The sequence below is a fragment of the Halichoeres trimaculatus genome, unplaced genomic scaffold, assembly GCF_033239565.1.
Source record: "Halichoeres trimaculatus isolate MK-OKI-2021-1 unplaced genomic scaffold, fHalTri1.1 fHalTri1_scaffold_11, whole genome shotgun sequence".
NCBI lineage: Eukaryota > Metazoa > Chordata > Actinopteri > Labriformes > Labridae > Halichoeres > Halichoeres trimaculatus.
In genome coordinates this window covers 26,520,282-26,592,370 of record NW_027437189.1, presented here as the reverse complement: position 1 = coordinate 26,592,370, position 72,089 = coordinate 26,520,282, and the positions used below count along the sequence as shown (strand labels likewise).

General features: G+C 39.4%; 3 protein-coding genes across 4 annotated transcripts in view; 2 read left to right on the top strand and 1 right to left on the bottom strand.

The window, feature by feature from the left end:
- Positions 1–39,079: 39,079 nt before the first annotated feature.
- ttll10 (tubulin tyrosine ligase-like family, member 10) lies at positions 39,080–49,405 on the top strand. Of its 2 annotated transcripts, XM_074681973.1 has the most exons (12): positions 39,080–39,174; positions 41,635–41,920; positions 42,090–42,246; positions 42,453–42,571; positions 42,778–42,898; positions 43,721–43,806; positions 45,028–45,214; positions 45,292–45,463; positions 45,677–45,817; positions 48,268–48,384; positions 48,471–48,564; positions 48,735–49,405. In XM_074681973.1, exons 1-12 carry the CDS (start codon positions 39,160–39,162, stop codon positions 49,352–49,354), a joined length of 2,115 nt encoding a protein of 704 aa, XP_074538074.1. In that variant the 5' UTR covers positions 39,080–39,159; the 3' UTR covers positions 49,355–49,405. The 2 variants fall into 2 exon arrangements, with proteins under 2 accessions (XP_074538074.1, XP_074538075.1); XM_074681974.1 differs by lacking the exons at positions 39,080–39,174; positions 41,635–41,920 and adding an exon at positions 41,956–42,002.
- A 3,782-nt stretch (positions 49,406–53,187) lies between these two features.
- Positions 53,188–66,180, top strand: LOC141799930 (putative pleckstrin homology domain-containing family N member 1). The gene is made up of 11 exons (XM_074682355.1): positions 53,188–53,311; positions 57,484–57,622; positions 58,375–58,521; positions 58,704–58,790; positions 59,954–60,038; positions 60,129–60,265; positions 60,352–60,498; positions 60,693–60,779; positions 62,899–62,974; positions 63,089–63,165; positions 65,822–66,180. The coding sequence occupies exons 1-11, from the start codon at positions 53,214–53,216 to the stop codon at positions 65,948–65,950; spliced, it is 1,209 nt and encodes a 402-aa protein (XP_074538456.1). The 5' UTR covers positions 53,188–53,213; the 3' UTR covers positions 65,951–66,180.
- A 1,131-nt stretch (positions 66,181–67,311) lies between these two features.
- The window catches only part of arhgef19 (Rho guanine nucleotide exchange factor (GEF) 19), a 25,205-nt gene continuing 20,427 nt past the window's right edge, over positions 67,312–72,089 (bottom strand). Inside the window, exons 12-16 of the mRNA XM_074682406.1 lie at positions 71,861–72,024; positions 69,929–70,087; positions 69,760–69,839; positions 69,568–69,672; positions 67,312–69,441 (exon numbers count right to left, since the gene is read on the bottom strand). Coding sequence (XP_074538507.1) covers positions 69,287–69,441; positions 69,568–69,672; positions 69,760–69,839; positions 69,929–70,087; positions 71,861–72,024 — 663 coding nt within the window. The 3' untranslated portion in view covers positions 67,312–69,286. The remainder of the gene's footprint in view (positions 69,442–69,567; positions 69,673–69,759; positions 69,840–69,928; positions 70,088–71,860; positions 72,025–72,089) is intronic.

Here is a 72,089-nt window from a genome sequence, read left to right as displayed (position 1 = left end):
TTTTTTTAGAAATGGTAACTCTGTTCTTAATTCTTTGAAAGCTTCATATTTGCTTTTATTCAGGAGCACTTCATAACATAAAAATAAAGATGTATATATATATATATATATATATATATATATATATATATATATATATATATATATATATATATATATATATATACAAAGATAGTACCAGATGTTCTGCCTCCTTTTAAAAAGAGACATCAATGAATGCAAAAATTACCAGAAAGAACCACAAGTTGAACTACTCAGGGATAGTACTACTGCAAGCCTGACTTTGAGGCACTTTTATTTTATTCCAAAATCATTGGAACAAAGAATCAGTGGAATACTGTTTAGGAAATAAACATTATGGAGGCCGGGGGTATTTCAGGACACACTAAATTAAGTCAGCAAACAGTAGAGATGGACGGGACGTGTCTACAGCTAAACAAGTTTGTCCGCAGAGGACACACACTGTGAGAGTAAACAGCTGAAACTGAGGGTGTTTTTGCACCCAGGACCCTAAAAACCTTGATTTTATTGTTTTTGGTAAGAAAAACTAAAATAAAAGCCAAAAAAAAAAATGTTTAACATACACAGGCCCTCATTGTTTCCCTTTTTTAGACATTTAGTGGAAGTTGAATCTTTGGGTTGTGGCAAAGCAAGCAGGTGGCACAGGTAAATGTGGGATGTATTGTGTTTATGTCAGAATAAAATATTCAGGCTCAACAAAATGTAACACCTTTAATCCCACTGGTAACAATAGCTGCCACGCTTTTTTTTATTTTTTATTTTTTACTTCTGGACTCTCTTAAATTGTTGGTTTGACTTTGGGTAGCTAATTTAAATTCTAAATTGAAAGGATATGAAAAAATAATTACAAAATTAATTAATAAATAGATTAAAATACAACCTTTAAAAAAAAAAAAAAACGCTCATATAATGTGCTCTAGAGAGGTCTAAGGAATGAAATGCATGCCCTTATTTTGAAGGAAAAAACTTGGGATTAAATAGGTTAAAGGTGTGAAGTGACTAGCACAGACATGCACAGTTTTTCTGAGTGTAGCTGGCACATTTCCCTCATAAATGAACTCTGGCCACTTAGTCTTGTCTTCTTCTGAGATGGGAAGCTTGTACATGGAACTATGTGGCTGTTTACGGCCAAAAACAGCCTCACCTGCTGCTGGAGAGATTTCTCTCTAGAGGTGGGGAATAAGTGGGCGGGGAGGGGGTTCAGGCGGGGAGGGGGTTCGGGGGTATCTGCTCTGGTGGACCAATCAGGTCAGACTTGCTCCTGATTGGTCAAAAAAGGGCATTGCTGACGTTGGCAAACCCCAGAAATTCCAAACAGCTCTTTTTAGGTCAGGATTTTACATTCACAAGCACTACTAAATACAGGTTTTGTCATTAAATATCACATTTTGTGGGATGGGAGGAAAGCCAAAGACCCACATATTTCACTAAAAGACTTCACTAAGTGATTTTTGCATAACATGGGACCTTTAATTCTCCAACATTAACATTCTCCCTTTTTTTATTTTTATTTTTATTTTTTAATTTTTTAATTTTTTTTTAGCAAACAGGCTAACATGTTGGTGAACAGATGTAAAATGTTCTCTTTCGCGCTTCACACTGCACACCTGAATGGACTTCTATGAATGACGGGACACATGCAGTGATTGTTTCCTCAAACTGAAACACCTTGTCTTTCTTTGACTGAAGAAATACGCCAACAAAGACACTCAATGAATCACTTCCAGTCTTTATGCTAAGCTAAGCTAACGTTTTCTCTGCACTGGAGAGGGTATGACAACAAAAAAGGGATTTTCCCTAAATGTTGGACTGTTCCTTTAAGGTGCGGGGCCTGTCTCAGAACAGGAAGTAAGAACACAGAGCACATGATCCGGATCACTTCAGTAAAGCTGATAGTGAAGTTATGTTAGTGTGAACGCAGTTTGTTTTTTTCTTATTAAAGCAGAGTGAATTTGTTGGGAGAAGCTCAGTATCACATTCACAAACATACACACACACACACACACTCACACACACACACCCTCCTTTGATGTGTGTGTGTACATGTTGGTGTGGCCTCTGTCTGCGGTCCCCCCACATGAATAGAGCCGGGCCTTGTGCAGTCGACAGCTGTCTCCTTTGAACGCCCAAAGACAAAAAGGCCTTAAATCCAGCGACCTGCCTCTTTCATGTGTTCATCTGATACCACTCTTCCTCACCTCGCTGTCACTGCTTTCAGCTCAGAGCCCGAGGCTGCAGCCTGTCTCCACGCAGGGTTTTACCTCTGCAGTCCATGGAACAATTTACATCCTCTGAAAAAAGGGGGAGAAAACTTAGGAGGAACAAAAACGCAGCTGTGCTGGAAGAAGCTGCTGTGTTGTTCCATCTGAACCTGTCTTAATAGATGATGTCGCTTTCAGTTTTTACAGGTTTAAGAGAACGGCACAAAACATTGTTTTAGTTCAGGTTGGAGTGACTGTGCCTCAAATTAAACTGTTTTATATTTCCACCATTTTTTCTTCTGTTACAAACTTAAGCTACCCCTCACTGTCACTTTTTGAAGCTGCAAGCACAGAAACACATACTTCGATTAAAACTCTGAGGTATCGAGTCCCTGAAGGAACATAGGGAAGAAAAACTATTGTTCCAAAAAAACTTGAGTGAAAAAGAAACATATGTAAGAGAGAATAAAAAGGTTTCAGAAGATAGTCACGAGTCAACCATGAAGGGTCGATAGCTCGTCATCCACACACTCATGTTGACTGAAGGATACAACCAAATTTTCATCTTAAGTCTACAAGAAAATAAATCTCAAAAACTCTTCATGATCACCCTTTAGCTTCTCTGGATCTTGTGAACAGTCTGTATTTTTTTTTTTTTTTTAAATTTCTCCTGAAAAGTTGTCCAAGATTTCAAAAAGTACTAAGAGTCTTAAAAAACTTTCTCAGGACCGTGCTAAACTTCATGAAGATGTTACATGGGTATCTCAAGATCTTGCAAAAGTCTTTCAGGATTTTGCAGAAGTTTCTGAGAATGTTTCAAAGGTTTTTCTTGATCTAAAAAATTTTTTTAAGAATCTTATAAAACTTTCCCAGGATCTTTCTAAAGTATTTCAGGATCTTTTAGAAATTTCTGATGATGTGTCAAATGTACTAATAGTCTTAAAAACTTATTAGGATTTAGCTACTCCTTCAGGATCTTGCAGACGTTTCTGTTGATGATGATGATGATGATGATGACAACTTCAAAAAATTATTCAGGATCTTGCAAAAGTCTTGGGACATCTTTCAAAAGTTTCTCAGGATGCTGCAAAGGTTTCTCTGGATCTTTGAAAATTCTCAGTTTCACACAAGTTTCTTACAGTTTCTTTGGAAAAAGTCTTCCTGGATGTTGCAAATGCCTGTCAGGATCTTGTAGGGCTCTAAGAATCTTAAAAGACTTTTGCAGGATTTTGCAAAAGTTCTTTTCCAGTGAAAGACTGAAGGCCCAGCATTGTGTGGTTGCAAATGTTTGCCCTGGGCTCTCTTAGTGATGTCCTCAAGTCCACATCTATGTCTCAAAGCCATAAAAAGCTGAAATAAATAATGTTAAATAATAAAAAAAAAGTCAGTGTTATGCATATTTGACCCGATACAAAAGAGTTTTTGATGAAATTCTGGAAAACGTTTCTGTTAATTCAGCATCTGAAGATGTGGATGAGAAATTTTGACACTGTGTCTTTTGTGAGGGAGCAGCCAGCAGCAAATGAGTTCAAGCAAAGTATGTCTTCAGGCTCGAGACACAGAGTTACATTTACAAAAGATACACTTTTTAAGAATACCTCTTCCCATACATGTTTCATCCAGAGAAAGCTAAAAATAGAGGATCTGTGGAAAAAAAGAAGAAGAAGAAGAAGAAGCAGGGAGTGTTAGTGTGTAGGATAACCCAGGCGGCCTGCCCTCCTTGTGTCCTGCTGCCTCCTGTTCCCTGAGGGTAATTAGAGGATCTGAAGGGCAGGATCTTCTTGGCTCTCGCTCTGTGTGTGTGTGCGTCGTGTGTGTGTGTGTGTGTGTGTGTGTGTGTGTGTGTGTGTGTGTGTGTGTGTGTGTTTGTGTGTGTGTGTGTGTGTGTGTGTGTGTGTGTGTGTGTGTGTGTGTGTGTGTGTCTTCCGCCTGTACACAAGCAGGCTGAGGCCCAACACTGTACCAGGCAAAGGTTTCCACCGGACCGTTCTTGCATAACTCAGTGAGTGATAACAACAGTGCATTCCTCTCAACACACATCACAGCTGCCAACATCTTAGCCTTGGTTTTTCCCAGTTTACTTCAAATACAGTGTGTGTCTGAATAAGCTGGAGAGTATTTCCCATCCTGAGCCATTAGAGAGGGGATGAGAGCTGAGATGTTCAAAGGTTCTCTCAGTGTCTGGAGGAGATGAAGAGATTGGGTGGATCCTTCAGGTCAGAGGTCATGTTCATCATGAGGTAGGTCAGCTGGGGTTAAAGCTGGAGGTGTTCTCACATCTATAGAGTGTCAGTGCCCTCCAACCTGAGAGGGATGATGGGAAACAGATAGGGGAAAGAGCACGGATGGGATTTTGTGGTTGTATTTGCTCATTTTGGTGCTCTTTGGCTGTTGGAAGAAGTTAAAGAGGTTTTTTGTGCGAGTGCATCAGACAAAATCTAACTTTCTGCCTGCAGCGTTTAATGTTTTCTGCTCTTAAATCAGCGTCTGTTTCATGGCTATCTTCCAGCGTGTTGCACCAATGCCTCGCTAAACCATCTGTGCACGTTGTCCCGGCTGTAAAACAGCATCATCTCTTCATTTCCATCTTTACCTGCACTCTTAACTCTGCCCATCGTTTCTCAATGAACAGCTGGTCTCCATGGCACCTGCTCTCCTATAGGCTCTCACGGGACTGCATCGCACCCAGCTTCTTGTTTTTCATTGGCTGAATGGTCGACTAGCCCTGCGCCGGGAGACTGCAGTGTTGACAGAGCGGCGCCCAAACCCAAAGGGTGTGTTTGAAGGGTTGTAAAACTGAGCTGTGAGGAAAGCTGAGGTGTGCTGACAGTGTTAATGTGTTAACTCTCTCACAGTGACACGTCTGTGTGCGGCACAGAGGCTCAGATAATGTTTAGGCCTCTGGACTTTGACACTCATTTCTTCCTCATTCATACAAATGAATGAAATCTACCAATCATTTACTCTGTATGAATTTAAAGCACATGAGAGTCATTCTGGGTCAGAGCTTCACCAGGATTTTCCAAACTTCAGTAACTGAATGTGGCAGCCTGAATCTCAATTCTTCTCTTGGTTTCAATTCAAACAAATTTAAAGTAGGGTTGTATAAACTTTTTTTTTTTTAAGGGCCACATCTGATTTTGTGAAACACCCATATATGTGACATCAAACACTTGCGCCATCATCACAGACTTATGAAATCAAACCTCGTCTGTCCCTCAATCATCTCTCGATATCAGATGATGTGGTCAGTTCTGCAGTGTTACGTGTTACATAAATATCAGCAAACTCAGCTTCAGACCAAGGAAAATGTCCTCCATAAGGGGGCGATATGGAAAAAATATGTCAGGACAATTTTATGGCAGGATCAGGATCTGGATTTTAGCATATTTTTTTTTCCATATTCAGACTATTTTGACCTGGAAACAACATTTTTAGCCCCAAATATTGTTATTCCTGCATTCTGAACTGCTTTTATGCATGGAGTTTTGTGTCCTCTGATAAAGTTTGTTGAACTCTCGATGCTGATGAAGCATTTTTTCTCATCCTGATAAATACATTCATTTGAAGACGCGAGCCGTGAGAGTTCTTCAGTTTCTGCAGAATTTACAGAGCTTTAGCTTCATACAAGTAGCCTCTGTCCAAATGTTGTTTAGTGAGATGTTTTGATTTATACCAAAGTAAAACAAGAATGGATGACCCCACTGAAAAATATCTCCATTTCCTTCCAACAGAAAAAGGAATGTTTTAAATACACGTATGGTTTATGAAGCTACTTTGCCATCCTTGAGTATCGTTGTATCTTTGAGTATTTTTGCAGTATCTCCAAGAGGCCGGGCAGAGTGCCCTCTTTTGGGGTTTTCAGAATACGGTCACCTTAGTTTGATCAACGCTGTGATCTAAAATCTGTCAATGAGGGTTGTAGTGTTTCATCTTCTTGTGAGTGTTGCCAAAAAACAAGGACAAACAGAGGTTTAAAATGAATTTAATAGTTAAAAAAGCTGTGTCAGTCAGTCTCCTACTGGTGGGGGCACTTCTGTTTCAAAGATTTGCAGTTTTTATTTTTGTGTTAATTTCTGGTGGGGTTTTTTCTTTTAATTTGCTCTGCTACATTTGTTTGTGTACAGCTTGTTTGCTGTTCATGCACATTAGTTTTGGACTTTTGATTTGTTGTTGGAGTTGGATCAATTCTGAATTTTAAGCATGACTTTTCTGGTGAGGATATTTGAGCCTGTTACAGATTATCTGTTAGTTTATGAGTTCGTACAGGCTGATGCCGCTGAATGACTTAGAAAAGTTTTGAATAAAACAAGATTTCTGCTTAATGAAATATATTACAGATATTTAAATATATGCATTAACTTTAAAATTTACCAAGGCAAACTATCAGTAAGGCCAGTTCATGATAAAAACACAGTTAACATGTTGTGCAACATACTTCCTTGCACAGTATATAAACAGATGTATTTCTGCTCAATCTTACTTACTTACTTAGCTTACATCAGTTGCATGTTATGGTCTACTCCTTTTTTCTCGTCTATCTAAAAAAACTACATCACAAACAGGACGGTGACCCAATTACACAAAAGAGCCGGCTCAGTGAACGGGAAAATTCATTTCCCCAGACGTCAACTCAACAACCTTTTTATCACTAACACTTGAGGAACCTGAGCATTGTCTGCGTGAAGAACAAAGACTGCAAATGTAGCTGAAGTCATTAACTTTATCTGTGCAGATAAGACATATAACACTTTCACTTTGTGTCTGATGTAATCCTGTCAATAATCACTCTTTATAGGATGAAGCTCAGGAATCAGAGCCTCTCAGCGCAGATCAGAGAGTGTTCGGGCCGATCATTAAAACCTTTCATAGAGAACCTTCGTTCCTCCTGCTCTTTGAGCTCGCTTTGAGATCTTAAGTTCTCCTCCTATCAATAAAGTTGTCTTTTGAGTGAACAGGATGAAGACTTCAGTGTCTGCCTCCCCCTTCACTGCTGAGATCAGATGTATACTTTGGCTGTGGCCTTCAGCATTAAAGATTCCTCTTGGCTATAAATCTGATTTAATTGAGATCTTTTTGCATTTCTCAGCAGTAGTTCACTGCCAACGAACAGTGATAAGAGACAATGCTTTTATGGAGGGTATATACAGTATGCTGCAGACACATGGAAAACAACCAGAACAGAAACAAAAAAGTTGTGTAGTTGTTTGAACTTGTGTGCACATGGAGATAGACTCTGCCCAGTTTGCTGCTGTTTATATGATTACTGTGAGAAAATAATTACTGTTACAGAACATAACACAAACAGAAAAAAAACAAGCTACAGCTGTTATTTAGGTTGTTTTTATCATTTGCTGTTTGTTTAATTGGTCAACACTCAGCCCAGAGCAGCAGCTGCAGAATCTCAGCTGATCATTGCATCAGAAGCTGAACACCGAGCTATCTCTGGTGACTTTTGCGCCAATATTTGACTATAAGCATTTTATTTTACTGGATTGTTAAAAAAAAATTAAACAGAAGTTCCTTTTTCCAAAGTAATGAGTAAAGTGTAAACTTCTTTAATTCAAGGATGACTTATTTGTCTTTTCATGGCTCTCGCTCTGACACACATGAAGCAGTGCAGTGCAGGTGAGGAGTGGAGGTGTTTGTACCTTGGTAACTGGTCCCAGTGGGATGCTTCCTGGCTGCATCTTCACCTGAACCCTGCATCCCAGGAGAGCCTCCACATCACAAACATGTGTTGCATCATTAGCAGGGCCTGCTGTTACCCTGCAGCTCCAGCTCATGATACACTCTGAGGGAGAGATCAGCATACAGCCGGTGTATAGCGCCACATGTCATGTCTTTACATCAAACAGTAAGAAAGAGAGGAAGAAGAATGAGCTATGAGAGATAAATTAACCATTGCATTTTAATCGTATCCATTAAAGTTTGCATCCCAGGTTACAAACATTTGACCCCTTCAGTGCATCTTGACCATTTGTTTTATGTTTGCCATTAGTATGTATACGCTGACAGGCTGAGATAAATTTCTCAGTGTTAAATAGTGAAATAGTTTCTAGTACATCACAAGATAAATTTAAAAAAGTTGTAATAAAAACATTAAATTAATCTCCAGTATATAAGGAGCATAAATAATGATGTTTTTTCATTGTCCATGGTTATTTTTAATCTTTTGGCAGTCAGCAGAACTCGCAAGAGAAACAAATTTGACACTGACATTCCAACACCTCTGACCAGACACAAACTGTTACAAAAGTGTCACACTGGTTGCTTTTGTTTTACATTAGTCATTATAGATAAATGACTGAAAAGCTACAAAACTTTACTACCCGGATGTAAACATTCACAGATAACATCTTAATGTGGCATGTTCGTCCGCAATTTGATCTAAAAAGTGGAGATAAAGCTGCACATAGGCTGTATCTGCTTGAACGGACATATAACCTCTTCAGTCTTCAGCCAGCACAAAGATGACTACCGCCTGATGGTGTTGGCACTGTGAAAGTTAGCCACTCTCAACAAACCAATCTAACTCTTGTGTTTCTCAGTGTTTAGGTCTGAAAGTCTGACTTTAAATCTCTGTCTAACTGACTACAAGATAGTTCAATACAGGACATCTGTATTCACTAGGGATGGGTACCAAATTAGGTATTTTTATAGGTACTGACCGACTTCTGTCAAAACTAAGTGGTACCAATTCACATGACTGGGAAGGAGTGGAAGAGTAGGTGACTGTCCATGCTGGACATGAACACAGTAGTGCAAGGTTTTAAATGTTGAAGAGTAAATTTGTTAAATTGAAAAAAATATATACAATTCATGAATAAACAAATTCATATATATTACCACATAAACACAAAAAGTAGGAAAATTAGTACCGTTGAGTACCGATGCTGATTACCAGGTACTAGGCATTGGTACCACATCGTTTCAAATGTGAAAGGTACCCATTCCTAGTATATTGTCCTTGAGGTCAACAGAGCAGCATGGTACTCCACAGTCTACAAACAACAGAGCATTTATTCATTCAAATTCACATATTACCTCAGCTGCATTAAAAGAGCTGAAAGTGTTTTACTGTGATCAGTGTTTCTGGCTGGCAACCAGTGGGCGTCCAGAGTTGTGAGAAAACCGTTGGCCAGGTAACAATTCTCTTACGTCTCTCACCTAGAAACTGTCCTGTGTGGTTGTATGAAGAGCTGCAGGGAGATGTACAACTGGTGTCTGTTTGTCAGCTCTCTGCAGATTTAGTGCAGCTGAGAAATATAACTGCTGTTTAACTTTTAGAATATAGCTCCTTGATTCTTATTATTATGGATAGATAGAAAGGTTTCAAAGCACTGGAGAAACAATTAGACAGTAAATTAACCCAGCACAAGCAAAATAAATTATTCAAAAATTCAAGTCAGATCTAATAAATAACATTCTATGATGGAAAACACATCTTAAATATAATAATTAAACATGTGATGTTAAGACACTTCACCCCCTCTCTCCTATGATAATGTGACCACTGCATGCTCCTCCTCACCTGTGTCGCTGATCTGAAAACACAAGTGTAGATTTATTTCTTTAGGCTTGGTAATTCAAACTTCATTAGTTTCAAAAGGATCTGGGACATTTTAGACATGTGTCTGAATACTGATAATTTAAAAGCTCAATTCTGCCCATTATCACTGGTGTATTATTTTATACAGATTTATTTTATAAACATAGACTATCTCAACCTTTCGAGTTAATATGAAAAGAAACCACTTTTTTTTTTTCTTTTTTTAACATTAAATCCAGTATTCACAATATTTTAGTTAAGCTCAGCGAATGTGGTGATTTTGACTATACATTTATTTTTATGAGTTTTATTAGTCGTTAGGTTCCTAATCTGATAACGTATTAAAGGTGAGCTCATTGATTAAACTCAGAGAGACCTCAGGAGCTGCAGTTAATAATAAATCCTGCATTAACTGATGTACTACATCATCATGACTCATGCATTTCTTTACATTCATGAAGTATAAATTTGCTTTCTTTTTGTGTTAGAACAGTTTTCTGTGGCCCAGTAACTCTGTGTTCCTCTGATTGGTGAAGATCTGACCTTAAACCTCACTAATCATTCAGTCATTGTAAGGTAAACACAGCCTGTCAGTAGTATAAATATTAGGAAAAGAGGAGGGCATTTCTTGTAACATATGTTGACACTAAATGAAGGGAACAATGCGGTGACTTATACGATCTTATTACATCAGGAGGAGGGCTGCACCTCAAACAAGCAGGCCGTTAGCGTATTTAAGAAGTGGTCACGGTCGTTCAAATCTGGTGGAAACACAAACAAGAGTGAACCAGAATGACTTTAGTTCCTGGTGAATCCCTGGGAATTTATAGTTCCTGGTGCTATTTGACTGAGAAAGGATTGATTGTCCCCTTAAGTTTAAAGGACTACCAAATATTCCCATTTCAGATTGAACACTTGATACGACCGGGCACCTGCTGTAATCCTTATGCAGCTGCGTGACCCTAAAGAACAATCAATAAGCTGAAAGCTCTCATGTAATGAGCATAATTCATCTTCTCTTGGCGCTATTCTTCATATGTCATGTCTGACTGAGTTTATCATACACTCGTCATATTGCTGCTCCTCTGCATGTCATTGTGACTCTGTGCATGCTAACACCACAGCAAACACATTACCCAGAGAGCTCATTACATGAGACCAAATAGAGAGTCTTTTGGAAGATGCAGGCAGGTGTGTTTGGAGACGGCTCATTATCGTTGCACCTCATAATGGCCTCAAACTGAACACGCACACAAACCCTTTAAAGTTTGACAATGCAGAGTCTGGCAGTGAGGCAGGCGTGCCCCACTCTGTGTTTGAAGAAGTTCACAATGAGCCGTGACCTTCAGGTCAGCATTTACGTTCATTTCCTAAACAAACTGCAACGTCTCGACTGTGAATGAGTGAAACTTGAGCTGCGGAGTGCAGCTGTGTTTGACAGCTCACTGGGCTCAGTCCGTATAGTGTGTGTGACTGCATGTTAGAGAAAGACATTGATCCATTGAAAAATCTGAAGACAATGAAGCACAAGAACAATTCCTCTTTAAAAAGGTCTCTTATAAACTGTACAATGAATTTCAACAGCATATCAGTTCTGATTTTGAGACAACTCTCAGAGAATATTAAAGATAAGATACACCTTTATTCGTCCCACAACAGAGAAATATACGGAGTTACAGCAGCAAGCAAGAAAATGTACAGTGCAACCTTTATAATAAAATACAACAATATAGTGATTTTAAATTATTAAAAATATGTATATTAAGTATTACAAAATAAAGGTAAAATGTCTTCTGAAAGGAGTGGGACATGTTGACCATCATTCTCCTGTCAGCCTCCACCTCCACAGGGTCCAGAGGACAGACCAGGACTGAGCCGGTCTTCTTCACCAGTCTGTTCTGTCCCACTGTCCTTTGTCCTGTTTGCCCTCAGTTCATACCTGGTGTTAGCTCCATTAGCCATGTCTCAGTGATTAGCATGATGCTACTCTTATGCTACTGTGCTACTCTATGGCCTCGGGGTGAAAATTTATTTAAGAGCTAGTGTTTCTCCAGTGTCTGCTTGAGGCTGGCTCCAAAAGTACAGGAAGTCACACACACACACACACACCAAGATTAAAAAAGCAGTTTTCACAGCAGAAATTAACTTATTTACAGCCTGATCAAAAAACATCTCCTGACTGAATTGCGGGGGGTGATTTTTTTTTTAATCTAACTCGACTGTTTACAGGAGTTTGAAATCATGAGTTTGGCCCAATCAGAAGCACAGCTCACGTGAATGACGGACACCCTGTAGCTGTACTTGAAGCCCCCCACCTCTTCCAGTATGACTGAGAATGCAATAGCTGATTTGCTCCAAAAGTCCGTTTCAGAAACAGATAGGTGACATCGAGGAGACTATGTCCAACAATTATACAGTCTGTGTACAGAGTGTAAAGATCTGGTTAGTGGATAGGCCTTTGACTTAGGCACTCTTGGCCTTGATCTTTCCTGTGTTCAAGGCGCTGCGAGAAGTTTCTAGCTGACTTTGAGCTAGTGTCATTCATTCAGATACGCCTTCATGACCAACAGTGCTTAACACATTTATTAGACCAGCCAATGTATGGCGTTTGCCTCTAGTGCCTTGAATTAGCAGTATGTTGCTGTTTGTCAAAAATGTTATTTATTCATTTATTTATTTTTTTTTTTTTTTCATGTTTCTGTAATGGTTAATCCACCAGTAAGTGTTAGCTATTCAATCAAAATGATATTGTTAACACTAAAATAGAAATTCTGTTGTTGTCCATGAATATTCAAATGTATTGTTTTCCAAGAAAGCAGAAAAAATAGCAAAGCACATTATTATGTTATAAATGTCAAATTAAAGTTATTTTATTTTATTTTATTTTATTTTATTTTATTTTATTTTATTTTATTTTATTTTATTTTATTTCAGTGTGCTGGCTCAAATTTGGGAATAAAAAAATCAGATAAAATTTCTCACCTGTGTTCAAAATGGTGAAGCAAAGAAAACTCCCTGAGAAAGAAGCTCAAAGTAAAGCACTTTTTGATAATGGATGGTTTTCTTGTTTCTATGACAGGTAGACTCATGAATTTGCTAAGCACAGCACAAAGTAAAGTTAGATTAACAATGATTAAATTGGTTGTCTCTCAACACTAAATATTAGAGCATGTTCAGTTGGATTTTGCAAGAAATAAGCTGAGTCAGTACTCGGCACTCACCCTGTAGTGTCTCTTTTTAGAAATGTGCTGGTTGTAAAAAGTGAGTCAGCAAGCAGGGGGAGTTTTTCTTTCATAATACTTTGTTCTCATGGCTGATACTGGAGCAGGATTAGTATAAAAGATGTACAGTTTCTGGTAAAGTACTACTCCAGTCAGATAAGCTTAAGGGCAAAATGACAGAGAATAAGATTTGATGTGTACACCCAGGTGTGACTGTTTCCCTTCTCTTTAAAGACATTTTGAAAGAGTTAAAGTGTATATTATTCAGATATGGGGCCTCATCATCACCTCATCATTGATAGGATATATAATGATAAATAAATTACAGTAAGTGGGATTTTGATGCTGCTCCTGTACAATTGACAACTTTACAAATCAATAAACTTCCTCACCACCCAGCATCCTGGTAAAAAAAAGTTGTCTTAAATGAGGCAGAGTAGTATTAAAAAGAAGATCTGCATTCATTGATTTGCTTCCACAACAGATACACAGTTAAGCATAAACTACATCTTAACAACCAATGGTGGAGGATGGGGCTCATGGGAAATATAGTCTTCATTCTGGAATATACACGCCACATTTTATCCATAGAGATTTTATCCAGAAATGACACATAAAAAATCCTCACAGTTCCTTATGGTCGAGAGGCTCTGCTTGTCTTTTTGTCTTTTATAAACAATGTTTCTCCATCACAGTAAATTAGAAGTTGACCCTCTGTAAACTCCCGCCTAGCAGCAAACAGAGCTCTGAACATAAGAGTTTAATCAAATCCATGCTACAGTGAGCTTGTGAATGTGTTGTCCACACATATTACAGGTCATTATTTGACCTCTGCCTGATATCCCTTTGATATCTCCTGATATCTGATTCAATCCTGTAGAGGCTTTATATGTGTGTTTTTTAATGACAAAAACCTCATGTTTGCTTTCTTAAAATGTAAAAGGTTGCTTCTTCAGAGTGTTTTGAATAAATTATCTCTGACACGTATCCTGCGGCAGCTGATAAGAAAAAAGTAAAAACCTTTCAGCCCAATTAGTGACATTTTAAAAATCCTTACTGGGGCTTTAATAAGTACGGCCATGTAAAGTTCAGTTTTATTCATGGATTCAGTTTATTTCTGTTGGTTATGTGTTGTTTGGCCTCTCGGTCTGATCAGAGCAGCAGTTTGTTTCTAAGCCAGCAGATGAACCACACAGGTGTGTTGTGGAATAAGGAGCAGTAATAATTGGTGTGCCTCATTCTGTCTCTCTATGGTAACTGCCCCACTGGAGATTATGGGATACTGCGCGCCATCCACAAGCAGCATCCCGCCCTAAATCCTCCGGGGCCAATTACCTGCTGCTGGTGGCAGGCCGCAAGTCAGAGCACGGCTGTGACTGCTAGACCGCTCGAGTGCATGCTGCTCCCCTGGTAATTCTCTGGCTTTGTGAAAAGAAATGAAGCTTGTTTCACATCACAGCTCAGCTAAGACAAAAACTTAGTGTTAGCAGTCATTATCTAGAAAATGTAAAAACAACAACACCAACAAAGAAGTTATACACACCACATATTATTTATTCCTCGGGGTGGTGAGGGGGGTTTCTTTGCTACCCGGTAGTGAGACAGACAAGGAGCTAATTGGTGAGAGACTTGGTAGAAATCAGTGGTTGAGTGCTGATCAGTTTAATGAGGGGCCTTTATACATCACACCTGGGCTAAGTCCTCCAATTTCATCTAAGACAATGTAAATCTCTGTAATTATCCCAGAGTCACCTGAGCAGAAGGCAGAACAAGGAGACAGGTGGATAAAACAAGAGAAGAGACTGAGCAGACAGATGCTGCGTACTGACAGATAAGGCCTCTAATTTAGGTGAAGCTACCAGGACGCAGCGACTGTGGCTTTATATTCAGTTTACAACCAACCAGACACCATGGAGAGAGTTATGTACATAAGATACACATCATATGTACAAGATCTGCATGTATTGTTTCGATTACAACATGTCTATTTACTTAAAGGGGTATAAAGTAAGCACACAACCCATCGTTCAGATGACAACTGTCCATTTCTTTTTAAATAACCAGCAGCGTTCAGTTTGAGCTCAGCTCTATGTTGGTAGGACTCAAGCTTTCATTGCAGGTGTTGTGTCCTTGTCTTCTTAATGTTGTAGGTTTGACTTGTTTGTGTTTTTAGCTTTTGGTTGCACTGAGTCCAACTGTACTTGTGAGTGTTGGCACTCCAAAGCCTGGTTTATTCCTTTGTTATGACTCTGTGTGATAGTGGCCACCGCCAACAAGAGCATTACACAATTGTGTATTGAACTGTTCCCAATGCTCTGTAATACTCTGCTAAAATGTTGGAGCATGGTAATTCATGTTTGTAAAAAAAAAAAGAAGAAAATAATAGTCTTTCACTTGTGTTGAACAAATTTCCCAGTGATAATGAGTCATTTCTGGCCATTTTTTTTGATTGACTCATTGATCTCATCATCACTGAATTACTAAACTGGTTTTCTTGTGGTAACAAAAAAAATTCTCCAGCAGTCTAGGAAACAAAGCATAAGTCAGAGAAAGGCCAGACTAAAGCATGTCATGCTGCCATTGCCCACAGTAATGAGGTGAATTAAGCCTCTTGCTATTTGGTTTGTACTCCTGTATTCCTGGTGATACGTTTTTTGCTCATCTGGTGTTGAGCTGAGTTCTTGAAAAAAAGACTTATGGACAAAATGAATGGATGCATTCGCTTAAGGCACTTATGTTAACCTTAGGAACACTAAAAAGACAAAGAACTCTAACCCACATTCAAAACACCAATTTTTCTCAGATAAGAGGTTGAGGATGGAGGAACAGGACAATATGCAGGATTACCAGGTGAAGATATCATTGGAGGGTGGACATTGCCACATACCCTTTGCCCTAAAAAAAAAAGTATTTGGACCCCAAACGTACCCGACGCACCTAATGCACCCAACACTTCCAAAGCACCCAACAAATCTGATGTACCTCACACCCAACCTGATGTACCTGATAATGAGTAGCCAGTTTTGTTCAACCAACACACTTGATGAACCCCATAAACCCATTGCACCTGATGCTCCTGACACTCCTGATGTATGTCCCTATGTACCTGACAGACCTGACACACTTGACGCACAAAACTCACCTGACACTACCACCTGAGGTACACAGAGCACCTAGTGCAACCGACAAATCTGATGCAACCAACTCACCCGATGCATCTCCGACAGACCTAATGCACTGATGCACCCAAGTACCTGATGAATCCAATGCACCTGACACCCTGACCCTTCCGATGTACCCAACTCACCCAACTCGCCCAATACACCCAATACACCCAAAGCACTCAACTCACCTGAGACACCCCACGCAACCATAGACTGTATATAGAGTGGACAGCGTGGCTCCACCATTTACCATTGTACGGTTCTCAATCCAAAATTCCTCTGTCACAGGCGCAGCCATTGAAGCAGTTTTGCAGCAAGAGTCTGCACAGTAGAGACTGTGAGGGATTCTAGGGGATTCTGAGTGGAGCTGGGTGACAACAATAATTTTTTTTTTTTTTTGAGAGTCTTATCAGTTCCTGACTCTACCTCCTGACATATTTTCCAATCCCCCCCAAAAATACACAAGAATGGCAGCTGTCAATTCTCGTTAAACGTTATGTTTAGCCTCGTTTTTAACCTTTTATAACTAATGTTACAAGACTTTTCAGAAAAAAAGAGGACTTGAATACAAGGCAGCCAAATGATATCTTCAAATCACCACAACAATCAGACGTGAGAAACATCTCTACGAGGTGTATTCATTCTTTAAAATTTGACCACAGCCCATCTGGAATGACTGGGGAGATGGATTTTTTGATCTATACTGCAGCCAGTCACCAGGGGTGTTTTGGTGACCTCAATTTGAGCCGAGCAAGATGACGTCCATTTTTTTTTACAGTCTATGGTCACCACTGACTCACCTGATACTTCTGGTGCACCCAAAAACATGACACACCCGCTGTATCAAACGCACCCACCACACCTGACATCTCCAATGTGTCTGAGGCATATAAGCACCCAACACAACCAATGCACCCAACACACGCTAAGCACCTGGCAAATCCGATGCAACTGCATACCCAACAGACACCACACAACAGCACACCTGATGCAAACGACACACCAATTGCACATGATGCATGTGACATAAGCCAATTGTATCCTAACTTTCATTTCTAGGAATTACATTTATTAGATAGGGAAATGGGGGGGGGGTTATCAACAAAAAAGATGACAAAATGCCCTAGAATGTGGGAAATCGCAGTCTTTTCAAAGTTTTCTGTGGGAGAACCCTGAGAACCTCGCCCCCTCCAAATATGCTCCTCCTACTCTCAAAATGCTGCGGATGTCCTTGCATTAAAAAGTGACATCACAAAATGATCAAGTGATACCAGTCACACAATGACTCAGCAAGCTCCGAGGTGAAGCTTTAAGTCTACTTAAAATGACGAACGTCATGGTCGTTTGATTCTTCTTTTGTTAACAACCAACACTTACTCTGACTCTGTTGTGTTTATGAGGACTGAGAAGCCCTCTAAGGTCATCTCACCTCAAGTTTTCTTTGTGACTCTCAGCTGGCTGAGAGCCATAACAGCTTCAGCTTGACTTCAGTTAAAGGCCTGAGGGAAGATACACATCCAGCTCCAACAGTCACCTAGGATACTGAATGCAGAACAGTGAGAGGCTACATGGAAATGATCTGCTGCAGCACATGGTGAAGGATTACACAAACATGAGTCTTTTTTTCTGTTGACAAGCTGTGGTGGTGTTTGTCTAGACTGTCATGTCTGTTGAAGGGTTTGTCTTAGGACTAACGCATAAAAACCCTTCAACCCCCAGTCATTTGTTTATGAAGTTAAAGAAGTCAACACAGATCTCTTATCTTTTTATGGAGGTTCTATCACTAAACAGACTCAGGATTACAGGGAGACTGTGAGGACACACTAAGATCTGTAACTGTGGGAGGGGAGACAGAAAGAAGTACATCAGAAATCTCCCTGTCAGAAATATATATTTTTGAGAGAAATTGTCATTGACGAAAACGTAAAAGGAGACCTTATGGAATTTTCTTATAAATGCACAGATTTTAGCTTTGAGATTTGAAATATTCTGTGGAGAAAATGGAAATATCAATTCAAGGGAAAATTTGGAATACTACACTTAAATTATTAAATAATTCCTGGAATAGTTAAGGAAAAGGTAAAACTGAAGGGAAACACAAACACTGTGTAATGCATACTCTAACTCAGATGCTTATCCAGGAGCAAAAAGAAATGTCCTCTGTCATCCAACACTGCAAAATGAAACAGACAAAACATGAAACATGACTACAAAAAAATCCAATGTCAGGTGAAAGGATACAACGAGACGACACTGTTAACAGGGAGAAGAAAGAAGTACTCTTTCATTGTGTAAATAATTCTGTTTTAGCCCTCTTAGAAAGACAGATAAATGGTACATGAAGTGTACTCATCTCTTCCTCTTGTTTGCTGACTGCACAGAGAGCTTTACATGCCACATTCACTCGTTCAGATTAAATTTGTCAGGGTTGTGATTAATATGTATTTTATTTATTGTCCTAAAGAGGTTATTCTTACTTCCCTCTTAATCGACACAAAGAGAAAAAAAAAATCCAACGTGTAATCCATATTGTTACACAGTTCAGAATTGCATGCTTTTAGGACATGGTGTCAGTTCATGTGAGGTTGTTTTATGATCTGCTACTTTTTGCCCCCTCTGCCACCAAAGAAAAATAGTCACAACATACTTTTGAAATTTTTAGTCATCTCCACACAGGACAGCTGGTGTGCATTTCTCTCTAATTTTCGGATCAATTTCCTGTTTGATTTTAAAGTCTGAGAAAAGATGCCCTGATGCTTTCATACGATCTCCTAAACTGTCACAAAACTAGCAGCTGTAGTTGAGTTTGGAGAGTTGATCCACTCCTGAAAACTATGTTTGTTCTCCTCAACTTTGCTCATCTTCCGTTCAGAATTTTTGAGTAAATTCTGAGTGCTTATTCTGAAAATGTCTGTCAGTGTAACATCTTTGCTGTTGGCTAATTTCGTGTCATATATCAAGCACACGGGTAAGACAGTATTGTTGGCTGTTAAGACAAATGAATCTGTCTGAGAAGAGTTCAACTCTCTATTTTCCTCAGATACTTTCCCTTCTTTTGGATTTATTCGTGGTAAGCTCTCTGAGGGCAGGGTCTGACACTTAAGAAGCCTCCTGCAGGGAAAAGCGAGGGCTGTAGCTGTGGATGGGATATATTTTAACAGACATTCTATTAAATTTTTTTTGTGATTTGATGTTGAAGTATCACCTCGAACTTCAAGATAACTGTTACAAAATAAACTAGAAAAGCACTCAGAGGGTGCAGACCTCCACCAAGCATATTGTGATTATTACCAACACTTTAGTCCGTCTTTTAATGTTATACTCCTTTTCAGCAGACTGTCTGCTACAATTTGGTGTTAGTTGCAGGTTTGTACAATAATTTGTTACCTGACAGTGTTGAAAATTATGATGACTCAGTACATATTTCATATTCTGGATCTTAGTGTCCAGAATATTGGCAGGATCTGGATCGTACTTTTACATCTGTCAGAAATGATGGTGACCTTGTCTTGTATGTTTTTGTAAAGCAATGCAACCATTTATCGTGGAGTTATTTACACTTAAGGTGAAAACAGCCCTGTCTCACAATGATCAAGAATCCTTTGAAAAAATCCTGGATCCAGACAGCGATCCGGATTACCTCCAAAATCTAAGCACTTCTTCCTTATCCCATTTTGAACATTTCCTGAAAATTTCATCAAGATCTGTTTGTTACTTTTTGAGTTATGTTGTTCACAGACAGAAAAACAGACAACCTCTCCCAAAAACATAACCTCCTTGGCGGAGGTAAAAAAAATAAATAAAAATAAAATAAAAATTAAAAACTAGGAAATGATTATTCATTTTCTGTTTTAATTTTTCTATTTTTTTTTCTGGCGAGGCCTGAGGGAGCCACTGCAAGGAGACTGAAGAATCGCAGGCTGCTGACCCCTGTTTTAGTTCATACATATTAACAAAACTGTAGCCTTGAAACACAGCTTTATCATGTAAAATCAATAACAACATTTGCTGGTTTAATACAGTTTACACATGCCTTAATTTAAAGAAAAATCATGTTTCCTGAACCTTTCTTAGATAACCTGTAATGAGCCTCAATGTTTGTTTTTCTTACATGTTTAATGTCCCTTTTATCAAACGTGGTGTCATGTTTATCTCTGTGTCATTATATGAACGAGGCACAAAATATCACTTCTTCAGGCCTACTTTCCAAAAAGTGTCAGTTTATTGCTCAGAGACCATCGTTTGCTGATTGTGTGGTGCTGCTGTACTCCTGTTTCTAACAATACTAAAAAGTTGTGTTTCTTGTCTTTTTCACGGCAGTGTCTTGTATCTTCCCCAGCTCAGCTGTTAAGCAAACACAGGCAGCCGTATTTGCCTCCGTGTGTTCATAGTGCGAGGCTGTTGGGTCACTGCTGCTGATGGATGTCCTTACATCCTGCCTTGCGTGACCGCTGAGCCAGATAGCCATCAGTACTCAAATGAGTTCAGGTCAGGCCCATGCGCTTCACTCCAAACCTCATTTGGTATGCAAATGAAAAACCCAAACAAAGCAAACCTTTCAGAGGAGAGCGATTTACTAACTGCTCCCTTTGAAGACACTTAGCTTCACCCAGGGTTAAGGACAAAAAGCTAAAAGGTGTCTTTTAAGGCCTAGGTGCAGAGTTTTCTTTACACCCCTAACACTTGTGGTCTGGAAAATGAGTCAGGAAAAGTTTGACAGTCTCAACAAAGTGTTTGTGAAATCAAAACACTAATGTTGTTCATACGACACAAGGAGCAGAGGTTTTATACTTTTATGTCACTTTCATGAGGCTAGATGAAAGTTCTCTGAAGAGGAAATCCACCTGCACATCATGAATCAGCTCTTTATCCAAAGCATGATTGGAGAGCTTTAGTGTTTGAACCATGTTAGTATTTTCAGCGAAGATAGTTTGATAAGAGTATAATAAGAGATTTTATTGCAGCTTGGATCACTTTTCCACAGACTTCTGTTTGTTTTGTGGCCTTCATATTCAGATAATCCCCGTCTTCCATCTTTGCCAATGTAGTTCAGCAGTAACCTGCGCCACGCCCCTGCTGAAACAGGATCCAGTGCTGGCATTGTGCTCATTGTTGAGAGACTAATCCCGACAATTACACCTCGAGACCGAAAGTGGCTGCCTAGCCCCGCATCCACGCAGCCAGGTCCCATCCAGACTTTGGGATTAGGCCCCCCTTGTTTGCCCCTGGGGGTCGAGAGCCCCACCGGCCCTGTTGTCACTGCACCCCCATCTCCTGCTTCTCAAACTGCTGGTGTGTCTTTCTCAAGTTTTACTCACCTGCACTTTGTTCACCTGCTGCTCCCGCTGTAACCCAGCCGGGTTATTGTTAGGACAAGAAAGGTGTGTGGACACAAAGAGAGGCAGGTATGAGAGCAAAGGGCAGGTATTTCAGGTTGTGGCGGGCTCACACATCTGAGAAGTAGGCAAAAGTTTGCGCATGTGAGCATACCTCACAGATACATATTTTTAAAGACTTTCCCCCTCATTGTGTCAGCCTCATGATTTATCTGCCCTGCTTGGACCGGATAGGTGTGTTTGACAGTTGGGGATGATGGGGGTTCAGCTGTCGTCTGTGTTGTAGAGCAGAGAAGGTTGTTCCCACACAACAGAAGCCTGAGCTGACATCATAAAAAACACACAACAAGTTACCTGGGGGCTGCTGGGGAGGGCGGAGGTGAGTGAACTGGAGAGGGGGGGTTAGTCTTAACCACCATTGGCCAAAGACTGCGCGAGGGACACACCTGTGAGCGCCAGAGGCTAAGGAGATTGGCTGCGACCTGAAAATTACACCTGTGGGGGCAACGGGGGGGAGGAGGGGTCAGGCTACATGTAAACCAAGCCCTTTACAAATTCAGGCTCTGTCTTCTTGAGGAGCTTAACCGACTCACACCGCCGACAGGAGAGCTCCTGGAAAAAAACAAGTTCTGCTCCGGCGACAGGAAGAGAGCTGACGTGCTTCGAAACTGGTTGGTTTTGTTCCGGGGTTTGGCCCTTCCTCTGACGCTGCGGCTGCATCTACCTGAAAAGGACTGCTCTTTTTTTTTTCCTCCCAACCGCCACTCCAGAGGTCGACTGTCCTTCAGCAGGAGCAGGAAAGAGGAAGACTAGCCAACAGGGCGTCAAGAGCCCTCATACAATGATGCCTGTTGTCTTGGGTTTCTGGCTCGGTGACCACACCTGGGAGAGACGGGGTAAATTCACAAACGTGATCCCTTCTTTGTCTCCGTTTTCTACCTTTAAGACTTCAGCTGTTCTCATAGCCTGTTGCTCAGTGACGGTAAGGTTATAATTTTAAGGACAATTGTTCATCGTCTAAGATTGGGAATGTTCAGCAAACAAATTAGGTCACGGCACTGAAGCCCTCAGCGATTGTGTGCTGATAGAGGAGGGTACAGGTAGTTTCGATGGGAAGCAAAAATAACGCGTATCGAATTCCAGCTTCTTTTAACCTGAGAGAAAGAAGAGGAAACAATAGAAGCCAACGCTCATTCCTAAACTGGATAGACCAGTTGGGGCAGGTAAAGGCAAACTGCCAGACTTGTCAAGGGATATGAAGACTGAGGCTGACGCCGTCTTTTAGAGCTTCAAAACTTTCTAAACCAGGAGACATCTACGGTATGAACAAGCTTTACAAACTCAGTATCTAAAAGTAACACCTGAGATGTTGAACTCAAACCGCTGCTTCGTGATGGTTCATTTGAGTTCAGAACTCATTTAGAAACTTTACTCTGCTACCTGTTGATCTGCATCAACATTTATAGAGATATATTTCATTTTGAAAACCTTGTAGGATCACTTGTTTTGTCTTTAAGGTAGAGACTTTTTAAAAGAACCTGCCTCGCATGCTTCCATAACGGGAAAAAAAGGACGTCTGAGGGAGAGTGGATGTGTGTTGGACATAAAATGTCTGCTCATCCGTTTCCCTCGCCTCTAAGCTTTAGCTGCATGTTGAGTCAGAGCGGGGTTGGGCTTATCAGAGCAGATAATAATCCCTGAGTACGATGAAGACAGAAACAAGTTTTCTTATTGACTTTTAGGAGAATCTCTTTGTAGACGAGCACTGGGGCAGTCTGCGGAGAGGAAGGGGAAATGGAGGGAAAATGTCGACCGTGTACTGTACGGCGGCGAGTGCAGAGCGAGGTGGAGGACTGTGATTGGTGGAAAGAGCAACATTTGTTCATTTCTTTCATACACCTGAATAGCTGCGAGTCACATGAGTGCTGGTCGCTCTGCGTGTGTGTGACAACAGGGCGGGAAGTGCAGAGGAGACTTCGGCAGAAAGTTAGGTCTGAAGAGGAAGAGGTGGACGGATTTCATGACGGAGCTGGAGTCTCAGGTTGAGAAAGAAAGAGGACAGCGGGTCTGACGGTGTGAGGGTGAGAGGTGACGTTCAGGCTGTAGTTTGATGGAGCAGATAGGGTGAGTGACGCTGCATTATGGGTCAGACCTTCTCAGAAGCTAATGCTATGCTAACCTCAGGGGATGTTGAATTATTCTCTTTGGGTAAGACCAACTTTAGATCAACTTCAGCTGATGTAATAAAAAACTTTATCTCCCTGAGGACAAAAAAAACACTTTGACTAATTATTAATGCAGACTTTATGAATAATACATAACATACCTCACGTTTTTATCACCCTAATTTTCAGATTCACACTTTTTTAGAAACAATATTTTATTTTTAAAACTTAACCAATATTATTACAGACTACTTATTACTTTTTTCATATTTTGAAAACTTTTTAAAAAATTCTTTTTAATCTTCTTTTTTTTTTTTCACTTTTTAGACAAACTTTAAATAACCTAAAGATTTTAGTTTACATTTCACAATAACTTTTGTATTTTTTATATCTGATACTTTTTTTCAGATTTCACAGTACTTTTCTAAATACATCAATATTCATAAATATAATTCACCTTTACTTTACTTTTACTGCAGTAAGGAACTTGTTATGAAGGAAGGAGTGTAGGTTATTTAAATACATGTATGCAAAAAGTCCGGACTTTGGTAATCAAATTGGTTGAATATATTAACAGCTTCATTGAAATTATTCAAAACAGGAAGTTAACACAGATGTGAGGGGAAAAGTGGGAGGAGCCACTGGCTGTAACATAAGATTTAAATCTGCTCCATCACTGAGTTCATGTGTAGAAACAGTGGCTGGTGGGTGATAAGCAGCATCAGGGCTGGACCTCAGCGGTCTGAGGGCCCAATTAGGTGTCGCAGAGATAAGGTCCGGAGTTAAATAAGGTTTTGGGTTTCCCTGCCATTGTTTCCTCACAAAGACAGCAACTATTGATTAAGGGCCAGGCCAGTTTACCTATCAGGTTGTTGACTTCACGGTGGAGTCACATTCCAGCGCAGAGGGCAGTTACCTGATCACGCCTCACTTCCAGCAGGCAAAAAGCGTGGGCAAGCCGTTCAGACTCCCACAGAGCTCCATGTACAACAATGGGGAACCTAACGCCGTGTGTGACGCCGAGAAGAGCTGAGGAGGAAGTTTTTGGAGTTTAGGAGTTGGTTAGATATTTCAACTTGCTCTGCTTTGATCAGGTACTGTTTCTTTCACTGCTCAGTCTCCCAGCTTGACTTTTCACTCTTTCTGTGTGTCTCTTTCTCCCTCTCTTCTTCCTCAGAGGGCCTGCAGCACTGGTTTATAATGCTGATGATTAACTAAATAGAGTCTGGGAGAGCAGGTCTGCTTGGCTTTCTCATTTCATGGGGCCTGACTGACCGGGAGGAAGACGGAGCGTTCTCAGGCAGCGGGCTGGAAATTCAAGATCCTTTTTTTTCCTTCCCTCTCTTCCTTCTTTCTTTTTGGCCCACTCCCTCCAGAAGTACTCACTTTACTTTGGTTTTGTTACATTCTTTCCTTGGGGTACCTTTCATGACGGTAAGGTTACAGGTGCATTCTCCCTTTTCCTTCTCCACCTTGTTCCTGTGAACTTTTCCCTCCCTCATACTCTCTTTTCTTTCTCCCTCCCTCTCCCTCCTCCTTTCTTGTGATCTACTTTTGCATTGCTTGCAGGATAACTGGGAACTTTTTCCTTTTTTAAGAGCACAATGATATCTGTGCTTTAATTTTTTTTCTTGTTTTAGATGAATGTAGAAACTTTGTGAAAGATTTCAGGAAGAGTTGACTAGATTTTCCCTCTTTCTACATTAGGATAAGAACTTAAATAGGATGATCAGCCGGCAATGTATTTATTTACTACACATATCTTAAAGAAATATCCATAACACATTAAGTTAGAGAGTGATACTGTAGATGTAAATGTGTGCACTGAGTGTTGGGATTTCACGCGGTGTACCTGTGAAACTGCGTTATTCAGTAAACGAGGGCTGTTTCAGTGACCTTCTGCACACACGGCGCCGGCTCAGGTCGAGCCTAGCAGCATTCCTTCAGCCTTTCATCACTCAGCAAACACAAAGACAACGGCCCGAGAGGTCCACCATCCGAAAACAGACGCAAAATACAGCTTTTCCTTTCTTCAATTACCGTACACCTTCTAAAAACGCTGTATTAGAGGAGGAAAAGAGCAACAATCCCCAATCTGTTGGGCGATGAAGTGAGACAGAAACAGCGCCCTGAGGCTGACAGGCTTATAACTTGGTGGCATTTTTGAGTGTGTAGTGTTTGAAATTAGTAACCGCCATGGGTTGTGTGAAAAGCAGCCCTCCCAGCCTCGCCGTGCCATAGATTTAGACTAGTCGGAACAGGTTTGGGCAATCATTAACGACTTCTGTGGCCCAGTCTTGTGTGACGGAGAGTTTAAGCTGAAAACCCCAACCACAACAAGGGCTCTGCAGTGATCGTATGGAGAGGTAGTCTCCAGATAAGGACTTCCCCTTTCCTATCTGCAGCTTGTTTTCTGGGCAAGACTTATCTTAACTTTGCAGATATGAAAACTTTAAAACTTAGCTTGAATTGTGGAAGGGAGAATCGGATTCTAGCTGAGGCCCACTTCTTAAAGTTTACAGCTCAACTTTTGTCTTTAAGACAAAACTGTTACAGTCCTGAGTCTTTTTTTTTTTTTTTTTAAACAAAGATAGCCATACCTAATACTATCTTACAAACGTGGGTGTTTATCTCCATCTTACGAGGCAGCATTGGATTTCAATACTCTCTCTAATACTGCCTGGTAATGATGATGATAGTCATCTGTGGACCGCAACCACCAAGACAAACCACTGTCGTAGTTTTAGCTGCTTCACACTACCCGCTCCGGGCCTTGTGTCGGCTCACACACACCTGCAGAAATGTCTCTCAGGATCCATCTTACCTGACAGTGCTGGATTGTACAACTGTTGTTCTAACACTGTCTGGTAACGATGTTTTCTGGGTGACTCTTTGGTCTCCATCAAATGTTAAAACCTGTGAGGCTCCTTTGATGTTGTCATCGAGAGGTAATAAGCGGTGCTGGCTCTTTACTCTGGTTAATATTCACTTTTTACTCTGAAGTTTATTCCAAGAAAAGCTGAGCTGGTTTCTGTTTAGAGTACACCTGTCTGTAAAGACGCCTCAGGCTGCGCGCTGATCAGTCAGAAGTGAAAGAAAGCGCCGTGCAGATGGTGTAAAGTGTTGCCAGACAGGGCTTTAGTTTGTGAAAATACAACAACGCTCATGTCTAGACCTTTTACTCAGGAATAAGTTTATAACAGAAGCCTTTGTGCAGTAATTCTCCTGATAGTGATGTTATTTCACGTACTTCCCTGTCTTTTTTCTGTTGCTTTTATGGCAACCCCACCACACCCAAGTTAAAGAATAGCAGTCAGTTGATGGTTCCACCGGTCCTGCAGGGCCCTATTTCCTTGTTCCCTCCCCTGAACAGCGTTTGTCTTTGTGTTGTGTGGCAGTGATTGGTCCAACAAGCCGTACCTGCGTGGCATATCCTGAAACTGACACATGAGCTCACCTGAGAGGGCTTTGCTTGTAGCAAACTAGGCAACGAACGCTCTGGCCTCCTCCCAGCTTTGTGAGCTTGTTCCTACAAATGATACCTCAGCAGAGACACGATGAAAGTCAACCTTAAGTTGAGATAAAATAAGAGTTTGACATTATCATCTGAATTTAAAATAAGAAGTGATTATATTGCCTGATACTGTGAGAGATCTGAGTAACAAAGGGAGGTAATAAACATGGAGCAAGCAGAGAGCTGGTGTTTGTTTAAGGAGGGAGAATAACCCCGCAAATATAGAGCCGCACCTTTATTTGCCCACCCAGCTCCATTATCCAAGCCACAGAAACATAAAAAAGCTTTTTTTCCACCCCGCAGTTGTCCCTTCTCTCTGTGTAATATTTGTGTTATCATGTCATAATGTAGAACGAGTGGGACAAAAAGGGCTCAGCAGGCTTACTTTGCTTCTTTCCTGGGTCTTTTTACTCGTGGCTTTCTCTGCATGCTTGGTCAATTTGAGCGAATCATAAACGAATCAAAGTGCAGCGTGTAGATTAGAATCTGAGTCTGCAGCTAAAGAGGAAGTGCTCATTTTTCCTCAACCTGTTTCTGCTGAACTGTTCTGTTTCCTCCTGCTTTTTTCTTCCTCTTTTGCACAGGTGGAAGCTCAGACGTCGTCCTTCCAGCCTGTTGATAGGCGTCTTACCAGACATGGTTAGATGTAATAATTGGTGTCTAATACTGTCTGGTAATGCCGTCCATTAAATGGCATTACCTTCTGCTCTCTTAACTTCCCCCTCTCTTGCTCTCATGCGGTGTATTGACAAAGGGCTGTCAGGGGAAGCACATCAACATATTTATAGAAGTGGCAGATGGGGCTGAATGACGATGACTATTGAACTATGATCCTCGCACGGGAAGAGTGATTGATTTTTGGAGATTTCTTCCATGTGAGTTGAGTCAAAGTTACTCCATTGAGCAGCAGGCCAGAGGAACATCTTATGATCTCAGATATTAGCTGTTTAAACGAGCTTTGAGCAGGAACGTGAATGCAATGTGAAAAATGTACAAAAGACAATGCTGCAACTTTTATCCACTGAAAGATCTGTTTTTTCCCCCACTGTAATAACTGAATTCCTTTTGGGTACTGGCTCTTCTCCAGGTACAGTAGAACAATGTGCACAGTTTTTCTGTCTTCATTATCTTGGACACATTCTGTTCGTATCATAGACCTGATTTCTGTAAAGTGATGTTATGTAATTTAAAGGAAATATTTAATAAAAGTTGTCTCTCATTGAAATGCAACTTGTTGATTTTTCTTTCTTTAATCGTCCTTTAACTGTTTGTTCACATCCGTGTTGCACTGGCTCTTTGCAGCAGCCTCTCTGGTCTTTGTGAACTCTTTACTCGGCCAGACCGGAATGCCGAGCCTCAGTCAGGTGTGGATCAGGTTACCGCTGAACAGAGCTTCTTTTTAAATGCCTCAATTTACCCACAAGGTCCCCCCCATCAGCTAAGCCCTCATTGTGTCCCGGTCTATGGCGGCACAGAAGACCTGCTTGATAAACCGAGAAGCACAAGGCGTGTTTTCACTGCCAGGTCCTGGGTGACTTACACCGCTGAAATCCATACATCCAGGTCTGTTTGGCCCCTGGTTACATTTGAAGACAGTTTTTCTGGCACTGTTCTCCCTATCTCTCCCCCTCTCTCAAACACACACACACACACACACACACACACACACACACACACACACACACACACACACACACACACACACACACACACACACACACACACACACACTCATAAACACATTGGCTGTGGTGTTTAACTAGACCAGCTAGCTCAGCGCTTCTGTTGACTGGTTAAACGCAGCTCTGATTTTTATCAGGAACACAAACACAAAAAAACATTAAGCTGTTTAGCATAAAAGGCCTCAGGCTCCATTGATCCCTCATCCTGAAGAGGCTTACTCATCCAAGAAAGAGTGTGTGTTAGCCCAAGAAATGTCAAATCCCTCCCTCAGTTTATCTGTTTTATGAGATAAACAGAGATACTTATTTTTTTATTTGAAATATGATTGAGAAAATCCTTCCTGTTGCTTAAGGTTGATTTGCTTGTTAGCATTAGCCTGTTTTTAGCTAGCAGGCCTATAGCACACACATGAGCTTGACTGTTTGGAAGAAAATAGCCTCAAGATGCCTGAAACAAAACATTAACTGTCTTTACTTGAGGTGGACACAGTCTGTCCTCATGAAGTCTGTGACTCAGGGTTCATCAAAACTAGTTCCTCTTACAGCTTCTATGAGTGATGAATCACATCCTGACCAGACAAATTGTAGCTCCTTCAAGCTCTCAAAAAAGTGTTGAATTTCCCAAAACTGATCTGCAGAAAATGTCATTCTTTAAAAACATCACTGAACAGAAAAAAAAAACAATCCCCAAAAATCCCTTTACAAAAGAGCCTGGGTGTGAACTCTGTTTTAAATTATTCATGTTGTCCGTGCTTTCTGGGCAATATTTTGAATATCATGTGAAAAGATATGCTAGCCTCATAGCATAATTGCTTGGGTCAAAGAAATATGATAAAAAAAAAAAAAATCAATACTGATGAAAAATTATAAATATGCACCCCCCCCCCCCCCAAAAAAAAAGGGGGGGGGGGGGGGGGGGGGTGGACTTTGAAATATGGCTTTAGCAATCATGCTATGTTAAGCTAATGTAAATATTTAGCATCACAAAATTACTCACTGAGATTTTCCCCCCATGTATTGTCCATGAGTCATAAGTTACAGGTGACAATTTATTATCATTATTTATTTATGTATTTTTAAAGTCCCAATGTTTTTTTTTTTACCTGGCAAGTGAAACTATAGGCTGTTAAAATGGTTTATATCAAATTTTAGTTTATCTATTTATAAAGTATTTTTCATTGACACAAAAAAACAAGAACAAAAAAACAACTAAATTGAATCTGTAACACATTCAAGGTGCATGAAAATTAACTTATGAGGAACATGATTCTGTTGTGTGATATTTTTTTATTTTTGATAGTTAAAATATGATGAGATGATGCTTTAACTTTTGAAATAAACCTTTTTTTAATGCAAAATAAAGTTTAAAAAAGTAAAAAAAACTCAGCAATTTTTTAAAAACCATTTAAACACTCAGCAGTAATCTTCATCAAAGTCACTGATAGTTTTCTTTCAACTCAGTTAACCTTCTAGGATTATAGGTAAAACATTGGGGATGCAGATAATCAATAATTGTTTTCAAACATCCAGTTCTTGGCTTTCAAAAATAAAAGCCATTGCAAATATTATTTGGAAAAAAATAGATTTATTTGCTTTATCAAAATATACTTTTTACCTTTCATAAATTTTAACCCCTATATTTCTGTATAATATCTTTGGGGCTCTGTTCGTTGTCACTTTACTTTATAAAATGTTTAATGTAAAAGAACAATTATAGACTGCCCCAAAGACAGACGTTTAATTTAAACAGAACTACTTCAAACACTTCAGTTCAGTCATAGGAGAAAACTGTTATTAGTAACTTCCCCCTGGATGACGTCACATCCCGGATCACATTCCTGACAGGCAGAGAGCCTGCAGAGGATTCCTGCGCTGGTCTGTGCATGCTTGGTGCAGTCAGACCAGATTCCTGCCGCTCTGCTGTCTGTGGATGAGGAGGCTGGATTCACCAAGAAGTGGAACAGGAGCACAGCAGCAGACATACCAACAAGCATGCTGACGTACCTGAAGCAGTAGCAGTCACATTTTACAGTAATGAAGCAGGGAACTCCTTCAACAGTCATTCATGAAGGAGTGGTTTCTGTTACGGGTTACAGGGCAAACACATGGTTATATGTAGGTTACTTTTGATTCCTTACCAAACATCTTAAAGGAGGTTTCCACGCTCTAAAGCTTTATTACGCCTGTGTAATTACAGTTCTGAGGCTGGGTACAAGGACAAAGGTTTGTCTTTGAAGCTCCGCCAAATAAAAACTGAGTCAGCCCTTACATTATGTTAAGGGCTTCAGCGTAAAGGTGTAGTCAACATTTAGACACATTTATTTCATAAATATCTCAACATGACAGTAGAAAGATAAAGCTTAAAGAAAGAGGAAATGAAATGCAATGACCTCATCGAATCCATATGTTTTAAACCAGCAAGCTAGTCTGTAATGGATAATAAAATTAGGCAAGACAGACTTTCTATCTCGAGATCATGAGATCATTTTTTATTAGTGAACAGAAAACTGTCTTTGATATTCTGAGATAAGAAAAATAAATAAGATTTGAAGAAGACAACAAGAAGACAACCACAGGTTTTTCTTCATCACAGAATGAACTGTATGCACACTGTAAAAAACTGAAATCACATCAAGTGTGTTTGCCTTATTTTCAGTAGAAAATGTCTTTTTGGACTTATTATGGGCCACATTCACCTGACCAGTCCAGAAAAATGTCATATTTCAAGTTATTCAAAGATCAAAATGTGGTCTGAATTCTTTGTAACAAGTAAAAGTGAATCTGTGAATCGAACAAGAGAAAAGATATTTGTATTAAAACATTTTTCTAGTTTTAAGTGTATTTTTGATTTTTTTTTTCTAGTTCCATTGGCAGTTTATTTTTTTTAACTTGTGACAAGCAATTCAGACCTCATTTTCTTCTTTAAATAACTTGAAATAAAACGTGTTTCTGGACTGGTCAGGTAAATGTGGGTCTGAAAATAAGGCAAAAACAATAGATAAGATTTCAGTTTTTTGCAATGCATGTATGTCCGCTTAAGACTACAATAGATTTTTTCAGATGAATTTCTTTGTTTAATGACTTTAAATTTAGTATTTCAAATAATTTTACTTTCCATGCTCGCTCTGTGTTGTTACTAAACAAGAAAACCAACTGGGGCTCAGCTAATGCAAACAAACAAAGCCAGGAGTGTTTCAGGACTTAGCACTCTTATTTTAATATCATTAACATAATCTGACTTTAAACAGGTTTGTCTGCTGTGTTGACTGATTTCTGCTTGTACGTTTCCTTTACAGCTTAATGGACTCACGACAGGTCAGCTTAGAAAAACCAAGGTAAAATCATCAACCTTAAGCACATATATGTGAAAACGTTCTTTTTTGGGTTGGAAAAAAAAACAAAAGCAAGGAATGACCCTTTTTGTGGTTGCACATAAACAGTGTAATATGTTTTATGCCAGACTGTGCCACCTGCTTTGTCCCTCTTACGGTTTGAACATTTATATCACTCCTGCTTAAGCCCCATTAGCTGAGGATTTAATATCTTAACATCTGTGTCCTGGCCTCGGGATCCTCCTGCAGTCTGAGCACTGTGCTGAGAAGATTTGTATCACTGACCTGACTGATCATCTCTGCAGCTGTCCTGGCAAGCAGCAAGAAAAATTTGAAACAACAAATTACAGGACAAATTGCTGGCAGTGGCCTGGTAGAAATTTTGATATTACTTTGTCAGGTGGGTTAATCTGTTATCTAATTTCAAAAAGGAGAGTCAAAAATAACCATTAGGTATCACTGTACTTGTGTTTACAGTTTTGAATACCTTTACATTTTGAAGTTGCATACATTGAGAGTCCCATGGAAAGACTCAACAGCCAAAGCAGGTGTAAGACTTATAACCTCTACATCGTATCCTGACCTGGAGCATCTCTATCAAAATATTTCTATTTGGTCATTATTTTGTCAAAGTCTAATAACTGGTGAGTCAGTTTTCACTTGAACTCCAGGGTGTTTCCCCTGGGCCTCCACATAGCTGTGGAGGGTGTAACCATCACAGTTAATGACGTTAATCCAGGAGGTTTCCATCTGTGCCAATCATAAGCTGCAAATGGCATCATGCTGTTTGCACTATGAGGAAGTACACAAGCACATTGCATAAACCAACAATTATTCACAGTGTGTATCTATACAAGAATTAAGCATCAAAGGCTGGTAGACACATTATATAGATGATAGTATACCACCAGGTTAAACCAACACAGGTTAACGTGCTAAATGAAAACAAGCTTGATGGGAAAAAAGGTAAAGTATGGAAGTAGAGCACTGGAACAAACTCCACTTAACTATCAATGATGGTTAATTAAGAGTAGAGAAAAACAGTGGAGTTTAGAATATTAAAAATCAACTTGTATATTTTATACTGAAAAATGTGTGTTCAGTTAAAGGCTGTTGTCTGAGAAACACATCTGGTCTGTCAGTAGCTGCTGAGCTACTACTTGTTGCCTTATTTTCCCTTCAACTGCTGTTCATGTGTTTGGGAGAGCTTTTTTTTTTTCTATATCTTGGTGAAAATCTGTTGAACTGAGTAAAGCCAGATTGCGTCGTCTCTACAGCTTGAAACTATTATTATTTTAAAATTCTGTGGTTTCTGATCTAAGTGCTCCAACAATATTAAAACAAACAAACAAACAAACCAATAAAAAGTTACCTTTTTTTCTTGGATGGAATGTTAAAGGGTTAAAAACAAATAGACTTCATATCCCTTGCAAAAGTGAAAGTTAAAGGGTCGAAAGAGAGATAGTTAAGATTTAATGCCAAATGTATCATATTTTTATACATGAGTTGCAAAGACATAAATGTCATCAACATAATTCATAGTTTCCTCGTTTCTTTTTTTTTAAAATGCATAAAAAAAGTATACAACCCCTCTGAGGGTTATCATACCACCACATGCTGTTGAAGATGTGATTTGGCCTCTTTAAAAATGGCAGCGCTCATGAAATCATCCACACACTTTTATTTAGGAAAATCATTGCTATTTTTTAAGAGGTTGTGTTAAAAATATCATCTTAATTTTTTAAGTAATATAAAAAAAAGTATATTCTGCATTAAGAGAAAGCATATTTACCTAAGTATTTACTAAAAAAGATGCCAAAAACAGCCAAATGTGTCAAAAAATATGTTCAGTCCAACAAAAAATATACCATTAACAAAACGAGGTGCCAATATTTTTTGTGGATTTTGTTAAAAGGGCCAATAACATCTCAATTACATTAAATCAGAATTTTCTGGCTATTTTTTGATGAGTCATGCTTGACAGAGTTCAAGGGTTACCATGATGACATGATATCACCAGGGAATAACTTGAGCTTCATGAACATAATTGCCAATTTTAAGCATCAGAACCTGAAAGATACATCAACTAAGATGACTTTGCTTTTACAAAAACTATTGTTAAAAACAGATAACTTTACCAATAGACACCCTGCAACTATCTCTCGCAGAATTCTAAAGGCTGTGTTGACTGCATAAGGTTTAGTGTTTTCAGGTTTTCAAAATGAATCGAACTGAATAACTGCTCATTTTACAGAAAAAAAGTTTAAAGTCGGGCTTGGTGAGAATTCAGTTCCTGTGTATCTTTATCTTGTCACTTGTCAGGAGTGGTAATAGTTGTATGACGACCCTGGGAACAAAGTGTGCCCCCCTCACCCCAACACCCCCCTCTTCACTGTGTAACTCTATAAGCAAATCATGAATAGTGGGAGACAGAGAGACCTTATTGAGGCGAGCCTTTCTTTACATCGTAACTTAACTCCATTCCTTCCTCTATAACACCTTGACAAGGAGAATCCCTCCAAATAATGGGTTGTGCAGGGACACCATTGCTGCAGGCTGCATCCCTGTAATTGCTGAGCACTTCCTGGTACAGGAGGCAGTTGAGATGACATGGGAATGGGCGAGTTTGCAAAGACACACACATTTTATAGTGTCACCGCCCTGAGACAGAGAGCCACGCACACAAACACACTTCTCACTAATAGTAACCTTAAATGATTCAAATATTTAGTTTCTTGAGTAACACACAGTCATCTTGTTTCCCTGCAGTGATGTTTTCTGTTTCATGTTGTGTTATGTTTCAGTTTTTAGGAGAGACTGTTGCACAATAACTGCTTTGTCTGCAATACAAGAAAAAAAAGAAGAGAAAAATAGAAGCAAAAATAAAAAGCGTGACAGTTTTTTCAACATCTCTTGGTTGACAAACAGCAGTTAAAATTAATTTGGAAAATTACGAGGTAACATTTTAATTGTAATGAACACACAGATAGTAATTCAGAACCACAGGCATAAAAGTTGTATTCTCATATATAAACACACACACACACACTCACACAAAACACACATACACGTTACACTCATGCAAACAGCCTCTTGGCAGATGGTGAGCCATGAGGTCGATGGGGCTGTAAAACAAGCCTGTTCTCTTTGTCCACCTACGCAGCACTTTGCACAGTGTGTCTATCAGATGGCGGCTCTTTATCAAGGTGTGGCTGACACTGGCTCCACACAAAGCTCTGTTAAACAGGAGTATGGTATCAGACCCATGTCTAATAACGGGGGTGCTGTGGCTGATGTCGCTCCCCTGCCAAACAGGTCTCTGTCACTGCTGCTGTGCAACGACTCTTCAATGGAAAATTTACAGCTGTGTGTGTAAATCACCACAGTTATGTCTTGTAAATTGAGTCATGCAAGAAATTTGTTGCACTTATTAGAGGATGTGATGATTGCTTGATTTATATTTCACACCAACCATGGAGGATGGCTTTCCTTTGATGTTTATAAGTTTGTCAAACTTCATATCCCTTGGTATCATAAACTATTCCTTTCAGGCATGATCACAAAGATTTACTGACTGGCCTTCATAAATATTACAAGGGGCTTTTATCTCTGCTCTAAAAACCTTCATACACATGTCTTAGTGTCACTAAAAAGAAAGACTTTCAGATTTTAACCTCACAGTTATAATGGTTAAGAAATTAATTACTGTCTAAAACAGACGTTCCTCTTCTGAAATCCAAAACACTCCCAAACCTGAGAGAAAACATTCTTTTGGTTCAGTAACTTGCATAATAAGATCTGCAGCAGAAGCTACACCCTGCATGGAAGCTCACCTGGCTGGTTACTAAGTCTTCTGCTGTTCTGTCTGCACCTTCTATCTGTTTAAGGCAGGGGGCGACCAGCTTAAAGGAATTATAACGCAACCTACCTCAAAGCAGTTAGCAACAGGATATAACTGTTTCCATTTTTTATTTCACACATGATATCAGTATTTTATTTCTTTTAAAGTTAGTAATTTCAAAACTGGTTTGTCACAGAATGACCAGAGCTTTAAAATTTTGCCCTCTGTGGAAAAAACTGAAATCTTCCTGAAACAACATTTATAAAGACACTAATTTGTTCATATGACTACATAACACTAATTGTTTATTTTATAAAACAACAAAAACATGAATGTTTGTTATGATGAGTTGTCAGCCTCAATGTCACAAAATGGTCTCTTTTAAAGAAATATAAGAAAAATTACATTTTTAGCAATTGAACATTTAGGAAAAATCTTTGAAAGCTATGGTCTACGATCTGAAACCCAGTTTGGCTGATGAGACACATTTGAAAAACGCAGCCTGACGCTGACACCACCCCTCCCCTCCGTGTTTCAAGATCCCACCCCCCCAGCTCGTATCGCCCTACCTCTCCTCCTAACGACACGCCCGTTCGGGTCATCCTCTTTGTAACACACGGTGGTAGCTTTTTCAATTGGACTGGTGCGATCAAAACCATAAATTAGCTGGCGAAGCAGGTCTTGCGTTGCCACTGCCAGCTGATCAGAGCAGAGCCGACTGTGGGCGAGGCTTTATCTTTCTCGGCGTGTCTTCACCAGCTCAGTTTACAATGCTAAAGATGTGTGGCTAACTTGTGCTAAAATCTATTGACAGAGCCGACCTGTTCCGACCAGCAGCGTTCAGTCATTAGCCAGTATAGGCACAGACTAACCACAGTTATTCAGCTGACATCTCCCACTGTGGTGAACAAAGTCATTACCTGTTCAACAGAAACTCAGCTGTCTCAGTGTCAGTCTTCAGTCCCAAATCCCTCTGCAGCTTTTTCCACCAGTCGTACATTTCTCCTATATTCAGTCTCTGTTGACATCTGTATATAACATATACATAATTTTTCCTTGCTTCAGCTTTTTCCTCAAAACTTTTTTGTTTTCTTCCCTTCCCTGTGGAGGGTAACAGTAACAGCTTCCTGGTTTTGGTCTTCTGCCAGCTAGATGACAGTTTAAGTACCTGAGCAGCTAGCTGACGGGAGAGGGGTAGTGGGGAACGATGAGGTGGGACCATGGGCAGGATGGTGCGGAGCAGGTGAGACAGGGGATTGGATGGACTCACGCGCAAACTCGAAATAAGGGGAACGGCGGTTCGGATTGGTCGGTTATTATGCTGTTTTGCAGCAGATGTACTGAATGGATTTTTTTTGTTCTTTTTACTTTTTATATTACGTAGATCGGACCATCGCAAGATACTGGCCCTTATAAACGGTGTTATTAATAATTACCAAGCTTCCAAATCTTAGACCATAGCTTTAAGTTGACAGCAACAAAATCCAGGAAGTTTCCAATATTACCGAGCTGAAATTATCATAGAAATTTCCAGGAAACTTTCCAGAAATTTTGCAGAAATTTTCCACCCTTTTGCAACACCAAGTCATACCCTGCTGTATTGTACCATATCATACAGCATATCATCGTATTCTATCTTTATTTTATTCTCTCTTCACCGTACGGTACTGTATCATGTCATATCGTATGGTATCGTTTCCTATCAAGTTAGGTTTAGTTTGCACTCCGAAACTAAAGGCATTAGTATAGATTTTGTACATTTCACAGCCATCTAAAAACTCCTTACTTGAGCCTTGTTCTCAAATCTTTATCCAATTTTTAAAACATATAAAATAAAAATGTTCACAAATAAAAGTATCTCAGACAGCTCAGATAGAATTTACCAAGTCCAACTGAGCCCAAACTGTCCTGAGGTACGAAGAACCCTGTTTAAGAGTTACACATTTACTTTTGAATTTAATGTCTCAGCACTCACTCTCCAGATGTTTAATTTGTTGCTCATTTTACTGTCAGGCTTGTTCAGGTTTTGTCTGGTATAATCATGTAATGATGGATCTGGATGCGTGGCTTATACGTATGATGTATGTGTTGTGAATCCAGTCAGTTGTAAATGAGTTTAAGTCTCAGTCTGTAGATGCTCTGTGAGGTGTGCTGCATACATGCTTTAATAACACTGGTGTCAGGTCTGTGTGTCACTGTGCCTATCTGTGAGTAATTATATGGTTGCATGGATTGTGCGTATAAGAGGTACCCACCCCAGTCAATTATCAGGCTGTTGGGAGGAAGAGATGAGATTATGCATAATTGCAAACTGTGTCTGGGCTTGGGTGTTTCCTCTTCAGTCAAATCAGACACAAAGGTGATAAAAGGATTTGCACCCAGAGCAGACAAACGTGAAGTTGCTTAACTGGATTTAGCAGTAGACGTTGTGAGTTACGATTACGTCTGCTATCAGTTGAATGAGTTCAGGTATGATTTAGTTCATCTATCATCTAGTTTATTTAAAAAGAATAAGTTTGAGTTAATGCTCATTTTTGTATATAAATATATATCAGCTTTTACACTTGCAGAATCTTAAGGTTACAGAAAGTCTCGTATGTCACTTTTCAGATCTAATATGTGAGTGTTTGAGAATATATTTTCCCCCTTTGTGTGTGGATATAATACCCTGGAACACAGGCAAATCCATTTTGATTGACACCCTGCTCTTATGTTACCATAGGGGTTCACACAACAGAGGCTTACAGCCAATTAATATTGAATGAGGCTCAACTTAGAGGTGTGTGTGTGTGGGATACATAATCTTGAGCAGTTAGCTTGTCTTGAGCCATTGTTGTTCTAAGATTCAATCTACATAGAGCAACTGTTGCTAAGGGTCCCATTACCTGAGCAACCACTCATTGTTTGCATTGGTCTTGTGGGTCTTGAGGGTTTGCTTTCCTGCTCTGTGAGAGTTTGGCTGATTTTAGAGGGTTAAACTGCTGACAGACCATGTGATACATCCTTTTTTGAGTTTGTCCTTCAGTCTGTAGGTTTGTTGTTAGTCTGGACCTTGGCAGAATACAAGGTTGAGCGCACAGGATAGGAGGCGCGAGTAGGTTTCCATGGCGTCTGGCTGCCCAAGTGTGTGATGTTGGAGTTGAAGGTAAAACCCTTTGCTTTTAAATGTAGCTAAATCTGCATAGTTCATACATCAGCAGCTGGAAGAAAAACACACATTCATTGACCGGACAGTACATGCTATCATTTCCAGTTTTCCTAAATTTGTCAGATTTAAACTGTGGTAGGTAGTTTTTTCAGGTGCCAGCAGCCCCTGGAGGCAAAAATGTCCATTACATACAACATTTTGATTGTTCAAACAGCATTGAAACTAACATGCTAATTCTTTTAGAAGAGAGCCAGCAGGGACAATCATTCACAGAGGGATGATGAAAGTGTAACTTTAATGAATTCTATTTGGGTTTGTGACTGCATTGCAAAAGAATATAACCCACAGACTAGAAACCAGTGAAGTCTGGACCAAGGTGCATGTCAGGTGAGTCGATTAAACTGATTGTGTCAGAAATGATTTTCAAACATCAATTCTCACAAAGACTTTAACAAAATGTTGGTATCAGCAGTAGTTGATTAAATCTGCATTCTTTTATTTGATTTTTGTAGTAGTATGGAAATGTGCTTAAAAACAGAAAGTGAAAACAAATTTATCTTAATTTCAACGCAGCAACCACAGGGGGCAAAGTGAGCAGTCTGCAGAGTTTTTACACATCATCCTGAGGCAAGCTCAGGACATTTTTTATTTCAGCTGAAAGTCCTGACTTTGACAAAGGCTCTATGATTAGTAGACGATACAACCATGAGGTTTATCATTGATCTGACCTGCACACTGTGCTGTGCTATCTTGTGCCTTGGTTTCAGTTCTGTGCAATAGCTCCTCACCACCATACAGATCACCGTTTTAAAACAGTTTCTAAAACTGAGAACAGATGATGAGGAACTTTTAACAGGGTTGACAATGAATCCCCCAGATGCAAAGGGATTATTTGTTATTAAATAATGCAGCAGCACATGTCGCTGCCACAGTGTCAATACATTCACAACTTGACCAAATCTGTTAGATGGGGTTGAGGTCTGGATTTTGAGGAATCCAGTCCATCAAATCTGAATGTTTCTTTTTATAAGGAAAACAAGCTAAATCTCCTTTTGATGGCACCATTATATGGTATACAAAGATAGACAGTCATGACATATTGATAATTCTAGAGATATTTATTTAATTTGTTCTATGGGTATTTTACAAAAACAACGGAAAACCTTTGAATTTTCCAAGTGTTCTGATAATTTTGTCCACTACTGTAAATGTGCAAAGTGAGCACTTTTATTAGACGGAAAAAAGAGCATTTAGCACTCCTGCAGGCTGGGGACACATTTGTTACACTTTCTAAAAGATGCCAAAATGTTTCTGTATGAATGAATATCTTGTAAACACTGACATTTTACTTTTTATTAATGAATGACAATGAATGCTTTTCAAATTTTCAACAGCAGCTCATTACCTAGTTGTTGAGGTCTCAGTGTATTTGTAGCATGACTAACCCGCAGCAAAACCCTGCCATCAGTAGAGCTGCAGGGTTTAGTTCAGAGAAGCTCAACACTATTACAAGAAAAGGTGCTGACTAAAACCATATAAGGTTATTTGGCTTGTCCTCATAGGAGAACTCTTTTTGGTTTCTGTTGGTACTATTTATAAAGGTTCCACCTGGAACTCTTCCATAACGTTCTACCTGGAATCTAACATAAAGGGTTATGCCCTGAACCATCCATCTTTGTAACTATGAGTGAGGAGGGAATGCCATATGAGTCCCAGCTGTACTTTGAGATGTTGTGTTGGGGACACAAGCCGTCCGTGCCCCATCGCATAGACCAAAAGAAACAAGAAAACAGCATACCTCAATCAACATTTCTTACACTTAAAAAACAAACAAACAAACAAAAAAACAAAACAAACAAAAACTGGGCAACATGGCTCCAACACATCTCGTTTTTTTTAGTAAAACAGAGTTTTAGAATCATTACTTCCACGGTGTGTGCCACGTGGGGCATAGACAGTCGATCCGTGCCACGTGTGAAACATGTCTAAATCTAATCATGATCTCACATCCACAGCGCCCCCTCCTCACTCATGTTTACAAAATGCCATCACAACATATGCAACAACAGTTGCATCTGCCTAACATTTCAGTTATATCTACTCATTTTTTTCCGAGTGGTTTGAACTTGGGGTTAGGACAAAAACATTTAAGACTGTGGCAGAACAAGTATGATAATTTGATAAAGGGTATTCCAGATACATCTACATAAAAATACTTTTGGAAACATGGCTAAATATTTTAATATTTGAGAGTGAGGATCTTCTAATACCTGTTTTAAACAGCTCTTGAAAAAACCCTTCTTCCAAAAAGGGTTTTCTGTGTTAAATTGGTTCTTGCAGGAACTCATAATCTTAAAAAAAAAAAAAAAAAAAAAGCTTTTTAAAACAAACTTTTTTTTTGACTCCAGCTCTACTTGCATTCTACATTGAGTCATTTCTCGCCTCGCTGCTGTCTAGGTCATGTCGTCCGAATGCTGGGTGGAGCCCTGCGCTGAGGACCTGGCAGAGGAGACTGAACTAAAGAAACAAGGGGAAGAAGCAGAGAGGGAGGAAGTGGAGGTTCCCTGTGGGCAAAACCTGCCTGCATGTAGCCGGAGGCAAGAGGAGCAAGCGCAGCCTGTGTCATATGACCACAGAGGCATACAGGAAGTGACATCAGAAGGTGGACTGGAGCAGAGCCAGTGGGAGGAGACGCTGAGGGTTTCACACATGACTGTCAGCCAGGAAGTGGGCAGAAGGTCAGGTGTGTGAAGAAAAAAGTGTGACTCTGTTTGATTTTCTGAGAAAACAAATGCAAGAGTATATTGAGACTCTGCAGAAAAAAAGTACGGTTTCACTTCATCCCCTTTGCAAGCACAAACAATTTACCCTTACCCTATCAATAACATTAAGCATGATTATTTCTTAAAAAGTAACAGGTGCCTGCAGAGTGGGGCGAAACCTTCGGCAGTCCTTCCCTAGAGACTTCTCCACCTGCTCCTACCCAGACAGGGACAGGGGGCGGCGAATAGAGGAGCCCCGAGGGTCTGGGCCTTTCTACTTCGTTGGAGGATCAAACGGGGCTGCAATGTAAGCCAAGAGACATACAGTAAAGGAAATAAAGCATGAAACTAACTTTTTACCATCATCAAAATTTTACTAACCTAAAAGTGTTGTAATGGACATCTTAGTGGACATATATATACAGAGTTTTTACAAATGACCTCTGTCCTTTCCCTGCTCATTGTGTAACTAAAGCAGAGGTGTGATGATTTCCTCTGGGACTTTTTCCTCAGAGTGAGCAGTTACTGTGAGAGCAGAGGATGGAAGAGGATTCACGACAAGCACAGAGAAGATTTCAAACTCAAGTGGTGTGAAACCAAATCCCTGTCTAACTACTGTAACTTCAGAAAAGGTTCACTAACTAATCCTTCATCTAACCTTAAATCTGAATTTCTCTATAAAGTGTGACATCACTTTCCAAATGCATTCTCATTCTGGGGAGAGTTACCTGTAAGATAGTGACTGTGAAAGTTTATCCAACATTCATGTAAAAAAATAAAAATAAATAAATCTTCCATTCATGCAAAAAATAATGAAGTCTTCACATTTTGCTCACAGGTGAGCAGCTGGTGTACCAGATTCCCAACAATAAGGTGCTCACCACAAAGATCGGCCTCCTCAGCAGTCTGCGGGAGTTTGAGCGATTTAGCAGCAAAATCAACCACGGACCTGGACTCAGGTGAACCCGAAGAAATTTTCTTCTGTTACTGGTTTTCAATAACAGAAATTTACACAGATAAACACAAATACCTTTGTTCACTGAGCAACTTTCCGGTAACATCAAATACAGGCCCAGCTCACCCTGGAAACACTGATTAAAAAAAATACATCAGTTTGTGATACTGGAGATAAAACAAGGCCAACCAGACTCATATGGCACCTCTCTGAATCACACAAGCTTTGGTTGTGGAGCTTTTCCACATCAGTGATAAAATGTTTCACAGGTTAATTAGTAATTGTAGAAAACAAAGTTAAAAAATGTTACCTGAGATCTCTTGAGTAATGCACATTGACCGATGAAGAGCAAATGTAATCACGAGTTCAAACTGATCTTATAACCATACAATACAATGTAAAACTTTCATAATAGTTGGTTTAGACATATACTGTCATAATTCAGTGCTTTAATACTATACTCAGCAAAAAAAAGAAAAAAGAAAAAGAAAAAAAGAAAGAGCATGCATGATGAGTTATGGATTAGAAAGAAAAATGGCTGCTTAATTTATTTAAAAAATGCTGTATAAAGAAAACAAAAACAAACACTGAATCAAAAAGTGGATTTACTTTACATGCAAGCCTCATGATAGGCTTGCGACCTGTTTAGGTAGTATCCCGCCTCTCATACAATGACAGCTTTAATAGGCTCTAGCCCGCGTAAGCACAAAATAGGAAAAGTCATGTAGTGATAAAAGCTGTTTACATTTGCCCTTTATGAAGTTTGAAATAAAAAAATAAAAAAATTTCGGACACTTCTCTCATATTTTCCCTGTAAACTTTGCAGGAGGCTGAAAATGGAGGAGTTCATTCCCACTACTTTCCGCCTGGACGTGAGGCAGGAGAGGGAGGCTTTCTTTACCCAGGAGGAGGGTAAGACCTACACTAGCCTCTAACACATAAGTATCCAGATGCCACATCAACACAGTACTGGTTAGACTGGATCTGAGTTTGTTTGGCGATCTACAGACTAAAACAAGATCAATCAGACTCAACCTGTCTTATACCAAAACAATGTAAAGAGCAACGTGAGGTCTGTGCAGAGCAGTGTTAGGACAACAGTCTCCACAGTGACAGTGTAATCAAACAGGGTGAGGACGTAGGAAAAATAACGCACTTCACCTCCCAGAAGGCCCTGATAAAATCACCAGGGGAACATGCTGTTGTCATGGTGACGAGTCAGCAGAGGGCAGAGCTGAGACACAAACAGGAGGAGAAACTCTCAGCAGAGTACGAACACAGTGGAGGGAGACAGCACTGAAATAAGACAAACCGACTGAATTAATCTTTGTTACATCTGTTTTTATTTCTGTCTGTCTGTTCTTTCTGCTCTCTATTTATCAACAGACACATTGCCAGATGATGAACAGTTTACAGATAACAGTTATAAAGTAAACATGTGAGACACTGACAGACAGTTTTTTTTGGACATTTTATCTGTGAAAAAGATGAAAAGGTAAAAGAAAACATTTCAGAATGAGTTAAAAAAAACAAAGCTAATTTTGTTTGGGTATTTCATTTTCTTTTAGCATCGTTTATGTTTAAATATGACACTCTATGGAAGCTGGTGTGGCCTAGTGGCTAGGTCCCATGCCCCATCACAGAGAGGTTGAAGACCAGGTTTGAGTCCAACCTCCAACTCCTTCTCTGCATGTTACTCCCCAGAAAATGAAACTTTAAAAACTCTACATGACACCTTACAGCAGGAGTGCCACACATATGACCTGCAGGCAAACTGTCCAGTCAGAGTGTTGGATCTGGCTCATAGGATGACTTTGCAAAGTGTAAAAATTATAGAAAAATGCAGCTTTTGTACAAAATAATTTGAAATAGCTTCTAGATCTTGATATTTTTGATAATAAAGTAAAATACTCTGATTGTTTCTCTCCAGATACATGTGACTAAATGTTTTGAGTCTTGCAAATACACTGAGCTGTAAAGTTTTGTGTACATATGTAAACGATAAACACAGGTTTTCTTAAAAAATCCAGCATGTTAATAATTTTTTGGAAAACTATAAGTCACTAAGTGTTAACATTTCCAGAATGCAATGGTTCTTATTTTGCACTAAAACAAAGGCAAACATTTTGGCAGGTGTGAGCAAGAATGAGGGTCACATGTGGATCTGTAAGCCGACGGGTATGAACCAGGGCAGAGGGATTTTCCTGCTGAAGAGCCAGGAGGACGTAGCTGCTTTCAGGCTGAAACTACAACATTTAGAGGAACGTCAGAGCAGCAGAAAGACGCTCCACCGCCCGCCTCAGGCTCGCATCATCCAACAGTGGGTGATCTCACGCATGGTTTAGATCTAACAAATTCACATTATGACGTTTCATTGTTTCTTCATTTTCTCTTTAGTTATATCCAGAGGCCGCTGCTCCTGAGGGGGAAAAAATTTGATGTGCGCTCTTTTCTTCTGATCGCCTGCACTGCGCCTTACATGGTCTTCTTCAGACATGGATATGTGCGCCTCACCTGTGACCTCTATGACCCAGCCTCCAACAACCTCATAGCTCACCTGACCAATCAGGTACAACAGACATATCAAAGTATAATTACTTAAAATGGATGGTACAGAAAAGCTAAATAATGTCTTAGTTTACATGTTTAAAAAAAGAACAGGAACTCAGGGAAACTTTGATTCCTGACTTTAAATGTACTTTGACTGACTGAACATCTCAGCCTCTCTCTGCCTCTGCTGTCTGCTTCATGTGTCTCTGGTCCCCCTGCTGTCCGTCTCCAGTACATGCAGAAGAAGAGCCCTCTGTACGGTCAGCTAAAGGAAGACACGGTCTGGTCCATGGAGAGCTTCAACACCTACGTCAATGACAGGTTTCAGGTTGCCAAGGGTCTGCCCAGGGACTGGGTGCTGGGCGCCTTCACAGTGAGTGCTGCTGTGTGTTGTCGCTCTCAGGGACCAATTACAGTCAAAGTGGAGGCTGTTGGTGCTCGCAGCTAATTGAGATTGTGGTTAAGGCTGAGATGATCTCATTCATGTTCGCCGATGCGTCATGTTATTACCAAAGTTAAATATCACATGTGCTATTTGGAGGTTGTTTTAATCCAGATTGTCCAACAAACAGCACTGTGTACATGATTTAAAATGTCTCCTTATATTTTGTATCTGTTCTACTGAAACTCTCTATTGATGTGTGCCACAAATATGTGACAACCATCAGATCATTCTAAAAACCATTGTTATTACTGAACACATTTTTATTCAATGGGCTTTCCTTTCCTTTTTTTTTTTTTTAAGTCAGTCATCAGTGATGGAAAAAAGGTGTGTTGTGTGAGAACAGCCTCATAATGTCCTCTGTGACACCGCCCACAGTCGTAAGAGTACAGTATGTTCTGATAAAGCTTTTGTTATATATGCTAACAGAAAAAATGGGAAAATATTTTTTTCTATTGGAGTTGTAAAAGCTTAAAGGCATTGATTTTTTAAACTGCAATACTGCACTTAAAAGAGTTGCTCAGCTCTACCATAAGGCTACTGTTAAGAAATTTGGTTAATATTGATATTGACTCTCCCATTCCTTTTATCTGATAAGCTCATTTTGTTGTATACGGAAGCGTATTGCATTCACTTGAAGTAAAAAAAAAACAACTCAGGTTTTTCAGAGTAATTTTTTCTTCAGTTTGGTTTTGTGGTAATTAATTTTGTTTTTCTGATTAATATTTTTTTTATTGGTTTGTTTTTTGTTATATTTTTTTCTGTTTTGATGAGTAATTTTTTTTCTGGTAATTAATTTTGTTTTTCTGATTAATATTTTTTTAATGGTTAGTTTTTTTTGTTATAATTTTTTCTGTTTTTATGAATATTTTTTTTTGTGGTAATTTATTTTGTTTTTCTGATAAATATTTTTTTATTGGTTTGTTTTTTGTTATACTTTTTTTTTCTGTTTTTATGAGTAATTTTTTTCCTCCTGTTTTTAGGAGTAATTTTTTTTCCTATGTGTGGGACACAGGAGCCACCACACATCCTCGGGAGTGTCTGCAGGTTGGAGATTCTCGCGGGATTTCGAAGTAGCTGGATACTTCAGAAAAATTACTCATAAAAACAGAAAAAATTATAACAAAAAACAAACCAATTAAAAAATATTAATCAGAAAAACAAATTTAATTACCACAAAAAAAAGTCATAAAAACAGAAATAATTATAACAAAAAACAAACCAATAAAAAGAATATTAATCAGAAAAACAAAATTAACACAAAAAACAAACCGAAGAATAAATTACTCTGAAAAACCGGAGTTGTTTTCTTTTCTTCAAGTGAATGCAATACGCTTCTGTAGTTGTATACATATGCCAGTTTATTTTTTAATTTTTAATTTTTATTTTTTTACAAAAATGTAGCGACTCATTTTGCCCTTGTGCCTGTAACATGCTGCAAATTGGCTTTTCTGACACCGACCCTCAGCAGCTGTTTCAAGTGATAAAAATAACAACATGAAAGTAATCTGTCTTAATACTAATAATCCCGGCATACTTTGCAGCACATAAAGGTTTATTCGTATTAGATTTAGTCCTTTTCATACCCTCTTAAAAAAATCCTTATAGTAGCTTTAAGTTGATCTTGATTTCACCTTGAATTCACTCTCTCATGATCTGATGGTTTGTAAAATACAAGTAAGATAAAGTGATAAAGCAAAAGGTGTTAAGAGCATATTTGTCTTCTACCACCCGCTATCAAGAAGATCAAAATAAAGCTTTAAAAAGAAAAACAGAAAAAAAATAATAAAAAGGAATCAACTTTGATAAGAAGTTGTGAACTTGTGCTGCCATTAGTATTTAAATCACTCATTGTGAGTATTTTACTCTACAACATGAGCCTGAAAACCAGGGTGTTTTTTTTTTCATGTAACCAAACTTAACATATGTCTGGTTAATTTTTTTTTTTTCCTCTGTTCAGAGCCTTTTTGTCTATTTCTATTTTTTGGCTTGACAATTCCCCTCCGATTGGTGCATCTTGGCAGCAGGCAACTGTTTGCACTAAAAAATCACTTTACCCCTATCAGACATTTCAAATGATGGATTGTTTTCCATTTATTTGGCATTTATTGTACTTAGGGGTAACACTTTTGCCATAACAATTTCATTTGGAAATGGTACCCTTTTGTTAAAATCTTGTCCTGCCGCCCCCTGATGGATAAAAAGATCAATTAAACAAACATTAAAGAAATGCGATAACCAGCCTCAGACTGTGCTTTAAGTGCTGCAGACTTACACAGAGGCTGTTAATGTGCTGCTGATCCAGAGCCTATTGATTGAATTTATTTTCTAATTCTTTGTTTTGTCCTTGTTTTTTATCTTTTCTTCTCTTCATCCATCAGAATCGAATGCAGCAGATCATGACGCAGTGTTTCTTTGCAGTCAAATCCAAGTTAGATCGCCGTTTGGGCTTCTTTGATCTGATTGGCTGTGACTTCATGGTTGATGAAGACTTTAAGGTGAGTGACCTGTGGATTATAAAAATGTAAGTCGGTGCTCATGTGTGTTATGATGCATCGTGTTGAACAGAGTGTGTTACTGAAAGGTTTGGCTGCTGGAGATGAACTGTAACCCGGCCCTGCATACAAACTGTGACGTGCTGAAGGAGGTGATACCCAGCACTGTCAGGGAGACACTGGGTGAGCTTTTTTTTCACATCGAAAGGTGTCCTTATGTAATTTTTCCTCAAACATTAATGTTATAAAATGTGCTGCATGTTTCAGCCATAGTTCCCTTTATATAAGTAGAGTAATGTGACTGAGACTAATGTGTGATACCACCCATTTCTTTTCTTCATGCCCTTTTCTAGATTTAACTCTCGAGATCTTCAACAAGTGTCGTCTCAGGCAGAAAATTCTCCCTTTGGACAGTCAGAGAGAGTTTGTGCTGCTGTACAGCGAAGTTTCTCCTCCTGATTCAGCGCTGACCAGCAGAAAAGGCAACACACACACTCAATTCAACCTGAAAAGCTCAAAAAAGACTACACTCAGGAGATGCAAGTCAAGAGCTGAAAACAAAAACGTGCCTTCAGCATCCTCTGACAGTTCTGTCCTTAAAGGAGAGAGTTGTTCAGAGTCCTCCACTGCTCACTCATGTCTGAAATTGTCACATCCAAACAGCAGCAGCAACAACACAGAGACTGTAGGATGTAAGAACCTCAGGCCTCGGGTTGAACTCAAACTCAACGAGTGCACCTTCCTTCATGATTTGAAGAACTCAGGTGACATAAAGAGCTCAAACACTCAGGAGAAAGCTACAGTTAACATGTCACAGTCTTCATCTGATCTGAGTGAAGACTTCTCCACCTGTGAATCCCTCCAGACAGCAACGCTGCTGTCCCATCCTCAGGCTAGATCTCTAGCTGTGTGTGAAGACAAACTTAAAAGTAGAGAAGAGTGTGGTGAAGAAAAACTCAGAGAAGACTCTTAAGATTGAGACTGAAGAGGAACTGTGAAGAGCTGGGATAGAAAGAGCTTTATCTGAAAGGTCAACACTTTGACAAACGAAGCTGTTTGCCGGTATTCTAAATGCTAATAATGCTGAGAATGATAATAAAGGATCTTAATCCTGAATCCTGATAACCGGTGTCATTCTTTGTCATTTTATCAGTTATTCTCAAAAACCTTTGGAGTGAACTTCACCAATAGGGCTGCACTGATCACAGTTTTCTGGCCGATCACCTATCTTTAAAAAGCCTGATCTGGCGATAGTGATTTGGGCCGATACCGATTTTTATGTTTTAAGTTTTATAACTGACAGCATATACCTTTAATGCTCCAATCTTATTTTATTGTAAATCATTAAATAATACCTGTGAAATAATAAAATCTTTATGTTTTAACTTAAACAACCAATAAAGTGTCTTGAGTTTTATGTCTCAGAGCAAAAAGCAACAATGGCTGGCTGTTGGACTTTCCTGGACGTTTATAAGATCAGTTTTATTTGTAAGAAGGGGCCGATCACTGATCACCAATCACCAATCACCCAAAATTAAGAAAATCAGCACTGATCGATCGGCCAGCCATTCGATCGGTGCATGTCTAGTCACCAATGTGGTGCCTGCAAGATCCACTCAAGGCGCCTTCAAGGCATGTTCCAAAAAACAGAGCTGGTCACAATGGAGATACTCCCAAAAATATTTGTATGTTTCTTACCACCATTGTGGTGTACATCATTAATACTAATTGTGGAATAATTAACCCTGAAATGTGATCAGTTTCTTCCCCTAGTATTACTTCTAGTACTGTTATTATTGTTATTAAAACATGATCTGTGCAATTTTGTTCAGGAAGTTTGTATCAGACAAGTAGCCCTTTGTACCACTCATTCCCCTTGAGGTGGCCCTCAGTCTCCAAAACGTTGGTGACCCCTGCTATAGATTTTAGGGAAGTGATACCTGTTAAGTAAGAGACTGGTGCCACCATGACCACACTGGGCTCTGCTTTTCTTTACTGCACATGCTCTACAGCGATGGACTCTGAGAGTCACTCTACCAAGCACTGCACTCACTTCGCAGCTGGCTCTGTTACTTTCTCCATCCACCTACAGTTAACTTTTTAACATCCTTTAAATGAGTTAATTTATCTGTTGATGAATTACTCATAATAAACTGAGCACTTCACTGATAATGAGGTTAAAAAAAAAAGTTTGCATGACTCATGTGCGCCTTCTCACCGTCAGGGTTTGACATTTTATTTTCTGTAAATTGGTCCCTGAGCACCGCTGTAGTCATATCATGATCTGTGTCTTCTTCAGTTTTGTGGATTTCTTATTCATAACCTGCAGTTTTTGTGTCTCTAACCTCTAATGACCTTTCTCTACTGGCAACACCTCTTTTCCTCATGTAAACAAATCAACATGAAATCAACCAAACTTCATTGGGTGGGATAATCTGATTCACTTGTAATCAGTCTGTTGGAGCCATATGTGTGTGATTCATTTCATAAGTTTTCAATTAATGGGTAATCTTTATTTTTTCTTACACAGCAAATATTCACATTTTATCTTTCTATGACCTTTTATTGCATTGAGATCTGGTCTCTGAATTGGAACTGCTGCCTGTAATAACAGTAATTTTAAAGTGTTGTGTCATTACTGTAAAAAGTAAAAGCAGTGAGATTGTAATTGAATGTGTAATACGTTGATGTATACTGTAAAAATACAGTATTTTACTGGCAATTTCACTGGGCCTGTACAGTAAATTTACAGAATCTGCACTGTGGAAATACAGTTACTTAATGTTGTCTTAATGTGCAGTAATTAACAATACAACTATACACCCACGTTACTTTTTGACCCTCGGAAAGGTCTAATGTCCACTGCATTCTCTCTTCATTCACTGTAACAGTACCTGTTAGGTTACAAAGGCATATAACTTCTCAGCACACCTTATCCCCTTCCTTTACCCAGAATACCTTTAACCTCAACTCAAGGGTTATTGAAACCATGTATAAGGGGAGAATATGTTTCAGCGGCAGATCCCTGATGATAATCCTGAGCTGTAAAGTATAAATTATTGTAATTAGTAATAATTGACCATTAGGACCACAGGTATGTTTCAATTTTCCAAGAAAACATTGTTTAAAGCAGTATTACACTGTTATACCAAAATACAACGCATTATTGGTGAAATTCTGCTGTAAATTCGAATCAAAGTCTTAAAGTGTAGAATTAATGATAAGCTCTATGCACATGCTAATGCTTATCTAACTATCTATCTATCTATCTATCTATCTATCTATCTATCTATCTATCTATCTATCTATCTGTCTATCTATCTATCTATCTATCTATCTATCTATCTATCTATCTATCTATCTATCTATCTATCTATCTATCTATCTATCTATCTATCTATCTATCTATCTATCTTTTTATTACTCTCACAGTTTCTGTTTATTCTGGTCAAATCTAAGATCTATCATTTCTAAATATAACCATGTTTTCTCCTCACTATTAAATTTAACTTGCTGTTTCAAAGTAAAATATGACATAAAAGGCTAACACAAAATTTTATGTAAGGTCCAAAAAAAAAAAAAAAGTTATTCTTTAAGTTATTTTGATTAAAGAAGATGTCTTTTGTTAACCCTTGTCTTAGTTTTGTTGATTTTAACTTGTTTGATAACTCAGCGTCTTCAGGTAGTTATTTGAAATAATTATTCTATTTCAACTCAACTAAAATGATTAGTTATGTTGACCTTTTATTTTTGTCTATAAAAAATATTTTTGAGTTAACTTAACTTGTTCAGGTTATTTGACATTATAAATCTATTTAACAGACAAACAGTCAGTAATCATAAGGTTCAAAAGTCAGGTTTGTGCAATGAGGTATAAACACCTGTTCCTTATCATGGAAGTTAGACAATATACCATACCATCTGATTAAGACAGTCTGAAATCCCATCCAATGTTGTATAATGGGCTTTCACATCCACAGCACACCCTCCTTACTTGCGGTGACATAAAAACATGTTATTCCCAAAGGCATTCTGGGTATTAACTTGAAGAGAATCTCCTGCTCTGTGAAACACTCAGACATGACTCTGTCTAAACCCTCCACTGAAACACTTCTCTGTGTTTCTCACCTGATCAGCAGCAGACTCCCCGCCACAGTTGTTGTTGTGGTCTGTTGTTTTGTCTGCAGCCTTCACCTCTTTGTTTCATAACCTATAATTACCTCTTTTCCATTCATTCATTAGACACTGTTACATGTAAACACAGCCTGGTTATAGTCCCATCTTTCCCAACAGGATGCTTTCTTCATCCTGGAGAGGAGCATCAGAGAGCCTGATGTTTCCACATGCGGAGGTATGATGCATATCTGTGTCTACAAACACTAATATGTTTGGATGACAGTGGTGTTTGTCGAAGTGATGCATCTGTGGGTGTTGAAAAACCAAAGTGAGGAAGCTCAGTTCTCTGCAGACAGCCAACTGACAGGAAGGAAGAAACTTCTCTCTGTCTTGACTAAAACTTTTTTTTTTTACCACTTTAATCTTCGAGTCCTCTTCAAAGCTCTACCTTACGTTCTCGAGCATTCATGGAAACAAAAACTACATGCTGGCAAAAAGGGGGAACTAGAGCTTAGCACTACCCCCTCCCCTCCCTCTCTGTCTCCAGCACACAATATCCTCTTTTGGACTCAACCTGCCCCCTTTTTTGTCTTATCTCTTAGGTTTTAGAGCAGCACACACACACATGCAGCAGGGATGATTGTCTGGGCAGATGGTGCTCAGTGCATGAACTAGAAGCTGAGACAAGGCGGAGAGGGGCTGAGGCTCAGTCCATCATGGGATGTTGCAGTGTGACCCAGAGACATGCTGGAGGAGTGGACGAGGTGGGCCCGGATGAGATCGAGCTCCTGGAACTTTCTGGAGACAACTTGGGGTAAGAAACCTGTTTTCAGTTTAAAGCTTCAAACAGATCATTGCTTGTTTGGAAATAACACAGCAGTGACACTGTGTGTAACCTGGGGCAGAATATGGCAGTGGATCTTAAAGGATTGATTCACATGAAGTCATTTTTAGTTTGCTTCCCTTCAAAGCTTCAGACTGTAAAGTTTGCCTTTCAGGTTTGTTTGACTGTGGTTTTATGTATCAGCGAGGAGGAAGCAGCCGCACTCAGTTCCCTGGAAAGATCACTTCAGCAGAGCAGTTCCATTTTAAAGCTTTCATTTCCAAGCTACTGGTTACTGTAAGCTCATTTTTTCTGTAACAGGATGTGCCTTCATGCAGGAAACCTCAGGGCAAGAAGATAAGAAACTTACAGTGATACTCTGATGAAACAGCTGCAGGCCGTATATTTGCTCCTTATGATTTCCACCCTTCAGCACTCAGCAGAATAACGACGCAGGGGAACTAATTGGCTCCTATTTACCAAACATGAACTTGGGGACTCGGTGATGCTGCACTGATGTGATTAGGAGATTACTATAAGACAATGGCTGACGCATGGAGGACTGTGATACAGAGTCAGGGCGGGACAAATCCCCCGCTCAATTTAAGGCGGTTGGATTACAATGAGCTAATCACAACAGTGGTTACCAGTCCTTATGTGTGGCTGTGAAATCATTACTGGTGGCTGCAGACCTGTTACAGCACTGACTCCTATGAAGAGCCAAAAATAGATAAAGCACTACTCCTTTAGACTATTGCAGTTTGGACAGTGGGGTTCAAAGTTACACAAAGTTTCTCATCTCAGTTGAAGTAAAATAATCATTTATAGTCATTAAATCATTCTTAAAGCTCCTGTGAGGAACTTTTTGTGTCTATTTCATGTCACTTCATATCTCTTTTCTAGTTTTATCTTGCGCATCTAGGGGTGATTTTTTTTGACTAACTGGCTAACTAAAATGTATCACTCTCTGCGGAAAGAATATAAATTGTCTGGGTTTTTTCTTTTATTTTTTTTCTTTTCATACAGCTGCGACACATCCTATCTGACCCACACCCTCATTGTGGTTACAGGCACTAAATATAGCTGTTTAAGAAAGTTTTACCTCGTTGTTGATGGTCTGTTTCACAACCAGTCAAAATCTCCTGACAGGAGCTTTAATGCACTTGCGCTTACAATATGTCCTCAACTTTTGAAATTTAAAAAGTGAGTATAAAACAGTCATTTACAAAGATGTTAGAAAGATTTGATGCCCCAAATCGCCTGCACACTTTTGCTTCGGACTTCTTTTAATCACCAGAGGTTTGTTTATCTATTTTATAATGTAAAGCATGGACCAACTTCACAAAAAGTCAAATTCATTCCTGACAATATCACAGGTGGAAAACTCATGTCACTGTGAGCCAACTTGCACCTGTGACCATTTAAGCCAAGTAAGGAGCAATGCATAGTGATTCCCCGATGACATGTTGAAATCAGAGGGGTCACCAACTCATACGCAAACAAAATTAGATGAACTAACAGAAAGTTACAGAGCCAGACTCCCTGAAGGTACCATCCTGCTTTAAGCAGGTATGATGAAAACTTTGGATTACTGTCTTATGTTTGCTACCTTGGTGACTTCTTCTATTCATACAGAAATACCAAATCAGGTAGGAGTCATGTAGAACGGTTAAATGGTCTGACCTCATATTGTGAGGCCCCTTTAAGCACTTTAACAAGACATGTCATACTCACCATGTATTTCCATATTTCAGGGCTATGAGTCCTATCCAAGGGTAACTCTGCTACTCATCTACAGCTGTTAAGGATCTCCCATGTCCTGTGGTCACTCCTCTGTTAGTGAGAGCTGTTAGACTGGAAGCCCAGTTATTTTAGTTATTACTGATTTTTATAATCTGGTTTCCGGTGGCAAAGACAGGACTCAGGGACAGGGGAAGTAGTTAGCATATGACCCACCTGGTTTGTGCTGCCATAGGCTGCTGGCAGCTTTTTCCACAATGTGTTGTAGAACATCTCTTTTTGACTTAAATTGTGACTTTTGACAAACATCTGTCTTTTGAATCTAATTAGTATTATTGCTGAGGAGGTTTTTGTTTCACAACTCTGTTGCTGGTGGTGTATTTTAAAGCGGGGGTCTCCAACAGGTAGCTCGTGAGCTACGGGTAGCTTGCAGACCCTTAATAAGGAGCTCGCCAAGCAAGCGTAAAATGTAAAATTGTAATAAAAGAACGAGGAAGGAAATACAAAGAACTGGTGCAAAGTCTATCCATTTCCTACAACTCTATATCTATCCAACGTCCCTTCCCCCACCCTACAACCGAGCAGACCACGTTCATATTTATGACTTCATTTCCTGTCCTAATGAGCAGTAGCTAGGTGTGGACTCAGTGGTCGGGGGCGATTATTTTCAAACTGAATGAGAACAGAGTTATCGTTACAAATTTGGATTTTAATTAACTTTTACTCAAGCTAGTGTGCCTTTTGGAGAAAAACAATGAGTGACCCAGGAATGTTGAAAAACAACAAGAAAAATAAGGCCCTGGTTGACAGGATGTTGTGTCAAACATTGTATCAAAGATGAGCCTATAATTAAGTTCTAAATATGCATAGATGGATAAACAGATAAATGAATAAAGAAATAAGGGTTTTATTGTTTGAAAGTAGCTGGTATTCCTAAAAATAGTTGGAGACCCCTGCTTTAGAGAGACAGGGTTAATAATACCATACAGAAAAAGGCTAGAGAAAAGGAATGACTCAGGGAGTGATCTACTCTTTAAGGATGACTAAATAAGATGTAAGACTGTATTTTTAATGCACTTTGATGAATTCCCTTTTAAAATGTCAGTGTTAACAGAATTTCTACACATGCGAAGTCTCTTAATATTTTGTGTTTTGTCTTTTTTGAGACACTGTGCACTGGACTGGGTGTTGTGCACCAACCATTACCATTTGTTTTTACTTCGCATTAATATGTGCTGAGTTTAATAATGCCCTTTACCAAACCTTCTGTGGCATTACAGACTTCAATATCGAATAGAGATGAAGATGTAATTTGCACAGGGAACCATTCTATAGAGTACCACAGTAAAGAGTCAACAGGTGGGTCTGGCTCTGCTCTGTCTGCTGTAATCTGATTAAGTCTGGCTGTGTCTTTGCTGCAGGAAGGATTGAGACAAGTTAATCAATCTTTTGAAAAATCAAATAACCTGTTTTTATTTCTAATGTCACTCCTTATTGGCTTACCAAGGCAACACTATTCGTGCACCAATTAGGAAACACATTTTTGACAGTTCACACTGCAGCCAAACACATGAGATGTAAGAGCAGGAAACCAGCACAGTGAACAGACTCTTTGGCAACTAGCAAAGATGCCAGTAACACGTTACTCTAACAGACCAGTAACAAGTTTTCTAACACTATTACCAAACCAATTGTCAGATTTAAGTTATCTATTCAAGTCACTGTGTGCTATTTTTCTTTTTTTTTTTCTTCTTTTTTTTCATTTTCTTCAATAAAAAGACTTTTGCTTTCTTCTTGTACCTTGGGAAACGATAGGAGTCAGGTATGTGACATGTCACATTCTCAGCATGAGGACGAGCAGAGAAACATAACGTAAGCTACCTGCAAGAGATACGCGATGAAAAGCAGGGGTGTGCCCAGACTTTTTAGACTTGGGTGCCCTCGTCAAGGCACTGGGGAATATTAATACATTTTTCACAATGACCAATAATCTCTGTGTGTCCATTTAAAACAAATCGTGTAGACGCATACTACTACTTATTGTTATACCAATCACACAATTTTGCTGAAGCATGCAGCTCATTGAGGCGGTGGAGGCTGTTGTTGGCAGCTGCTGAATGTAATGATAAATTAACTTGTTATCTAACTTGATTACTTTTAAAATCAAGTAATCAGTAAAGAAACTAAGTTACTTTTTGAAGGAGTGATCAATAATCAGATAGCTCTTTTAAGGTAAATGTGGCAACACTGGCAGTCAGTTTGCAGTACCATTCAGGTCAAAGATGCTGAGCTGTCGTTTGTGCCACAATGAGGCCACGAAGCTAACCACTGCATCAGAGCGCTATCAGCAAAGACTACTACTACGTGATGAAGCTGTGCACCCAAATGTGTGAACACGAGTGTGTGTGTGTGTGTGTTTTCAGGGTGTGGAGTCTGGGAGAGACACGGCTTCAGCTGTCAGTGCGAAGCAGCAGAGATGAGCAGCATCTACCCCCACCACCTCCACCTCCACCACAACGTCCACCACCACGCTACCCCTCAATACGACACCTGGCACAAGAGGTTAATGTGTGTGTGTGTGTGTGTGTGTGTGTGTGTGTGTGTGTGTGTGTGTGTGTTTAGAACTTTGCTTTTTTTTCATGTTTCTCAGTACTCTGGGCTGTGACTCTGTGCTGTTAGCAAAGACGTTAACACTTTTTACTGTTGAGCAGAGAGTGTCAAGATGTGCTGCACATGCACATCAACAGTTTCCTCTCTGTTATTTATGATTTGAGGTCTCACACACACACACACACACACACACACACACACACACACACACACACACACACACACACACACACACACACACACACACACACACACACACACACACACACACAAACTGCGGGAGTTTCCATTACAAAGCTGAGTATCCTGCAGTCCCCACTGTATGATTCAAACTTTTCAGGAAAAAAGAACAGAGGACACGCTGACACGCTGCTGTATTTCCACTTCTATGATAAACTGTCTAAATATAAAGCATCAAAAGCTCCATAAAAGTATCACTACACACTTCCTTAATACTGGTGTTTGCAGAGGATAAGAAACTTATATTTTAGTTATCAAAATTCCCCTTGATTGTGCAACAAAGAGCCGTGACTGGAGGCCAACCGGACACTTTAACTTCCTGGCTCATACCTCTGTGAAACATGAGTCAACTAAACACATTTTTTCACCAGGAGTTCTTTGTGAAAAATATCTTTATGGCGCAGGACTTTTGAATTTCTTTTTGAATTGAACAGATCTGTAGTGATGCAGTGTTGTGTCTGTAGGTGGTGCTGTGGGGCAGGACCAGAGAAGAGTTACACCACAGGATTTACTCCCAGCAACCTATCAGGGACTGGGAGGGCCAACCTCCACACATGTATGGAGAGATCATCCACTCCTCCCTGGTTTCTCTCTACAACAGCTACACTCAGGTAACACAACACCTCACGAAAATACCTTTTAGATCTGTTTCATCTTCGTCAGAGGACACACAAGTTATAATCCAACATATCAAAAGTTGTGCATGTTTAATTAACGATCCTTCAGACTTGTAAGGCGTCAGCACAGAACTTTAAGGTGTAATGTCTTTGTTACTTATCTTCTGTTCCAACAGGAAACCAGCGAACGCTTCCTGGTCTTGTTCTCTTTCCACCTGTTGATCCTCTCCCCAGACCACTCAAGACAAGACTTCATTTATGAGGTAGACTTTACACAAAATTTTACACTACTATAAAAAGCAGCTTGCCCACTGCAGTTAGCTTTTTTGAAAGGGAAACCAAGATGCAAAACACTGGTACCCATCTCCTCTGGAAGTTTGTTCCAAAGTGGAGAGGACCTGGTGGAAAAAGCCTGATCACTCTTTGATTTGAGCCTCTGCTTTGGGCAGGGCTCCACCTGAGGCTCTGGGGCTGTGAGATGGTTCGTAAGATGTCAACGTTTTTGTGATGTGGCAAGACCTAGACTCGAACTCAGCCGCAACCAAACCTCCCCTCTTCTCAGGACTGGATTCTTTCAAATCGCACATCAAAATCATCACAAGACATCACCAAAAAATTCCTTTTCCACATTTGCAACACTGCAGATTCACTCTCCCCTCTCCTCCTTATTGAAATTATAATTTTGAAAAATTTCCAAAACAATTCATAGAATATTTTAAAAATTAATTGTAAAACACACAGAGAGCCAATTGATAGAAGGAAGGACGGGAGAGATGTGATTTCATCTGTTATAACCGGTAAGAAGCCTTGCTTCTGTGTTTTGAGTCCCATTCACCTGAAACATCCGGAAAAAGTCTTAATTCAAGGTATTAAATGAAAAAAAAAAAAAAAAAAAATCATGTCTGAATTGCCTTTAAATAGTAAAAAAAAGACTAATGGGGTTAGAAATTTTTCTTGTCAAATTTCTAAAATAAATAAATAAATAAATAAATAGATAAATAAATAAATAGATAAATTAATAAAAAATAATGTCTTGATATATGACACTTATTTTAAGTAATTTTTCTTACCCTGTTGGCAGATGTATTTATAAGCAATTTAAATGACATTTTTCTGGACTTAATTAGTTTAATATGGCTTATATTAAGTCTAGTAAGACTTAAGACATGAACATGGCGTAATAAACTGATAAACACTCACTAAAATACCAAAGTGTTGTTCTGCTGTTACTGCTTCAAGCGTCTCAACGTCATGATGGATTTCTGTCAATAATTCTATGCAGTAAGCGCAAAATTTAGATACAGAAAAAATGTGTTACTATCATCTTGTCAGACTTCCTCTTTTCAATAGTTACTGACCTACAGGATCTTCAGAAGCTGCAGCACCTTTGTCTTGTTTGTAAACACCGTCTCCTCTTGTCCCTCAGGGCATCCTCCCCCTCTCTGGACTCTCCTTACACCCTGTGTCCCTGGACTCTGATCCACATTCACCACACATGTTTGAGATCAGCAGTGAGTCAATGGAAACCACACAGCCTATCCAAGACATCATAACACAGTGTAAAGATAAGACAGGTGTTTTTTTTTCTTCTTTTGTTTCAGGTCCAATGATGGACTCTAAAGTCTTCATCTGTGCTGCAGCTGCAGACTTACAGAAATGGATTCAACACATCGAAGACAGAAAATACAAGTCGATGGCACAACCCATGAGTCCCTCCCACTGTGCGCTCTCATATCTGGTAATGAACAGCTACTGTTTGTCTACTGACAGCTGAAAATGAAAAGAGTTTTTATGTTTCAGTGACACTCAGTATTTCTTCTCTAGCTGCCCTGTGATGAGCACTGGAAAAGAGAAGAGCTGAAGAAGTATTTACTGCAGGCTCCCATATGGCAGTGGGAGGGTTCACCCATACAGCACATGGGCCAGCCGGGGTGCATATCTATGGTGCACATCATCAACACACAGAGACAGGTGAGAAATGGTGCCTCACAAGGCGATGATAAACTGTGATATGATGACAGTTTATTGTTTTTTCAATGAAAACAACCTGTGAACTGATTCACAGCATAGTTATATAAAGTGTCTCAGTTTTCTGTAGGTGTAATGATCTGAACATATTAACTAACACTACAGTCACTGTGTCTTTGTTGGCTTTGTGTTTGCAGGGACTCCAAGAAAGACTGATGGTTCTCTTCCCCCAAGAAGTGCTGCTGCTGTCAGTCGACAACAAGCGTCTGAATATCAGATATGAGGTAGAGTAAAATGACTCTATGGGAAAAATCCTCCATAATACCTCCTCTGACACGGTGGCATGACTGTTTCCTGCTGGTCTTTACCCAGCACTTGTATTCTGCATTCATGACCTGTAGCGTGGGTGGAACAATCAGTAACCAACACCTGCTGCATTCATCCTGATTCAAAGCGTCTTAATCTGCAGCTTAAATTAGTTTCTGGCTTCATGAAGGGATTTTGACGACATTTGAAACCTTGGCAGTTTGGTTGTTAAGATTGTACTTTTTGGGGGACATGTGATGAGTTAGCAGTTTGTGTTAGCATTAGCATTGTAGTCAAAGTGTTCGGGTGTCTGAAGAGAAACAATGACGGTGAATTGGGATGCTGGTTTGGGGGACCAGCATTAGGGGTCAGAGTCCAGTCTGGTTTATCTTCTGAAGACAGAAAGTTAGTGAATAAGCAGCGTTCAGTTGAACAGGGAAACCTTGTTGCAGGCTGCAGCTGTATGTGAGTCACAGAAAAGTCCTCGATTACTGCTGAAACCAAGCTGCAGCAGAAGCTCTCTCTGTTTCTCAGTTTACACATCTGCTGCAGGTTCTTTCTCTCTCTCTAGGTCTGTTGAATGTTGTTCTTTATTTTTTGTTAGGGCTCTATTTTTGTCTCCTTCAAAACCCCCAAAAGGTGATCAGGGTAGTGATGGGAATTCCAGCTCTTTTAAGAGATCCGGCTCCTATTGCTCGGCTCACTTAAAAGAGGCGGCTCTTTTGGCTCCAAAGTGTCCCCTAAACTTTTTTTATTGCTTGAATTAATTATATTGATGTAAAAAATGCATTTTTTTTTTGTTTGTTTTTAGATCAACATACGTTGCCTTTATTTACTAACTAACAGGGTGCAAACAAATCAATTAGAAAATGCAAAAACAAACATGTAACTATTTCCAATTTAACTTTTACCTTTTTTTTTTTAAACCAAACAATTAAAGTGAAACAACACAGAATCAGTGGCTTGATAAGAGGTTTTAATTTTGAAGACTTTACTCCTTTTCCTGCTGTCGCTCTTAACTTTACAGTCAACCTTTACAGTTTACAGTCCTCCCCCAATCTGCTCAGCTCAGAGTAGTGAGGGGAATTCAGCTCTTTCAGCTCCCAAGTTACCTTATTACCTTTATTACCACAAACAATGTAAAATGATTCACTGTATATTAAGGTCTTTATTTTGTTACTCTAGTTTATTGTTTATCTTATCTTTTTTACAACCGCCACATCATTAGATCATGCTCTGTCCATGCTTGTTGCGCAAAAAAACAAACAAACCCATAAATGCCAAACATAGACTTTGATGTTTGGGTTGTTGAAATGTGCCAATGTATGGGACAGAGCTAAGGGTAGGTAAAAAAAAAAAAATTAGGTACTTTTATAGATACTTACCAAATTCTGTCAAAAGTGCTAAGTACAGAGTCATGTAAAATCAAAAAGTACCATGTTTAGGTACCTGAATGTCATCCTTGTGTCTGTGAAGGAGTAGAAGAGAAGGCAATTTTCCATGCTGGACATGAACACAGCATTGCAAGGTTATATACTGAAGAATAAATATGTTAAAAAAAGAGCTTATACTTTATTATTAAACAAAAAAAATTTGTACTGTTGAGTACTGGTACCGATTGCCAGGTACCGGGCATTGGCACCGTATCATTTTAAATGTGAAGGGTACCCACATCCCTATACAGAGCTGAACCTGGCTGCAGCAGTTGAGACTGAGCTGTGTGCTGATTTTTTTTTTTTCCAGCAAAGTGCTGAGCTAACTACAGTCACCTGTGGGTAAAACACTTAGCAGTGAAAAGTAGACTACCTCATACAACTCCACGTTTAGAAAAACAAACTATCCCTTTAAACCTCTTGAAAATTGACTTATGAGGCAACAAACTCATGCAGCAACTAAGATGATGATGGTTGGGGTATAAAAGTGTAAAGATTGAGGTAGGGCCTATTTTGTGAGACTTTTATGCATTCTTTTGGAAAACAAACAACAACAACAGTTCAGTCGCCCCCTGCTGGTTGTGCTAATATTCAAACCCAAAGGGCTTCATCCTCTTCCATATTTCTTTTTGAACTTACATTTTTCCTCTGTCTCCTCTTACAGGGCAGGTTACCTCGACACAGCATCAAAGCGGTGGAGAGGTCGGCTCTGCCTGGACGGCTGGAGTTTGAGCTGATCGGTAAACTTTGCCAGGATTTACTGATGCTGCCACGGAAACATGTTGCTGTAGGTTTCAGTAAAGATTCATACAGTGACAAGTAAAATCCTTTCATGTCATCACTGTTGTGTTCAGGTGATCTGTTGGAGCCTCTGCTTGTCTCATGCACCTGTCAGGAGGATTACTGGAACTGGATCTTTCAGTTGCAGCAGGTGAGACTGAGATGTCTAACATTTTTAAAGCGTAAAGGTTAGTGGTGAAGAGAAATCTATGCCATGGTGAATAGCAGCTGTTAGGAATTTTAGGGTTTGTGATTTTATTAACCCACAAATATTACTCACATGGATTAGTCACATCATTAACTATAAAAGTATTACATCATAGTGTAGTTTTATGTGTTTGATTTTATTCATCTGTCTTTTCTCATAACTTGCAGCCAAATTAGACTTGCTTTGAACAGGCTTCAGAAGAGTCACATCATGTCATTCATTTCTACGACATCAGCTCAACAAGCCAGTTGACAGGGCTGGACTGAGAATCTGGCATGTCAGGCATTTTCGTCTGGGTTGACAGACTTTGGGGCTAGTGCACTGTATGTTTTCATGTAGAGAGATGATGAAGGGGAAAGAAAAAGCTTTTGTTGTTCATAACTTTTCTCAAAGAAGAGAGCAGCAGCCCCTGGGTTCATACCAGGATTTGTTTGGACAGCTGGCTGAACTAATCACGTCTCTGAAAGGTCAGGATCCGTGCAGCTCTGAGGTTCATCTTTTCTCATTAACTCAAACTTTGTCCTCATTAAATTATCAAAAGTGTGGCTGGTGAGCTCCTGCCGTGACCGCAGTGATCAACACGTGAAGTCACGTACACATATCTGAAAACTAGCAAACAGAAACCAAACAGCTCACATCTTACAGGTCTGAGCTCGGCTTGAATTCAGGGATTCTTGTTTAAGGTTTTACCTAATGGTCAGTAAAAGAGGAAATACCAAAAAAAACAGGAATATAAGGCTTAATGGCAGGAAAAAAGTATTTTTCTGATATTCCTATGATTATTCCAACCAAATTTCTGTTACATCCATTAGGATTTCTAAACTGGTGATTGTTGAAAGGCAGAACAGAGAAGTTGACCCAATACCAAAAGCTGTGTACACTCATGGTATTTGGTAGTTTAAGAGAAACCCCTTTCTAAAAAAACAACGAAAAATAAAACAAGTACTTGGGATGTTTTAACAGACTGCATAATGATCACAGACTGTAGAAAACGTTGATTAAAAAAAAAAACACCACCGACTCTAACTAGCTTTGAACCAGGTTGTGTTCAGTCTTACTGTTTTGTCTGGGGTATTATAAATAAACTGGGACTGAATCCTTGGCTTTTGCATCCAGTCTGTAGTTTTTCCCCATTCTTTATTGGCTCTATTTATAAACACCGGGGCATCGTATGCACGTCCAGCCATTGGCAATGAAAAGAAACTGTTTGTGCAAACAGTAAAAAAAAAAAAATCAGAAATCTATTGGCGCCAACAGAGGTTTAAATGTAGCGGTAGCAGACCCCACCCCAACGGCAGGATTACTGCACATGTTCTGCTGTAAAGGATGGGGGACTTTGTGCTCATGTGCAACCAGTTAAGATAAAATATGCAAAGAGATCAGATATATAGGGATTGACTGAATCTAGGAGTGCACCAATCACATTTTTTTGTCGATCTTGAAAAAGCCTGACCTGCCGATACAGATTTGGGCCAAGACCGAGTTTTATTTTTTCATTTTTTATAACTGACAGCATATACCTTTATTTTCCAAATCTCATTGTATTGAAAATCATTGAATACTTGGGGAATAATAAAATATTTGTGTTTTAACTTAAACAACCCATAAAGTGTCTTGAGTTTTAGGTCTCTGAGCAAAAAGCAACAATGGCTGGCTGTCAGACCTTCCTAGAGGTACAAAAGATCAGTTTCATATGTAAGGATGGGCTTATCACCGATCCTGATCACTGATCCCCCAAAATTAAGGAAATTGTCACAAATCAATCAGCTAGCCGATAGATGGGTGCATGTCTAACTGAATACTTTGGAAAGGTATGACGATGTTGACAGGTGCAGGGGCAATTCAAATTTAATGGATGGAGGTTTTCCAGAAAGTTCCCCTGACATATTACTTCTTACCCTGCCTCACTTTTACAGTGCAGTTAGTAAATTGGTTAATTTTTAGCAGCCGTGCATGCAGCTAACACTACAGTCTAATGGGCCATTTAATAATGCTATGTTATGACTAATGGTACCGTTTGTGTAATGACTGGACATTTATACGGGCCTAGGTTATTGAAAATGGTTGAGAAAAAAACAGGTAGGTGATGTGTTTGGTGTCATGTGTTATAGTTTTTATTATTCTTTATCTCAAAATGTATTGTGCTATAGTTTCAGCAGATTGTTTAAATGCTGAAAAAATGTTTTAATGGAAATTAAAAAAAAGGTGAAATGCACACACTTTTCTCCATCAGTGGTCACCTGCTACAAACCGGTTTCTGCACACATGTCAAACAAAGCCCCTCCTCTTAGACACCTGGTTTAAGATCCTGTAAACAATGAAAGCACACAGAAAAAGCAGCCTTGGTTGGGAGTCTGAACACTAACAGATGGCAACACATGATGCTGAGGCTTTCTGTATCTTGTAGTCAATCACAGTTAATGTACAGATTAAGCATCAGCTTGTGTGAACATGATTCATCGCAGAGGTAACCTTTGCTAGTTTTATTCAGTTATTGATTTATAGAAATGGAGCTGACAGCACACATAACTGTGAAGCTCCTTATAAATGATACCTTTAACAACTTTAACTTTAACAGCTTTTTGTCTTTAACTTGCAGCCAGACAGAGACGGCCACGTTACTGTGAACCCACCAGCACCTCCCATCAAGTCCAAGCTGCAGAGGAGCAGGAAGGAGTCACAGGAGCCAATTATTAAAGACCAATATCACGTCAACGGACGCAGCTGACTCCACACAGCCAGAGAGGCTAGAGAGTTAATGTAAATACTCTGGTGTAGATAGAGTGTAAATATTGGTTTCATGACTAGTTTTTGCAGCAGTGAAGAGGTTCATCTCTCCCTGCGTATGAGGTCTTTTGTACATGGAGGGAAAACAGAATCAGTACAAAGTGTGAGTTCAGACCAGCTGAACAAATGTAGATTAAGACTGTAGAGCTGTTAATTTTACAAAGTGAATAAAGCGGAAAAAAAAACTTTTTAGTTTTGCTGTTTTTTTTTACTTTGAAAACCAACTTTAACTTTTCAATTAAACTGTTTGAAACTTAAACAAGTGATTTCTTACACAGAGAATATGATGAAAGTATTTATTTCAGTGGTTAAACACTTACAGTAGTGTGCAGACATCCAGCAAACATCCAGTGTATAACAGTATTTAGATTCAGCTGTATTAGAAACGAATCAAACTAAAAGTTTATGGTTAAAAAAATGTTAAAATATTTGTCAGATCTTTGTTCATATAAATTACATCAACCTTTTCTCTACTCTTTATACATGAAGCCATCTACAGGGATGAACATTTACACGAGAATCTCCTTAAAGAACAACCAGCTAGAGGAGTATAAATACACATGCTGCAACAGCAACCACTTCATTACAACTAAAAACTCAGAAAGAGAAAAAGAAAAGGCAGAGAAACATGTCATGTGCCACAGAGGAGATGCTGATTATAGTGGTTTATTAAAAATATGTTTTATCTCAGTTAAACTGAGCTTTTAGTTGTTTGGGGACTTTTGTTATGGATGATGTAGACTTTAATATAATCCAGTGCTTTTATCGAACAGCTTTACTCGGCTGGGGCTTCTGAAAGTGTCTATAGTAGTTAAATAAAATAACGTATACCACACAAATAGTCATTGTAAATGTGTCCAAAGGTGAATTTGTCATATACCTCTGGGCTGATGTGAAGTTTCGTTTTCTTTTTTTTGTACAGGCAAGTACCTTGTAGAGATCAAAACTGACAACAGCCAAAACTAGACTAGCTTCCTAAAAACGTTGATCGCTGAAACAGAAAAATAATAATCAGTGACTTTGTGGACTGATTCCAGGATAAGGCTCAGCGTTGTGGATTCACAGATGACTTGTCACTAAAAGACAGATGATGATGTCACTGATAATGGTGTTTTTTGTTATTATTATTATTATCTTTTATAGCTTTTTTGCTCATTCTTCCTGTCAGTGAAGAGACAGTAGCCAAAACTGTGAGAAAAGTATGCTGATTTAGCAGTTCTGTGATGTGGCAAAAGCATGGTGGTGCAAGACGGCTGCCTCTGGTGGAGGATACACTTGTTATGTAAATATGACAGTTTATTCTATGTTCATAAAAAAACAAAACAAAAAAAAAAAACAAAAAAAAAAACAATATTCATGATCTGGTGAGAATTTACTAAATAAATATTTCTATGAATATTATAATCTATTTCTACCATGTCTGTATTTAGTATTTAGCATCGTCTGCTAAATGCTGCTAAATACTACACACTGCACCTTTAAAACCAGACTAACTATTAAAGACCAACCTGAGTCTTAATACTTCCTTCCTCCCTTCACTGTCTTGGGTCTTTACCCCAAGCCTTATTCATTAATACTTCAATGAAAATCTATTAAATTATAAAAATCCTATGATATAAGATACCAAAGACAACAGCTGGGCTGCAGACTTATTTACTTATAGATATGAGTGCATTAGTTGGGGCCTACTTTAGATTGTAGATTGAGACATAAAAAAAGAGTTGAATTAACTTATGTAAAACCTAATAATTAGGTTGCACGGTGGCGCAACGGTTAGCGCTGCAGCCTCACAGCAAGAAGGTCACCGCATTGATTCCCAGCTTGGCCGGTGGGCCTTTCTCTGCAGAGTTTGCATGTCACAGTCCACAGTCCAAAAACATGCTCATCAGGTTAATTGAGCACTCTGAATTGTCCCTAGGTGTGAGTGTGTAAGTGAAAGGTTGTCTGTCTATGAGTCAGCCCTGTGATTGACTGGTGACCAGTCCCGCCTCTTGCCCGATGACACCTGGGATAGGCTACAGACACCTGAGACCCTGAACAGGATTAGCGGTTCAGAAAATAAATAAATGAATGAAAAACTAATAATAATACAGCTATAAGGCACTGAGGAATAACAAGCAGTTTTCTACATCATCTTCCTGCCTCCCTGAACTTCCTCCCTTTAAAAAGGCTAGATGGACTGATGTGACCATATCACAAAATTCAGGAGGACATTAATGATCACAGACCTGTGGACCAAACTAAATTAAGTTAACTACAGCATCAGTTCAAAGAGAGGCAACTGACTGCAGAACAGTCAACGCTGTAAGCTAACATGTTTTCACCAGTCATGATGTACAAAATCAGTCAACCAAGGGAATGTGGTTCTTAAAGTTAGACTCTGGTTCAGAATTTCTTTATGCTGTTAGTGCAGACTGTTTTGTTTTGTAAAGAAAACTAATCATTTGACCTAGTTTTAACACATCTCTAAGAGGCGATAGAAAGACATTAAATGGTAAATACTATCAGTATGTTGACAGATTTTGATTCTGATTGATATATATTTTTAATCTTTTATCTAAAAAAAACAATCATTGTTAAGAAACAGGAAGGTTAGAAGGCCTTTGATGTGCAGTTCAGCAGCAGGATCTGCCCGAAGCCATTTTCTGATGTTGTGATATCACATGAATGAATGGGTTGTGTGAAGTAAGATTATCTTTAAGAAAACTGAAAAGCAGAGGGGATTAAAGTGTCATTCTTTGAGTTAGCCTCATCCCTCTGCTTTGTTCTCCTCTGGCATGACCTTTGAAACGTACAAATTTACCTTTGGACAAGTTTACAGGCAATACCTGTGCATATGCAGGTGTACATTTATAACTGAAAACATGGTAATGTAATGCATGCACAGAAAGCATGCATTCAGAAATCCCTTTAGCTTTTAAGTATCAGGACGTATCATCTCTTTTTAAGAGCGATCTGATCAGAGAAGCAGCCATTCAGAATACCAACTCCCACAAAGTTTGGACTGTTTTGGTGGCAAACTCTTATTGTTTAACAGCATTTTATAGTAAAGATGTAGCATTAAAAAATTCACAGCAAGCATGCTAAAGGAAAAAGCTGCTACACAGTTTAGCATTCAGGCCAGAACCAAAACGTTTGCTTTTTTCAGCACAAGCACGCTTAACACACAGTAGGTCCCACAATTAATGACAGATTAAACAATCATCCAGCAGCTACAGATCTGCAGGTTATTGACAAAAATGCACCTTTGACACATGAGAAGTTGTAGAAAAAGTGATTAGTCATCTCCCTCCAGTTTCTGTGTGACACATTTGACACGGATATTTTCTCTGAGGTTTCGGAGGCGCGCGCTGCGACTTGTGATTTCCTCCACGTAGGTTTTGGGGAACCAGCCCCGCTCCCCGTCTGACAGCCTGATACCCTCCACCCAGCCTGGACAAAGACAACAAACGCCTGTTAGACACAGGAGGAAATGCTCCATCCACACTTTATACATGAACCTCATATTTAGAGGCATATGAAGGTCTATTTAAGAGAAGGCTTCATACACATCCTTACCGTCACTTGTTATAGTCTTTGCATGAAGAATATCTGCCTTCTCTAGCGTTAACTCATCATGCTCTTGAGCCTGGTAGCTTTTGATGCATTGAACCTGGGATATATCTAAGAAGCAAGAGAGGAGAAGAAGATGAATGCAAGGATTTAAAGGTCTAAACTGATACATAGCTGCACCCAAAGCTCTCCACTAACCGTCATTCTCACTGGCCTGCTCGATGTCTTCCAGTGGATTGGATGGAAACATGGCTGTGATCCATCTCTGCTTCCCACTCCTTGGTGCAGACAGAGATGGTTCATTTAGAAGAATGAGATTTGAACTGTAGAGGAAAGATTGTTGTCACTGCGTTGTGTTGTTACTCACTCAGTGTGTGACTTCAGCAGGATCTGGTGTTTGAGCTGCTGGCCTTCACACAGCTGCAGGTGGAAGATGAAGCCTGAGATGCCCTGCAGCTTCAGACTGAGGTCCTTCACTTTCAGCTCTCCGATCTTGGCGTGCACAAACACCATGAACTTCCATGTACTGCAAAAGCAAAAAAAACCCCAAACTTTTTTTATGCATTCATTACCCTCAAATGATGATGAAAAGCACCAAATTTGTAAGAAATGGGATAACAACCCTGATAAAGCTGATTACATTCATGAGTGTCAATGTGGAGCTGACTGTTGTGATGTTGTGAAACTGTCCACCTCATTTTGATAATGCTAGTAGAAACACTTTTTAACTTTAGAGGACAGACCATATCTTTGAGGAATAGTCTGATGTTAACAGACCATTTTGCCTTTGTTGAGTGGTTTTCTCTCTGAATGTCGGCTTTACAACAGAAATAGTAGCTTCAGTTTGCAAAGCCTCACCCTCTATAGCAACATTTCTTGAATTGTCATTGTTTGCTCTAATATTTTAAATGTATGTTTGTCTCCTCAAAAAATGCTCTTTTCATCAATATCCAACATAAAGAATCAAGAACTAGATATGCTGTCACACCAGCTTTATAGCTTAGCTGAGGGTGGATGTCTTTAACACCTCACAATAAGGATAATACCTCAGTAATTCATTGGACTCAGTGGATATTCAGCTCAAAGAAAGCATCTTGTTCCTAAACTTTTTGTTGGATTGATCAATGAGTAAATTGATATGTTTGGCTATCCCAGAATAAATCATAGCCTGGCCATGCTTTAACTGAACTAACTGTGCCTTTATATTCGGTGTGGAGACGTTAAGGTAGAATTGGTTGTCTCATCTAATTCTGCAAAAAGAGTAGTCCTTAAAAAAATCATAGTGTTCCTTCTGTATAACTTAGAGGTCAAACATTGACAGAAAACTGGCTGTAAAGAGATTTCTTTCCAATGCTGTCTGACAGAATGTGTGATTTATGAAAACATACAATCTAAAGTACTCTCGTGGAGAACATGGGGCTTGCGCAAAAAGACAGTCCAGAGGGCTTCCTCCAGAGTTGCAGAACTAGTGGCTCCTATATTTTAAGGACTCTGTAACTTGGGATGATGTAGAAAACTTTTCGAGTCTCATTTATTCATTCATTCACTTTTCCTGAACCGCTTATCCTGTTCAGGGTCACAGATAGCTGGAGCCTATCCCAGCTGTCATTGAGTGAGAAGCGGGGTACACCCTGGACTGGTCGCCAGTCGATCACAGGGCTGACACAGAGACAGACAACCATTCACTCACACACTCACACCTAAGAGCAATTTAGAGTGACCACTTAACCTGATGAGCATGTTTTTGGACTGTGGGAGGAAGCCGGAGTACCTGGAGAGAACCCACGCATGCATGTGGAGAACATGCAAACTCCACACAGAAAGGCCCACCGGCCAAGCTGGGAATCAAACAGGTGACCTTCTTGCTGTGAGGCTGCAGCGCTAACTGTTGTGCCACCGTGCAGCCCCCTTTTTGAGTCTCAATATTAATAAAACTTTGTCTCAGGGTCCATCACTGTTTGAATTAATCATTTATTAAAGAAAATAATCAAATCTGTTACTCATATTGTTGCACCCTGAGTTAACTCAGCAGGATTAAGTTACATAATTTGCTTAGGGACTTCAAGGACATCCCTCACAGACTCATCTTTAAAGGAACCAGCATAAAAATGAGGAATAATTCCAGTTTCTTTTAACCTGAGCATATGATGCATGGGCAGCTATAAAGATAAAGGTAAAAAGTGAGTTTATCCTGTGACCAAATGCTTAAAATATTCAGACGCAAATGAGTGCATCTATCATGACAATCAGTGTGATGTTAAGATTCTTGGTTTCTTTGTGATGACAGCAGAGCACTCACTCTTTCCTCCGGGACAGCAGCAGACAGTCGTTGAACAGGTGGAGGTACACAGGTTTTGTGGGAAATTTAAGCTTCGATCCAGAAATGCTCATCATCTGAGTGTCCACCTCCAGGAGTTCACCGTGTTTCACCAGCCAACGGGACTGAGAGATCAGAGGGAAGATCTGTGACAAAAGAAAAAATATATTAAAAAGGAATAATAAAAACACTGACACTGAGGATCAAAAAG

Bases quoted from the DNA above. Each gene is read 5' to 3' on its own strand.
- ttll10 (XM_074681973.1), top strand. The intron at 42,247-42,452 runs GTAAGCCAAGAG...CTTTTTCCTCAG, and splicing joins GGATCAAACGGGGCTGCAAT to AGTGAGCAGTTACTGTGAGA. The intron at 42,572-42,777 runs GTTCACTAACTA...TTTTGCTCACAG, and splicing joins CTACTGTAACTTCAGAAAAG to GTGAGCAGCTGGTGTACCAG.
- LOC141799930 (XM_074682355.1), top strand. From the start codon at position 53,214: ATGGGATGTTGCAGTGTGACCCAGAGACATGCTGGAGGAGTGGACGAG. The intron at 60,266-60,351 runs GTAATGAACAGC...TTTCTTCTCTAG, and splicing joins ACTGTGCGCTCTCATATCTG to CTGCCCTGTGATGAGCACTG. The intron at 62,975-63,088 runs GTAAACTTTGCC...TGTTGTGTTCAG, and splicing joins GCTGGAGTTTGAGCTGATCG to GTGATCTGTTGGAGCCTCTG.